The 58170-nt window shown below is 38.0% G+C and overlaps 1 protein-coding gene and 3 long non-coding RNA genes across 6 annotated transcripts in view; 3 read left to right on the top strand and 1 right to left on the bottom strand.

The window, feature by feature from the left end:
* LOC126510809 (uncharacterized) overlaps positions 1-483 on the bottom strand; it is a 22969-nt gene extending 22486 nt beyond the window's left edge. For 2 of the 3 annotated variants that reach the window (XR_007594502.1, XR_007594503.1), the window contains exon 1: positions 359-483. This is a non-coding gene — a long non-coding RNA (uncharacterized lncRNA). The remainder of the gene's footprint in view (positions 1-358) is intronic. The other variant, XR_007594504.1, reaches the window with a different exon arrangement.
* On the top strand, positions 62-3494 carry LOC126510807 (uncharacterized). Its single transcript, XR_007594501.1, has 3 exons — positions 62-766; positions 1800-1833; positions 2551-3494. It is a non-coding gene; the product is annotated as an uncharacterized lncRNA (long non-coding RNA).
* A 15869-nt stretch (positions 3495-19363) lies between these two features.
* LOC126510836 (uncharacterized) lies at positions 19364-25304 on the top strand. Its single transcript, XR_007594515.1, has 4 exons — positions 19364-22072; positions 23089-23139; positions 23266-23370; positions 24678-25304. It is a non-coding gene; the product is annotated as an uncharacterized lncRNA (long non-coding RNA).
* Positions 25305-28248: 2944 nt separating this feature from the next.
* On the top strand, positions 28249-46846 carry Anxa1 (annexin A1). The gene is made up of 13 exons (XM_050157505.1): positions 28249-28453; positions 34199-34278; positions 34583-34691; positions 35306-35400; positions 36124-36237; positions 37212-37302; positions 39008-39087; positions 39876-39932; positions 41109-41202; positions 41984-42079; positions 42937-42995; positions 45521-45643; positions 46504-46846. Exons 2-13 carry the CDS (start codon positions 34213-34215, stop codon positions 46558-46560), a joined length of 1041 nt encoding a protein of 346 aa, XP_050013462.1. The 5' UTR covers positions 28249-28453; positions 34199-34212; the 3' UTR covers positions 46561-46846.
* Positions 46847-58170: the final 11324 nt, after the last annotated feature.

The raw sequence follows: 58170 nt of genomic DNA, 5'->3' as shown, positions 1-58170 counted from the left end.
ATTTTTTAAGGGATTCTATTGCTTTCATAAAGTCAATTTTTTCCACTTCTTCTGTGTTAGGGTGTTCAAATCTTTCTGTTGTAAGATCTTTGGGATCTGGCGTTTTCATGTTGTTTTTCAAATTATTGGGTAATGTTCTGCCTTGGCGCCTGCCCATCTCCTCCTTTCAATGCTATCTAATTGGTCTTTTAAAATCGGATCGGGTTTCTCTGCTGGCCAGAGGCTTCTCTTACTAATTGCCCTCGCTCTGTTTCCTGGCTCCTGCCTGGGGCCAAGAACCCTCTCACCCCTCAGAAGGGTTTTCTGGAACAGGACCCGGCTCCCCGTTTGCCAGGGCCCTCGCCAACCAAAGGCCTACCTCTTTGATTTAATTGTAGTGGGGCGATCTGCTCTCCGTGTTGCTTGCTGGTCCCTGCTGCCTGCGTCCTCTGCCACCGCGCCAGTCCCCTCCGGTCCCGGCCTCAGCCTGCGGCCTGGCCTGCGTTGCCGGCCTGCGCTGCTCCGCTCTGCCGTCTGCGGGCGCCTGCGCCGTGCAGGTCCGCTGTCTCTTTCTTTCTCTTTGATTTAATTGTAGTGGGGCGATCTGCTCTCGGTGTTGCGCGCTGGTCCCTGCCGCCTGCGTCCTCTGCCACCGCGCCAGTCCCCTCCGGTCCCGGCCTGGCCTGCGGCCTGTCCTGCGTTGCCCTCCTGCGCCGCCGCTGGCTCCGTCTGCGGGCGCCTGCGCCGCCGCTGGCTCCGTCTGCCTTTTCCCAGTCTTAATACTAAGGTAGGTGTTTAGTACTGCCTTAACTCGATATACCATGCTTTGTTGATACTCATGGGAAGCCTGCCCCTTTCTGAACAGAAACAGGAGGAGAGTGTTGGGAGGGGTGAAGAGGTTGTGGAAGGAAGAAATGGAAGGTGAGGGGGTAGGGGAAACTGTGGTCAAAGTATAAAAATAAGTAAATAAGTTTAATTTTAGAAAGAGGACTAACATTTTCATAAGTATTCAAGAAATACAAACAAGGCAAAATAGTCTCATTATTGCTAGTCACTTTAGAGCGTAACTGGTGGTTCCCTCTTCTTAAGTGACACCTTAACTACAGAAGTTGCTCTGGGTGTTGAAGTTGTTAGTTTAGAGTAGATTAAGGCTACTATAAATTTCAGATAGTAATTAGTCACTTTGTATTCTGCTCCAGGTTTTAAAGAGTGTTCTATGGCTCATGGTTTCTCTTAGATTTATGCTTAGCTCTAGCCAACTCCCCATACTCTTTGACTCATTGCATGAGAGGGAAAAAGTGACTCTGAGTCATCAATCTAACATCATATATCCTGACTGAAACCCAAGGACTCAAAACTCAAAGCAAAATTGTATATGTATATTCACAGTTTCCCTGACCTCCCATTCCCAGTCCCTGTTCAGACTATACCTGACAAAAGTAATTTTGTCACCTTAAGTGATTAAACAATACACAAAACACATATGTAGATATTAAAATAGTTTTAGAACTTTGTTGATACTAGGAATATAAAACATGAAAATGTCCATGTCTCATGGAGGGTGAACCTCTTTCACTTATGAATATTTGTGAATATATAAGAAACACATGATAATTATTAACAGTAGATTGCATATTATGGAGAATGAGATCCTGAGTCAACAACTGGGGTGATCTACATCATGTCCAACTTAAAAATATTGTAGCCTTGTCCTAAAGGCTTGTACATAGGAGGAATATATAAACACATAATGGGGAAACAGGTAGGTGGGAAAAGATTATAGATCTGGACACTCACTACCCCCTTCTCTTTTCTTCTAGGCTGTTATTCCTGGAACTGTTTATTTTAAAAAAGGTATTTAAAAGTTTAGATACTTTTCTATGTGCAGAATATATAATTAGGAATACCTATGCTTTAATTTTCTTTTGTATTAATTGTGTGTGTGTGTGTGTGTGTGTGTGTGTGTGTGTGTGTGCCATGTGATTTAGGGAAATGTCAGGAGAAAACAATTTGAGAAAACTGTTTCTCTTCTTCCATAAAGTGGTCCCTTGAGATCAACCTTAGGTAGTCAAGATTGACGGCTGATGTCTCCCCAGGAATACCCATTTAAATAAAAGGAGCTGGGTAAAGAAAAATATTTTATTCACTGTAAAAAAAAAACACTCGCTAAGGTTTACTATGAATGTTTCTGTTGATCATGTGGGAAAAACAGCTTGAGCAGTGTCTTTACAGGAGAATAAAAAAATAGATATGAAATCAAGAGTGAGTTCTTGAGTGACTTAGCTAAAAAATTCAGGCAAAAATAATTGAGGTGATCTTTTCTTCACTCTGATGTCAGTAAATAATGACTGGTTTCTGATTTGGCTACAATCTCCAAATCATGGGGATTAGTTACAAGGCTTTTCTTTTCTCTTCCATGCAATCTTGTGTGAACCCAGTAGCTATCTGGACAGCTAACTTGGGGTTTTGCAGATTCATTTCTTGTTTAACTTTGATGCTTTTTTTTTTTTGAAAAGTAGTGGCCACAGAAGTTGAGAAACAATCATAGAACTCTCAATCTTGCTTTTTAAGTGTTGTCTCCCAGAGGAGAGATGCTTCTGTAATACAGCGTCCCCCAGACAGAGGAATCGTATCGCCTCGAGCTGTTTGTCTTGGGACTAAGAATGGAAAAGCATTCTATGGTTTTGTTCCTCTATTTGCTCCTCATCTGTGAGGAGTTCAGATACAGTCTCCAGCTTCCTCATCTCAACATAGCAGTCTCTAAGCCAAGAACAGTTAAGTGATGGGTCTGCAGATCAAAGGAAGCTGGATGCATGCAGCAACATCAAGAAGAGTGCTGCTCTGCAGAATTGCCAAATCAAAGGAAATGGGACTAAAATGAAGACTCACATAGTCTTCAGGTGGGGTTTCTGGATGCATTTCACTGCCACAGTACCTTATATCATTCCCATAATGAGTGGGTTGAAAAGAGCATCTGTCTAGAATGCAGTTTTACTATACAGTCTACTATTTGTTATAAATGCTTATCAAAATTTTCACTCTGATAATTATCTCGAATACCACCATAGACTCTTGGTCTGGCGATGGATGGAGATAGAGACAGAGACCCTCATGAGAGCAATGGACTGAGCTCCCAAGGTCCAGTTGAAAGGCAGAAGGAGGGAGAAGATGAGCAAGGAAGTCAGGACCGCGAGGGGTTGGTCCATCACCTGAGGCAGTGTGCCTGTTCTAATGGGAGCTCACTAAATCCAGCTGGACCGGGTCTGAATGAGCATGTGATCAAACCGGACTCTCTGATTGTGGCTGACAATGGGGACTGACTGAGAAGCCATTGATAAAGGCACTGGGACTTGTTTTTACGGCATGTTCTGTATTTTTGGGACCCTAATCTATATGTATGCACACCTTTCTAGTCCTGAATGTAGGGGAGAGGGCTTGGACTTTTCACAGGGCAGGGTTCCCTGCCCTCTCTCAAGCAGGGCGGGAGAGGGAGGAGGAGGTGTGGGGGAGCAGGAGGGGATTGGGAGGAGGGAAGGAAGTGTAAATATTTCAATGGAAAATTTTAAAAAATAAATAAAAAAATATTAAAATAAAAAAATTTCACTCTGTATATATTCTCCAAACTTGTCTTGGTTGTTGAGTTCAGTGTTCTATGGAATTTAAATTTATTTAAAGAAACATATTTTCCATTTTGAAGAGAAGCAAGAACATATCAATCTAGCAGCCTAGGAAAATAAATAAGAATAAAATTATATACCATCAAAACTAGTAATAGAAGATTAATATCAAAATATAGTATTAATTTCTTTAGAATTGTACATCTATGAATGAAAATTCTTATGATAGTAAAAGAATAAATGCTACTTGAAACAATGGTATTGAAGATGTACTAAAAGTATAGAGAACATTTTAAAAGTTAACATTAACTACTAACATTTGCATATACTGTTTGAGTTTCATCCCATTCAACAATTAATCATGGCTTACCCAGTTCATATTCTTCATCATTTTTAATGCCATGACTCATCAGGGTGGATGAATTTGCCTCTGAGGGCCAATTCCCAGCAGTCGAGCATCCAGGATCAGCTTCCTGTTCTATGGTTCAGTTCTCAAGACTTTTAAGGCAATCCTTAGTTTCTTGGGAAATTTGTAGTATTTTCTCAAGATTCCAAGATCCTGTAAATATATTATGTTTTTATTATTTTAAAACAAAAACTACATATGTTTCTAGCTCTCCTCATGAACAGCCAATATATTAACTTTCTTTTAAGTATTTGCATTTAATTCAGTAATTGAGCAAAATATCTTAAAGTTTAAATCGTTATGCTAGATTCTATGAAAATGAGAATGATAGTACAATACCTTCTATCTTTTCCTTTACTCACTCAGACACTTAAATTATGTATAAACAAAGTTGCAGTTATAAAATTATATCAAAGCTAGGAAAAATAGAAATGGTATCATAAGAAAAGGGAGTTTTAATCTTATACTATCCTGATTTAACAGAATGCATACTTTTACACATTATGTAGTCATTGGAACGTCATAAAATGATGCAATGCTTCCTTCCCACAGGTATCAGTCATGCACCTTTACTCCTGGTCTGCTGACAGGTCAGAGAGGAGACAGCCTTTCCCTCACACACGGGAAGCAGCACCTTAGTTCTATGACTAACCCAAGCTGGCCACGGGTGATGGACTTAGACACTCTACAAGTCCTGATCTGAATTACTCCGTGTGTGGTTCCTGGAAACAAATGATTGGGGCTTCATCTCCCTCACCTCGGAAACTTCTTAACATAGTAATGTAATCCTCAAAATTTTGGTGACGTCAGAGTAGATACTTATGTCACCTCCTTGTTAAATGAAAATCATATCATCAGCTTTTTACCTTACTGTAACAGAAACCAGAAATGCTGTGGGTGACTGGAACCCATTTGTTGTAATTGATGTCTTCATAGTTACTACTGTGATAAAATTGCTGGTTCTCTATTACACCAACATGTATTAAACAAATATTTTACCTATTACAAAACTCATATATTGAATGTCTTTCATTATCCTGCAGTTTTATTTAGGGCTTCTATTATGGGGAAAACACCACAACTAAAAGCAAATTGGGGAGAAATTCAACTGTACAGTTGATAGCCCATCATTTATAAAGTCAGGGCAATAACTCGAGGCAAGAACTGAAATAGCTCATACAGGTGCGGTGCTTATTGACTCCCTCTCCAAGCCTTGTTCCACCTATTTTCTCATACAACCGAGGACCACCTGTGAAGGTGCGCTATTGCCTACAGTGAGCTGGGCCTTCCCATTTCAATCATGAATCAAGAAAATATGCCACAGGCTTTCCCACAGGCCTACGTTGTGGAGGGATGTCTTCAGCTGAGATTCTCTCTTCCCAAATATCTCTAGCTTATGTCAAGTTGGCAAAATAATATCCAACACACCTCCAAATTTCCATATATGTCAGTAAGGATTATCAAAAATATTGAAGTCTGACTTAATTTTTAAAATATCTGGTGGGATAAGTGCTTCATAATTAAGCTGGGTGGTGGTGATACACTTTTTTAATCGCAGTGCTTGGGAGGCAGAGGCAGGCAGATCTCTATGAGTTTGAGGCCAGCCTGGTCTACAGAGAGAGTGCCAGGGCAAGCTCGAAAGCTATGCAGAGAAACCTTGTCTCAAAAAAAACAAAACAAAGATTGCTTCATAATTAAATTAAATATACAACTATCTGGAAAAAGAACAATTACAATTTCTATAGCTAAAACTGTATGTCTCACAAATATGCCAAGTAGAAATTACTGTGACTTAGAGTAACTAGAATATCAGCTGTATACCTGGCATAAGAAATGATACAATCAAAATTGTACAATTAATGAGGCTTAAAGACAATTTTATTCTGAATGTTGTAAGGTTTATTTTGTAAGTTTTTAAGTAAAAAGGCAATGAGGTACTGTACTATTTCTTGGGAACAACAACAGCAAAGATGCCAGAGAAACCATTGATAGCAACAGTTGTCAGAAACCAAAGAAAAAGCATCTGTAAAAATATATCCCAAAACTAAACTTTCACATTTTCCTGTCTTCCTTTGAGTAAACTCAATAATAGGCCCTAGACACGGAATAATCAAGGTAGCTAGTAAAGTCTATCAGTTCCCCAGAACAGAGAGACAGATGAGAATGTATGGGGGTGAAATATTGCTCACTGCAGTAGACTTCTGTGAGAAAAAGTGGACACAGGAAAAACCTTGATGTTACAAAGTAGGAGAACAAATGCGTAAGTAAGGTTCTCTTGACCAGAGTCAGACAAAGCATTACTCTATTCCATTTCTCTTTGCTCCACATAAAGGGCCATCATTGCAGCATCAATGACTCTTATTTTTATGATATTTTCATGCTGCCCACATATCTCAAATCTAACTGACCTCAGACCATTGATGAAAGGAATTTTCAATACCCCATTTGGCTGGGAGAATGTAATTCCCAGGAGAGTGTGGTGTCACTAAGAGTGTCTAAAATTTTGCATGTCATCTTCTCATGCAATGAAGAAGTCAGCTATGTGACTGAGTGACTTCATAACATCTTTGTCACAATCCAGGTGTACATATTTTCCAATTCTCTGTTCAGGAATTATCGGTAACAGGGAACTGTAAACAATGAAAAGCATTAGAACCAAGGACTGACTTTCCTCTGCCCAAAAAGCTGGTTGTGAAATACCATCAGCACAGTAGCAGGTCTCCAATGGTCCTGGTTTCCAACTGTTTTAATCATGGCTTGAGTTTTCTGTATCCTTCTTCTGGGTTATTCTATAATATCTTGCTTCTTAGGATACGAGATAAATTTGTTTAACAAGCTCACATAATTTGAAGCTTATGGAACAAAATTATTAGGAGGAATAAGAATAAAAGTAATCACACTTTTCACAGACGGATAACCAGAATCTTAAGACATTTGGAGATGGCATTAGTATCACTTTTCTCCAAGAATTACATCACAGTTAAGTCAGAACATCCCTAATAAGACAAATAGCCTTCTCATAAAGTACTATAGATGATAGATAGATAGATAGATAGATAAATAGATAGATAGATAGATAATAGATAGATAGATTAGATTAGATTAGATATTTACCCTATTGCTTTTCTGCCCTAAAGAATTTTAAGTATCAAATCCATTTATAAAGTTAGCAGTTGAATATTCAAGTGTGAATGCTTTGAAAATGAAAGTATGGAAATGGGTGTGGATTCGCTCCTGAAGATCTCACAGACTACAAAGAGGTATAACACAGGTACATAAACAATGAAGCCAGAAATGAGAAGGCCAAGAGTGTTGAGGACTAGTTTCAGGATCACCATGGAGATAAAAGGTAGCAGTCTTTTTAGTTGAAAGGATTATAAGGAGTTATGTGTGGGATAGGAGCATGGATACTTAAAGGCACACAAACTTTAAATTAGGATGCAGGGTTTATAACGAAGTGGAAGAGGAGGAATTAAAATTAGAGGAAACAGATGTAGATGCAGGGAATGGTGAGGCTTGAATATTTAGAGCACGAATAATTAAAGATTGTAATCAATAATATAAATGAACTGCTATAAATAACAATATAAATGAGTTACTACTCATTTAGGAAATTAAAATTGGTAACAGCATATGATTTTTAGAAGAATTATTACATCAATAAGGGAGGATGATTGGTTATTAAAAGTCTGACAAGGTAAAAACGGTAAGATTTAAAACTCTATTAAACATAGTTTAGAGATTATATAGGTAGGGTGTTTTTAGAATTGTTCCTCACATGTTCTTGTATTTGAAGATTTTTTTATTTCTACTAGTAGTTGGTACTGTTTGGAGAGGTTAAGGAACCCCTAGGACATGGAACCATGATGGAGGAAAACATCACTGTGGTGGACTTTGAGAACATAAATTCTTTCCCATGACCTGTTCTCTCTAAGCGTCTTTTGTGCATTTTGCTATGGCAGCTTTCAGTTTCCTGTCCGTATTGCCAGGCTTCACTACTGAGGACTACTGAGAACTCAAGAACAATGGCAATGGGTTTTTGATCCTACTGCACCTATTGGCTTTGTGGGAGCCTAGGCAGTTTGGATGCTCACCTTACTAGACCTGGATGGAAGTGGGTGGTCCTTGGACTTCCCACAGGGCAGGGAACCCTGATTGCTCTTTGGGCTGACAAGGGAAGGGGATTTGACTGGGGGAGGGGGGGAATGGGAGGCGGCGGTGGGGAAGAGACAGAAATCTTTAATAAATAGAATAGAATAGAATAGAATAGAATAGAATAGAATAGAATAGAATAGGAGCTGTTTTTCAGTGCATAGATATTAGCTGGCCCAGCAGCTATTAACTATTTAGATGAATGGGGCCTCGGCATAAGACCTTGAGTCACTATTCTCAGTGACAGGACTCCACTGGATTGCCAGGAGTCACTCTGCTATTCTGTGATGAGGAGCAAGGATGAGACCCTTTCGTCAGAGCAAATTAAGAGGCTAGGATTCATCAAAATACAAGTAAGTTAAGTGAGGTGACATTATAATATATGTTGACTCACAGGTTCACACCTTGTTTGCTGTATTGGCTCACTGTTCAGTTATTTAAACAATCTGACCAAGTTCTTTCTTCATTCAAAGAATAAATCTGAAATATAATGTACATCTTCCTATACGCATTTATGGAAGGTAGGCTGAATTTGTAAGTTAATATTTTATGTTTGTATCTAGTTTTCAAGTTCAGAACACTGAGTTTAAAGAAGCAAGGAATGAAGAGGGTGGTTTGTTTTGTTTTGGCTTGCAGTTCACAGAACCTTTCATGGTGGGGATGTCATGGCGGTAGGAACTCTATCCAGGTGGCCACACAGTTGTATCCACAGTCAAGAAGCAGAGAACCATGATTATAGGCGCTCATCATTCTCTTTTTGATGCAATCCTGTAGTTTCGCTATGGAGTGCTGGGTCTTCCATTTTAACTAACCCATCTCCAAAAACTCTCACTGGTATGTGCAGAGGCTTACCTCCTGTCTAGATGATAGTCAAATATTACCTGTCGCCATGGCCTTGTGATGGATGATTTCCTGAGCCTATCTGCGACATGGAAAAAAGAATAATCACCAGGCACTTGGTTAGGCACTTGGTTGTTGCTAATTGTTTCTGTTACGCAGAAGAAGGAAACTGACACATGAGGCAGGTTGTCAATAATCAACTTGGTGACGGTTTGAAAGTTAAAAGGCTTCAAGAAAGCAATTAGAGAAATCTATATTTCTAAAGAAAAATATAGATAGAACTCAATATTATGTGGTAGAATTTAATTCTAAAAATTGTACGAGTATGTGAGAGCTAAATGCTCATTGTTAAAATGACATTTGTTGCTCAATGAATAGAACTCTTAAAGGGAAGAGGTGGGACACTAAGATTGAATTTGATCATGTGTATGCTTGCGTAAGAAGGTGATCCCACTGGCCTCTTCTGAACTACTGGGCCTACAGGAAGAGCTTACTCTTTCTTGGTATAAGAGCAGCCTTCTCTGACCCAAAAGCTATGCTGTAGCTTCAACTTAGGTGGAACACTCGGAAGATGATATTTATCCTCTTTAATACCTGACCTCAATTCCTTGCCTAACTGCATTTTGGTTCTATAACTAGGGTGGACTTGGCAAAGATCGGGGAACTAAAAAATGGGATTACTCACCAAAAGAACCTGAAGACATAGTTAATGTGCAGCAAAGAGAATCAGGAGTGCATGCCAGAGAGTAGATCTTGATAATGTTAGACTGGAATGGGGATTGAGGATGATGAAAGATGAATGTGATAAGCTAGACTTTGTCAGTAAGGAATCCTTATCCTATGAGTAAAAACTTCCTGGCAAGGCCAGAGAGAATAACTCCAATATTTACTCTCTTTGGATGGTTACCACAATCTTGGGGTTGGGGAAGGGGAAGTCTCACATTCAATTAAGTAGAAATGACAGAAATGCCTTGGCAGAGTTTTGACGAAGAGTTCAGAAGACTTTGAGAAGCATGAGACTTGCTGGAGTTATTCAGTTGTGAAGCACCAGCTGACTTAGTAACTGGAGGGATTGAGATCACTCGTATCTGCATCTCTAAACTGTCTCGGATTGCACTGGGATGGGGAGCCGTATTGTTGAGAACCAGGGACAAGGCCCCAGAAGGGTACAAATGTATACAGTAGAGATTTCAGTACATTGAACTATACATATTTGACATGTAACTTAGAATGGAAAATTAAATTCAGCAAGTACACTTGGTGCATTCTTTTTGTTGCTGTAGTTGTTGTTGCAAATTTTGCTTTTCAGCTCTGGAATTCTTTGGAATTTGACTTCTATATGAGTGATATGCTGTATGTTTGGCTTTCACAAACAGCTTCTCAGCTTGTCCCAAACTCTGGGTAGTCACCCTTCCTCCACAGCGTCCTTGCTTTTCTACTGTCCTGTTTAAATTTGTCTAGAAAAGTCAGTTTCCCCAAATAAATTTTTAGACCCTTGCAAATGGGATCAATATCTTATGCCTCGGAATTTATTATGGTGTTCTACGTTGAACAAATAATTCTTTAGAATTTTCCATCTGTTATTTTAATATTTCCATTTATTAAGCACGGTATGCCTTTTAATCACTAATAATCAAAATGTAAACATTACAGCACGCAGGCATTATCTTCTTAATTGGCTGAATCACTTTAAATCCTTGAGATAAGCTTAAGTAGATAGAAGATTTAATATGGAATGATAAACTGTGATGTGTAAACACCATAATAAAGTGAGTCGTTTGCTTTGCAGCCTGAAAATTAAGTCATCAACGTCTGATAAACAAAAAGACAAAGCAGTCACAGCAATAAAATATACACTGTTAAAACGTAGGCTTCTTTGCTGTACTTTTGTCATCTAGTTCATCACGATGTCTAAAATAGTACTGTAGCCATCCCAGGACTCTTCCCATGTCTCACCATATCAAAATGGGAAATTTGATATGCTTCATAAGGAGATCATCAACATGTCTTAGCCCAGTGAGAATCTAAAAATTATTGAAATCAGGTACCTGATATTAGACTTTATTGCAGAAGTGAAAATGCTATAGTTCTCATGAGAAAGATCGGTGAGACATGTGTGCATGCGCACATGTGTGTGTGTGTGTGTGTGTGTGTGTGTGTAATTTTCAAGAATAAAAACATATATAAATAATCTAAGTGAATATACTGTTAGTAAGAACGTACCTTTTCAATGTCTGAGTGCTTCAAACAAAAAAGGTCATTTGAAGATTGATATCATACCTTCAAAGGAATACTTACCTCTAGTTCCTTGATTAAAATCAGGCCATCTCCTCCTTGACCAGCCCTGACTTCCTGTTTCTTTCAACATTTACAATTACTCTCAGGTTGGCACAGAGCCACTAACTTCACTCAAGTGCATTTCCTGGGCAGATTATGGACCCTTATTAAAGGTTCAGTGCTGCATCTTGATTCTACTTGCTTTTGTAATTCTAGGGCGCTGCGAGCAAACAAAGAAAGCCATGCTTCCGCTTTAAGATTTGTCTGCTTCTGAAACCCAGAGTGCTGTAGTGTAATTATTTCTGTGGTAACCACACAGGAAGTATCTTGCCTTGACAGTTTATACTCGGAAGAAACGGTTATGGGTCTCTGTAGCTCTTCCAATCCCCAGTGTTAAACGCCTCATTTACAGAATCCCAAGCTGCTGCCTTGCTTGCCTTCTTGGTCTTAGCATTGACATTTTGGGTCTTACAGTATCTTTGGTAATTTTTATGGTATTTTTGTTTTGATTTCAGTCTGTTTTCCTCAGGACATGCCTTTCATTTGTGTTTTATCACAAAGATTGCTGGCCCTCTATATAACAAGCTTCAATATCCATAGTCTTGACCAATTGTGAATCAAAGACATTCAGAAAAAGAAAACTGAATCTGTACTGAACATGTGGAGAATTCTTTCATATGATTATTCTCTGAGAAATGTAACACACAATACTGATTTTTGTAGCATTTAAGTTCAAAGGCATATTGTAACTAATCCAGAGAAAAAAAGCAGTGGAGGAGGGGGGTTCTATGCCACCTGACAAACATAGATACAGGAACTGAAGATATTTGGATAGTATTATCTGTAGGGCATCCTAAACTCAATCCCTCATAGGTACCAAAGATGACTGTAGTCTTCTGTCAATAAAATTCTGTGTATGTTCCATCTGCAGTGTGTAGTTTATAAGAAAATTTAGAAGTGGAATAAGAAATATCTCACTTGTTTTCTTTCTGTTTATTAAAGAGACAATTATTCTGCTTCCTGAGGAGCCAAGCTCTTAGAAAGGGGTTTAGGTCACATGTCAAACCTTTATTTCTTTTGCATCTTGTATCTTTAAAAGCTCATAAAGAAGTTCAGAGATATCAATGAATGAAGAACCCGCCTAATCAATTCCTTCCTCAGATAACTTCATTTGCAATAAAGGACAAAATAATGAAACAAGCATATATGGATATGTGTGTGTGTTTGTGTGTGTGTGTGTGTATGTGTGTGTGTGTGCTAAAAAATAGAGTGTGACATTTTGGTGAATATTCTTTGATTTACTCTACTTTTGTTTTTAATCTAATGTCTTGAAGTGTAATTTTAAAAATACTTTATGGTTCAGTGATTTATTGTGTTGGACTTAAAGCAATGTTGGTTTCTTGCTCATTGAGTTTATTCCTGCCTGTAAAAGCATAAAACACGTAGGCAAGGTACCCTTTCTGCTTAGAACTCTTTGAACAATTCATAAGAATAGTATAGTGTCAATAAACTAAATTTCCTTAATGAGCATTAGTGATTCATTTTCAAAATAACACATCATTTCAAGGTATTGTTTTCTTAAGATCTTCAAGACAGTGGCCGACAGCTCTTTTGCTGTTTCAGTTTGTGTGTGATGTAGCTCTGACTGTGCTGATGATTGTGGACACACCCCGATGATACAGTGGTAGCAAGATCTACCTTCTGTACCCAAAACACATTGCACTTCTTTCTCACCAAAGCAGTCCTTGGTGTTCATGACACTTGAGGTAGCTGTCCACAAAATAGCCTTGTCAGAATGGACTTTCAGACTGGAGCTCCCTAAATTTCCACACATGTTCCACTATATACTCAGAGACCAATCACCTCACTAGTATTGGGGTGCATGCATTGTGTCATAATACAGATTACCTAAAGCATTTTTCCATTTGAAAGCCATAATGGGGTTAAAATGAAACCTGGCACTAGAGAAATTCCCAGGAATCCACAAGAATGACCCCAGCTTAGACCCTAAGCAAAAGAGGAGAGGTCTTAAGATGAAATTTTTGGTATTGCATCAAAACAATGCTACTATTGTCCTTAATATAAGCAAAGAATTTCACACCAAAGGATTTTATACATTTCTAGAAATGAATAAAACACTAATTCCAATCCATATTGTCATTTATTACTTAAAGATATGTTAAGCAGAGAGTGGCAGCATACGTATTTAGAAGGTTATTGCGTTTAACTTCGCTCTAAAACATGAGATTCAAGTCAACTATGATGCCTCTTTATCTTGCTTAATTCACGATTCAGCATTTTTCTTGTTGGTCTGTTTTGAGGATGCTATAATAGCATTTATATTACATTTATTGCCAGCAACAATGATTGTGTATGGCCATTTTCTAGAATATGTAAACTAGTTGAAGCTACATGCACACAGAACAGGTTCTCTATACAATCAGCAGATTTATTTTTCTGAAGAACCCTAAGCAAATTGGATTCAAAGCATTTATTCAGAGTTGGTGACTTCTCTGAATACAATCAAAGAAATAATGAATGAACATATTTTACCTAAGAACTGAATGGTGAAATTATTGAAAGAGCTTCAGAAATTAACACAAAGAAATTTATATTTAAAAATGACAGAATTCAAGAACAATCTCAACAGAGAACATTCCTCCAGTGGACAAAAGTAGGTGTGACCAGGCCTGTGTGTCATCTGTTTCTTCCATTGTAAGAATACAGAATAGAACACAATGTTGATGTCTCATCATTATCATTGCTTTGTTTCAACTGTCAGGCATGAAAAATTACAAAGAAGAAAACTTTTCAAACGGAAAGAAACGTTTTGAAAATCATGACCACCTTGTGAGAGCTTAATCCAGAAGAGCTGGTTGATCAAGATCTGTACAGGAAACTGAACGACTAAGAAACACACTGTTAAGATTTTTCACACCCACCTAGAGAGGGGATCAAAGTGCATTCCTGTGGTTTATGTACTATGAGAATGGGTTTGTGGGTATAGGAGTGTCCATGAGCTATTTTCCAATGTTAGAAAACAGTTGTGTGTAGACTAAGGTCCTTTTATTTGGGCCCAGTTCTTTAGTTTCATACATAGCAGTTTTCAATATGATGCTATGCCTTCAAGTATCTCAGCTCAAGGTGGCAACATAGTAAAGAATGCTATACTCAAAACTAGAACTGGATGCCAGTCATGGCATTCTTACTTGCAAGTCATTAACTTCAACTTTGCTTTTGAAATGTGCATGGCAGTTCTGTTTTCTGTTCTGCCTTTTCTAATTGTATAACTGTGAGGGTGAAATAAATGTGTTAGAGACTTTGTAAGCAAGTATATCTAAACAGATGGAGCACTTCACTTCTGACTGATGCTGCAGAGAGAATTTCTCTTCTCTAGCTTAAATTTAAAAGACCCTCTAGAGATGTGCTTAAGGAGGAAATGCTAGGCCATCAGCTATGACCCTGTCCTTAGTGTGACTGCATAGCAGCAGTGCAAGAGTCAGGTGGTCAAAAGATAGAATCCCACGTGATCAATGAGAGTCTTCACTTTCAGTGTCAGAATTTTTGGCACAAAAACACTTTGTCTATTTAACTATACCCTCAAATAAGCATGCATTCTTAAATGTACACATTTTATTCAGAAAAGAAAATAATTTTAAGTACTCCTTGTTTGAGATCTCTTATAAATGTTGTAAATTATTCCAATAAGAATTTCAACATTCTATTTTGTTTGAATGCATGACATTATTAGGCTTACTTTATGAACAAATATTTGCCTTCCTAATCTTAGAGCTACTTATACAATATTGCTCAGCAAGGTGACAAAGAAGCACCCATGCTTGAGTCAATGGAAATAGCATATGGGATAGCCATGATCCTGTGATGGAGAGTTAGTGAGATGCCTACTACTCCATAATGCTTAATCTGCTTTCAATTAAATGTTGCTAAATGTCATTTCGTCAAATATATTAAGAAAATTGAGGCCTTACTGTCTAAAAGCCTCAGTGTGGAGTGAATACCAAATGCGTCCACATACATTTACTCCCACATGTTCATCTGCTCTGCAGCAAGACAGAGCAAATTCAGTCTAATAATGCACATGACCAAACCTTATCTAATATCCATTGGATATATTTTAACCCAAAATATATATTTATTCTAAGAAAGAGTGGGTCATTAGAGTATGAGAGTTTTTCATAGCCTGACATTTACAGGGACAAGCTGTGCTTACTTAGTTTTCATTGTCCTTTTTAGAGAAGTTCATCCTTGCCTGAAGGATCTCAGTGTAGGTGAGTACACACCAGAGGGTGGAATCTGCTGAGTTTCTGTCTTGAACCACAAAGAATGCAGCCAGTCAACCAAATACAAACACTAACACATTATTCCCTTGCCACCTGTCCATTCGGGCTCAATGCCATGTAAAGTTTGGCTTTAGAGTTAAGGGATTGTGGGTACAGAAAGCTTGTTGATTGATTGGGAAATGTAGCCAGACCAGCAAGGAAACGAAGAGAGATAGTTTGAGTTTCTAGGGCACTTGCTCTTCCTTCATTGATTTCAAGTAGCTTTGCACTGACCCCAAGTAAGTATCTATTCAGGAGCTAGTCCAAACCAAGCAGGTATTAACAGTGGTACCTTTGTCTTTGATCACTTAGTTCCACACCTGTCCTGTTATCTCCACTCAGCTTTGTCTCTAATTAAACTCAGAGTTATTTATTTTTTCTTTTAATGAGATCATTCTAAATCCCATTTGCTCACTACTAAGGTTGTTTAAATAACATGTCTACAGCAGGTTATTAAACTAGAAAGACACTTTTCATCGTTGCCATCAGATCATTAACAGTGAGGGGTTTGATTTTCAGATAGAAATAAAGAGGGGGAAGAATGCTAGAATGCAGAAACCAAAACTCCAATGGATTGCACAGGCAAAACTTTTCCAAGTCTGTTGATCAATCGTGGAATTTAGATTGTATTATGGGTATGCTCAGTATCAGCTCCAACAGTCATGGAAGATTTCCTTTCAGGAAACATCAGCTTCCCTTTAGTGGATGGTAAACGAGATAGTCCTGTCTGACTACTTATTAGTACTGACACCGTGTCAGTAGTATGAGCTCATTCTAAGAGAGAGACATGTCTTCATTCACTGTGCATTTAATAAGCATTCATCTATTTATTGGTCATTATTAGGGATGGTTTCATGTTGCTCTCAAGAATAAGATTTACCCCCACATCAACTCTCTCAATAGCCTTGCTAAGTAATATGTTTCTCTATTGTAAACAGTACTATCTTCTTTAGGACCAAACGATACAGCTAGTTCTACTGAGTTCAAACCATATTGCATTTTAGGTACATATATTGTTTCAGTTACACATCATTATCTCTATAATAACAGCCAAAAGCTTCTTTGGAATTTTATTTTTATCTCTTCAAACAGGAGGTGTGTCACTGTGAGATGCAAGAACAGGAATGTTGGCTGCCATATTTTCTGTTGTGATGGCAAAACTTGGTTTGATAAATACACAATAAGAGGAAAATAAGCTTCTAAACACACTCTAGTTTCTGGTCTGAAAATAGTCTGGGAAGGTCTATCTAAACTTTGAGTCATGATAGATACAAAGTAATGTTCCAGAACACTTTTCCTAAGATTGTGTAATGCAATATAGTATCTTTGTGTTGCGGAGGTATAGTCTGATAAAACTGTTACCTTCAGGTTATAATGATGCCCTTATTTCTCCCAGGAAATTGATGGGGTCCCTCTTCAAGATCTTTGATTTCTTCTGAAATTACCTCTCTACCTTCCTCATTATTTATTATTGATCAGTTGGTTGTGACAGTTCAATAAATAATAGTGATTAATTCTTCCCATCCACATGATCATATGTGAAAGATCTGGTCATGAGTGCTTTGTTGTTGAAAGACACTAATGCTAGACTTAGATGGCTTACCTTCTGCTCTATCTTTTCTATGATTCTACATCTATTGTTCTTGTAGGATGATATCAGTTCTCAATTTGAATTCTATTTTTGTACACTATATTGATAATATTTTGATTTTTCTTATTTTGAGACAAGGATCTCATTATGTAACCCTGGCTGGCCTGAAACTCTCTATGTGGACTAGGCTGGTTTCAAAATGACAGAGATCCTGCTGTCTCTGCTTCAGATTCAGGGAAAAGATTGTGTGCTAATATGCTCCACAACAATAGGTCTTTTGAAGGCTTTCTTGTTCTTTCTGTAAACCTTTCCTGGACCATCCAGGGTCTATGTATGATGACTACAAGGGAGAGGGAACTAAATTTGGATGCTAATTGTCTAATTGTCATTATCTTTATGTTGTAAATTTTCTGTGAAAACTGAAAACTTAGACTTAAGTTAGGAATGAGTTCTAAACAGAACAAATCTGGTGGGAAAGAAAGACAATTAAAAAACTGACTGCAAATTCTAGGTAATGGTTCCTTGTCCAAGATTCAGTGAACTGTGCTTTTAAGAAAGACATCTTCCTGTAGATTGGCAAGTAGTTTGTGGAGGAATGGCTTTTTAGTTAAATCTCAAATATGAAAAGAATTTCAGCAGAAAAAAAGTCTCTCGCCAGACAATGCCCTGCCTAGGAATCACCCTAGAGTCTCTTCTCAGCCCTGTAACACATGCAGACATAAGGAACACTATGTTTTCATAGCTGAGGTAACTGCTGTCCTGTATTAAACCCTGCAGCTTCTTCATGATGTAAGTATTTGCGTAATTTTCAGTGACCGCCCTTAGGGAAAATGTGGCTTTATCTACTCTTTCATAGAGAGAAATTTGAAAAATGTGTGTGTGTGTGTGTGTGTGTGTGTGTCTGTTTGCGGGGTTTTTTTTTTTGAGTTCATATTTCAGTTCAAGTATTGCAGTTTCTTTCTTTTTTCTTTCTTCTTTCTTCCTTTTTTTTTAAATTTTGGTTTGATTCAGATAGATCTATTCAATCTCCCACAAGTGTTCCTCCCGCTTCCCTACCTCTGGGCAAATTTTAAAGTTATGACTCATCAAACATAAGTTAGATGTCCAAGCTTTGTTGCTCTGTAAAGCAAGACTGCTCACAAAGTTGATCTTTTGCTAGTTTTTCTCAGAAAGCTTTATTTATGTGTTTCTTTTACTATATAATAATTCTTTGCAACAAAGTATTTCTATTTCAACCAAACTCAGTCTACAGAGTTTTATTTAAAGAATATATCTTATATTACATTACGCTTGGTACACTCAAACTGCATATAACTGTAACTTAGATGTTTCAGTTTAAAGAAAGTTCAGGAGACCTTGAGATTTAAGAAGTACATGAAGCAGTTTTTCTGATCTGAATTTCATTTCCATATTGCAAATATCAAATGCTCTAAAGAATATTTGCCCAACCCATCGTTTCTAATCCCAGGGACTTTTCTATGTTCCCTCTTCACCTCGTTAAGCCTTTATTCTCTTTACGCTTAGAGTCCTCTGAACAAACCTCCCTGTGTCCACAGCAAATAAGCCCTGACCCCAAGCAGCTGACTTCTTGTTCATCCAGATGGAAATTAAACTTCAATGTGCATATTGCAAACACCTGCCACCACCTGTTAAAAATGCAAACTGTGGACCAGGAGGCAGGTAGAGCTTCCAATGGGGAGGGGCCCTCTCCAGTAGCCTAAGACACTTTAATTCTCAGGATGGCCTCCTGTAAACCCTCAAGTCAAATTTGAATTTTTCAGTGCTGTTTTGACCCTGGCTATCACAGGTGGAATTTAGAATTGTTCCTTTTTTCACATTTTGCTTATTTTAAGCCTCTCCAAAAAGATTCTTGCTTATGTATCAGATTTAGGGAGAATGTTAGAATTTGCATGTTTGGCTTTGAGCTTAAAGATGATCGTATTTATGAAGAAAATGTAAGTTCTCCCCCTCTCCCATGCTATATTTTGATGCTCATTTCTGGCAGTTTTAAACCCTTATATATTTGTATGGATATATAAAATTCATAAACCCCTGAAAAGTTAAGAGGGTGAATTTTATATGCTAGTTGGTTACTGAGAAGTTACCTCTAATATTTCTGCGATACTGTGATGACCAGATGACGTCTTCTGAGCTATCCATATTTTTAAACCAGTCTAAGTTTTCTGTTTTTAATTGTTACAAAACTAACTAAATAACTAAATGAAAAAGCAATGTGATATTTATAAAACTCATCTGTTTTCATTAAACTAGAGTGTGCCTGTTTTTTCACAGAAACATGAAGTGAGTTGCTTTAAGGAACTTGTCAAATCAAAGATAGCCATATGCCAGAAAGGCATTCAATAAAAAGCAACTTTTTTTTTTAAGATACCAAAAAGCAGAGAGCAATCACAATGTTCCTTCTATTCCTTTGCTCTTTATGAAAACAATGCAACAACCTCTTTCTTCTAAATGTGTGTAAAATCTTTCAGCAGCACACAGCTCCAGGCCTGCACGTTTCTGGGGGTGCACAATATAAATACACTGGGGATCTGTACTAACTATTCTAAGTATGGCAAGATAAGTAATTCCTGGAGGAATCACTCTGACCTGTCATGACTCCCAAAGCAATAAGTGAGCATTTAGCAACAACTGGACACAGCCTACAACCTGCAACAACTGGACACAGTCCACAATTTGCAGGGATCATTCATTCCCTGAGCTGTAAAGAAAGGTCTTCTCAGGGCCACAGTTCTTAGCCTGGAGGAAACTCTCTTCTCCCTGGTTCTTCCCATCATCCCCTCTCTGAGCCATCTCTCCAGTGTCCTCTGCTGACTGTTATCAACTGGACACAACTTAGAATCTGGGGAGGTGAGTATTCACAAGGAACTAATAGATCAGATTGACTTGTAGGTGTTTACATGACAAATTTTGAAGGTTAATTGATGTAGGAAGACCAAAGTCACTGCTGTGAGTTCCTTTCCTTTGCCAAGTGGTAATAAACAGTCTAAGAAATAAGAAAGGTGGCTGAGAGCAAGCTAGCAAGCTAGCATGCTTGAATCACTCAATCTCCTTGACTCCAGGTGCGCTGTGATTAGTAGTTTTAAGTTGCTCCCGGCTTGACTTCACCACCATCAAGGCCTGCAATCTGGAACTGAAAAATAAAAATGAGCCATTTCTTCCCTAATTTGCTCTTGGTCAGGATATTTTAGCAGAACTACAGGAAGAAAATTATAATCAACACTCTATATGTTTAGTTCCTTTGTACTTCTCAAAAACCTTATCTTCATTTTGTTTTCCAAACTCTTATTTCTCGAGCCTAGCCTCTCACTATCAAAATTCACAGCCCATTTTGTACTCTTTTAAAATATAACCATAATGTTGCCTTTTGTTGATGCAAAACACCCAACTTGCACTTCAAATTGGAGAAGAGACTTTACTCTGAAATCAAGTACCAGTGACCATGGCTTGGAGAACACAGATTTAGCTCACCCCAAATCCATGGTGCAATGTATAAACAGTCTGATGTTTGGTTGCTGGAAACTACTGCTCTGCCTGTACATTCCAAATGGTTTATCTAATAATCACAAAGTCATTAGGTCAGTCACAGAAATGGGCAAGAAAAGCTCAAAAGATGGCCTATGATATTTAGCTCTGGAGTTGCAAGATTTCAAACTGTCTCCAACCATTGGCATTCTAACCAATTAATTAGCCTTACAGAAGGTACAGCTGAAGAAGGATTTACACTCTCAAAACACTGTTTGTGTCTTTCTGACACTTGGGTTTCTTTACCAGGATTGCTTTCTTTTGCAGCCCACACCTCTCAATTACCTTCCTCTGTCTGTTTTATTTTTATAGATGTTGCCAAAAGTAAACACACAGGCCATGAATAGGACTCTTTTCTTCAGTGCTAGAGAATGAACACATCTATGGTTATATATATAATGTATATATACATTAGACAAGTTCTGATGTTTCAGATACATCCCCAGTTTTAAGAGAACCCTTAGCTAAGTCTTGCCAGTAAAGGTAGAATAGGAGGTCTTGCATTATCACCAGTCTGGTGTGTTTCTTAGTTCTTTTCCTTTTTTATACATATTTATTTTTATGTGTACATTTATGTGCCTGAGTATTTGAATGTACCTTCAGGTGCCAGGGGAGGCCAGAGACATGAGATTCCCTTCAACTGGAGGGACATACTCATGACATGGATGCTGCAAACTGAACCAGGAACCTCTGAAAGACAAGCAAGGGCTCTTCACTCCTGAGCCAGCTCTCCAGACTCCAGGCTGCCACCATTTCTTTGAACAGTCTTTCCTTCACTACTATTAATTTTAATAATTTTGTTTACTTTGGCATTTGAAATTGCATTTCTGAAAATTTATATGTTGCTTATTTTTGTTCTTTGATTTGCTATTTTTGTCAGAATCAATGATTCCTAAGAGATTTGAGATATTGTCTCTATTTTCCTTTTGTAAGTGTGTGAAAAATTGTTGGCAGTTTGGAGAGAATCTATTCATTTTGTTCATTTGCTTATTCTCATAAGAGATTTTCACTTTTCTATTTTTTCCCACCCAAAAAGTATGCTTCTTGATAATATATAATGTCTATATTATATACTTTTATTTTAATCTTAGATCTATTTAGATCCATTGGTCTTGTGTGGAGTTGTAGGTCGACATGTATCTGCAGACTCAATTAAGAAATACAAGCTCACAATTGCTAGGTTTCAGAGTTTGTAAAGAATGCCAGCCTGCCATCCAAAGCAATGTGCCCCTTTCCATCCTTCCCACAATGGATAAGAATTCCTGCCAAGTCAGCAACTGAACGAACAGGAAAGTGGATGGAACTGGAAATCATCCTGTTAAGAGAAGTAAGTCAGACACAGGAAGATGAGTTTCACATATTTTATCTCTGTGTGGAGATTATATTTTAAAAATGTATACACAAAGGACCTGAAAGAAGAGGGGAACTGTTTGGAGGAGGAAGTGGAATAGCATGAGTGGGAAGTGTGCCTAAGAGGGAGCCAGGGGCAGGAACTAAATGCTGCACATAGGAGAACCGGTCATAGTGATGCTCATTATTTTGTAACATTAGTATATGCTAGCTGAAATGTTCTTAATTAAAAATCTGTTGATCAAACAAATAACTTTCTGCTTTGAATTCACGCGTTTGTGAATTTTTAATCAAAGGTTCTGTCACAAGTGTATTGAAATATTGAGGAGAAAAATTCTAAAGGAAAAAATTACTAAGTGTTACAGAAGAATTTATATGCAGACTCAATGGAACTAAATTATCATGAAGAAAGCTGGAATTCCCAAATTTGGATTTGAATAACAGTTTTGTTCTTATGGAACCAAGAAGCTGGCCTTAACACATACCTTATTTTTTCTCACCTCAAATTTTTTTGGGAATTTTTGAGAATAAAATTCATGCTAACACTGCATGTGACAAATCCAAGATGTAGAAGGGGAAAACAGGACAGTACAATCATGTACAAAGATACAATTAAAGGTACAGAGCCTAACATGGTCCTGCTATAGGTTCAAAGAAATCACCAAATCATTTACTGACATCGCCTAAGCAACTCCATAGAAGACTCTAACCTGCCACTGGGTTTTTATCTTCTCTGATATTTATATTTTCTTATCTGGAAAGGAAATGCACAGAGATATAGAGATAAGATTTTAGTGCAAATGTATTAGCTATTTTTATTTGGTAGCAATTTGAATTATGCTATTAGGATAAAGTAAATGTAACATTCTTTTAATATTCATGAAATTAAAATTTACTTTAAATCTCAAAAACTAAGTATAGTAATAATGTCAATAAAAATGAATTCCACATTATTATTGCTAATTATTGTTATTATTTTGTTTTCTGTCACAGCAAATGCTGGGTTCTACAAACAATAACAGCAAAACACTTAGTAAAATAGAGGTAAGAAAACAACAACAACAACAAAACCTAAAACTAATGTTGATAGCTTGTCAGTGACCTTCATGCTCAGGCCTGAGACACTGGGTTGGTGGCAATCATCACACACTGAATGTGGCTTCTGTTCAGACAGCACTGGAGGGAAGACACGTGAGTAGGCTCACATGTACTCAGGAGAACCTGCTTCACCTGTCTGTCCTAAAAGCCTAGAATTGCATCACCCCCATTACATGGGTAAGTAAGCTTTTACAAAATGGATACGCTACTGCTAACAGTATCTACATTCAAACCCATAACCTTATCATAGCCATACAATTACCTTACTGTCAAGAAGAACGGCCTATCTTATTTTAATAGGTAAGTTTTACGTGTTTATGAACATCGCACAAACCATCTAGAATATACCAGTAACACACTCTATAAGAAAAAAGGACTGAAAACTTTTGAACTGTCAGTGTGTGTGAGTGTATGTGTTTTGTGTAAAAGAGTGATGGGCTTCTTTATTTGGTTATTACAGAAAGACAAATTATTACAATGTCTATTTTATGGCAGAATACTTACTGTGAAAAAGAAATGGGTAATAATTAACCAGATTCCTCATTTGTGTTATGTAACTTGTTACAATACCTTTAGAAAACTTTGTAGTAGCGTTTACTAGGGTTTAAAGTATATATGCATAACCTGTTACCTGAAAAAAAATACCGAAGATACACATCAGGATGTTTATAGAAGCATAGTTTATACTAGTTAGAAGTTAAATGCTGCCAGTGTTCGATGAAGGAAAATTTTTGAGTAACTTGGGGCTTACTTATTGAACAGGAGCTATAGAGAAATGAAAAATTGAAGGCAGAACATGCACACAATAATGACAATCACAACAGTCATGCATACACTTCAGAGCTAACGAGTATACTGCTTGGAAAAGTCATAAAGGATGTCTAATTCCCGTACCTCATAAATTTTTGAGTTTTAAAAAATATGGAAAATTACAGAGAAAGCTATGATAACACTTCTATTTGATAGCAAACAACTCCAAATGTTTCTTGACTTCAAAATGTTTTTGCTTCTTTTAAAGAAAACAAATACGTAAATGTGTTGAAAATCCATACTCATTCTCTGTGCCATTCATTTTATGCTCAGGGTTAAACTGTATGCACAGCTTGGAAGCATCCTTCTCAATCATACTGTTGAGGTGTGTGACTTAAATGCTCACAATTCTGAAATCTGTGCCATTTTATTTTTAGAATTCTTTGTGTGTGCTAAGCATGGAACCCAGGGCTTCACAAGTGCTAGGCAAGTGCTTCACTATTGAGCTAGATTGTGGTTTTGATACTTTAAAATTACCTTCAGCAAGAGCCTACTTATCTTTTGCCATATGAGCCTTCCAATTAATTTCGTATATTCAGGAATTATTCATATTGCCTTTTCTATATCTAGTTTATTCATACTATGTCAAAGTTATCTACAATTGATGAAATGTACTGAATGGAACTGAATGGAATTTTGGACAAATAAAAAACTTAATTAATTATGTTCTCTAGATTTTGTATGAAGAAGAGCACAGCTGTAGGTGGATCCACTTTACTATCCAATTACAAATCCAGACTGCTCTCAAACTCACGGTGTAGCAGACGATGAACTTGAATTCCTGAAATTGCTGCCTTCATTTCTCAAATGCCAGGATTATAGGTGTGATCTTCGACTACTTTTAAAGTCAAAATTCAGTTGGAATAAATGCATAACACACACTATCGTAAAACAAAATTTCACAGCGTAGCACAAAACTGGTGGGTGATTTTTATTTCATTTGTTTCATCCCATTCTCTTCCATTTTGTTTTGTATTTATCATTTCTACAGCCACTGTGCGTTTTGATGTAAATGTTGGAATATTTTGCTCTTTGTGGATCTCAACCTTCTAGTCCCATTGTCTTCTCATCATCCAGCTCTCATGATAAACTATTTATTTTATTTTATTTGTCTAGATTTAAAGTGTTCCAAGTCTAGCTCATTTTGCTGGGGTCAGGGCAACTATCATTCATTATCTTTTGTTGAATTCATATCAGGAAAAGAAGAGAATTTATCAAAAGCCCATTTGACAGATTTTTTTTCAACAGTATTCTCCCCCTTTCAGATTTCTTTATAAATGAAGTTTTCTTTCTGTAACTCATTTGTACACAGGTAAGATTGCTTTTTTTTTTTTTTTTCTAAAGTGAGATTCAGTAAAGGGAAGCCCCCATCAAGGCTGTAGCTATGTGCATGGCCTCTTTATTAGCTTAAAAAAATGTTCTCTATTTTATGTAATAGTGATAAAACTGAAGAATTATGATAGTAATAGCTTCCCTAATTAATTCAGGGGAGGAGAGTAGGCAGAGTAAGAAGAGAATAAGAGAGAACATTATTTGTCTTATATTTGAAATATTTAAAAGGCAGGGGGAAATACATTTGGAATGTTAGTTCTCAAAACTGCTTTATCTAGGAATGTTGGAGACTGAAACAACGGTTTTCATTGGCTATAAACAGTGAGTGAGAGGGGGCTGCAGGGAGTTTGGGATCTGGGTGAAGTTGTGTTCTTTGTGGTTCTATCTGCACTCTTCATTCTAGAGAGTCACCGGGCACTAGGCTCAGAGGGAGCTCTGAGTACTCAGGAATCTCCTCACTAAAGCCTCCTCCCAAGGCCACACCTTTTTTTTTTCTTCCTTTAACAGCTTCCTTGCCAGGTTTTACATTAGAGGAAATGAAATGAATGTTCTGTGGAAATGTAGCACAGGTAGGCTGCTCTCAAGTCTTTTTTTTTTTTTTCTTTTGCCTTTTCTTCCTTCATTTTGCTTTTTAGCTCTTGGTGAGTGTGTGAGGCTGATGAGTCATCTCCTTCAAGAAACAGCGGGAAGGGTGAGTCATAGCTTTGAAACTGTGGTTGTGATTCCCCAAGTGGATTGTTTAACCCGTGGTTGTCCCTTAGGGGTCGATGAGAACATCCTTCATCTGTTCTTTAATTTTCACAAACCCCTTTGACAGCACCAGGGAATGTTGGTGTCCTGGTAAAAACTCCAGTGGTGTCCACAAAGCAAATGTTTACCCGCTTTATATTTGGGAGTTTCCCTGCCTTCACAGTAAAGCTGGAAACTGTTTTGGGAAGCATGTTTTAAAGCATATTTCCCCCTTAATTCTACTATAATAAGTACTATGTTTAACCTTGCTATTGTGAGTTTCCTACTGCATCACAAACTAAAGTATATAAAGCATTTCAAGTACTAAACAAAATGAGATTACGTATCTCTTTTATATTCTTAATTCTACTTTAAATACATGATGTTTTTATTTCCTAAGGCTAGAAATGTGCATGAATACACCAACATTTCTGTTACTGAAGTTAAACATATAAGTAAAAATAGATAAAAAATGGAGATTAACTAGAGTTTATATAATTATCTTTTCCCTTCTCAGTTGACAACATCAATATGATGCTGGAAAGCTAGTTTACATGTGTCAGAATCAATTTTCCATTATGTCAATCATATTAATTTGTATCCAATTAGTTAACTTTTATTTTTAACACATACATGCAGCATGCATCAAAAATGTAGATGACTTTCTGTTAAGTATTTATATTAAATGGTCACATCGGCTTCCTTGAAATTGGCATTACTATTTTGTAATGTGCCATAAGTATTGCCAGTCTCAAAATAGTACCTCAATTGGCTTTTTAAGTTTCATTCTCTTTCTTTTTTGGCAAAGACTTTTCACTGTAGCTCAAGATAGACTTCATTACTGTGAAATGAAGGCGAAAGCTGACCTTGAACTCACGGCAATACTTTTGTTTCAGCCTCCCCAGTGATGAGATTGCATTTCTGGTCTAGTGATTACCTGGTGTGTGTGTGTATGTGTGTGTGTGTGTGTGTTGTGTATACATAATTAATTTATGGAGCTCAGAGATCAACCTCAGCAGTGGATGTCATCTCCATTGGTTTGAAACTCACCAATTAGAATCAACTGGATGATCAATGAGCCTCCAGGATCGCTCTGTCCCTGTCTCTCCACTGTTAGGATTATAGTCATGCCATTATGCCAGGTTTTTAGATTTAGCTTCTGGGATCAAACTCAGTTCATCGTGCTTGCGTGACAAGCACATTTGTGACAAGCTACCATCCAGTAACTATTCACTGACTTTTATGAGCATGAAATACAAAATCACCCAAAAGGCCTGTGAGGAAAATAAAAAAGGACAAAATATAAAACTACCATGCAAGCAAAACCTTACTGGGCAAAGTTCAGAGGAAAGGGCAGATACTATTGTACGGTTGTGTGAAGAATGAAATGATTCACTGTCGAGGAGCCTGGAAAAATTTCCTCCCGGACATCAGGTAGGGATTTTCCCGACCCCTGCAGTATGGTAGTTGCTAACCCATTAGGCTTTACAATTCACGGTTCCAGGTCTTTGCTTATTGCTCAACTCTTCTATGACACCTGGGCTCTACTTATACTCTAGCTATGTACTTTGAGTCTATTCAGAAATTAAGGAAATAGGCTCTCCTCTAATACCAACATTTTAATTAAATGTCACTATAATTACATTTTTAGCATTGATTATTGAAAATGCCAAAGCAATCTGGAGCTTCAGATTGTTACTATTTCTTATTTATGCTAGTACTAAAGTCTTGTTTGGAGACCAGGAGCACTGCTGGTGAAATATAAAAAGTACTCATTACAGGATAATTTTAAAACCTACAAATAACTTGTATCTCAATTGTCTGTAAGTTCTTGAGAGTAAGAATAGCCTTAGTGATAGAACTTCTACATACAAAAATGGCAACAAATTCAAAGAAATAAAGTAAGTTTCCAAGGTCACATAGTAGTAAGTGTTATGGCTGAAATTAGCACCAAGTCCTCCCCCTTTTTCTCTTCTCTTTTAGTGTTGTAGTTAATAAGCTTTTTATTCTATAATGTGCTTAGTTTGAAAGAAGTTCCAGTTCCTTAGGACGGAGCATGGAGTTCAACATAGCTGAAGCTCAGTGCATTCTGCCACTCCTTGAAGGAATAAAACCACAGAAGGAAGAGGAGGAGAAAAATCCATCCTTCCTTTTCCGTTCTGTAACTGAGTCGGTTCAGGGAGGAGTCTTGCAAGACTAGTTTCTCCTTGGTTTTGACCAAGGCTGAGCCAGTTCTTCAAACAAAAGACAGCCAGTTACTAAATTCTGGTTGCTAGGTGTGGCCTCTGTTCATATCCTATAAAATCAGAAGTCCAGCCCTCCACTTTCAGACTGAAACCATCTGAACAGAGCCTCTCTTCAGTGCCTTGGAAGCCAAGAAAATAAAAAGGTAAGGCTAAGTTTTTGTTTTACAGAGTTCTGCTTGGTTTAGAAACTACACAATTCTGTGAGAACTACTTGCTTGGTTTTCCTGGGGCTTCACAGAGAAGTGGTGTGACTGCTGAACTTGCCTCTAGTTACAGCTAGTGGAATTTAAAACCATTTAATGAATCTTACTGTAAAAATTATACTGTGATTTTATCTTTTAGACATCAAAAATTATAAAGTTTTACCGTTCTCATCTACAAAATGCAGTTTGGAAACTCTGGCAAGTTTACTTTATTGCCTTGTTGCTGAGTTACCAGAGACAGGAAGAAAGTGTGCTCCTGCTCCGGCAATCTTAAAAGGAGCTTTTTCTTTCCTCCTCTGTGGAACGTGTTGCCTCCAGAGCTTTGTGTTGTTTTGTGAGTACAGAGCAGGAGTCAGGATGGAGGTGGGAGCCCAGAGAACCCAGAGGTGGCAAACTGCAAAGGACTTTTTCAAAAGAGAAGATTCTTGTAGCTAAATATTTTTCTTTAATTAAACTAAGTGAATATCAGCGTCAAAGTCGTCCCCATGCCCTCTTTTAATTAACGTTTTGAATGAATGTTGTGTTTACTCATAGTTTAAGAAGGTCCGCTTATTACTCCGTTCGTTTAAACAGGGTGTGGCCACACTCCCTCCCTATTATCTCCGTGTCATCGACAGGCTTTTCTGGTGCACATTTAAAAACCTAAGGGGAAAGCAGATTTTTCCTCGGTGATGTCATGTCAGATGATAAATCATTCCACTGACTGCCAGATGGGCCCACAGAAACTCTCCTTTTTAATGGCATCTTGTAGGTCACACAAGCTAAGGATATAAACGCCCTAGACAAACACAAGGCAGATCTAAAGTTACCCATCCTTGCAGAGCCTTGCAAGAGCAAGAGAGGACGATCCCTAACTACACACTTTTGGCATATTACAAAACCTTTCTTCTGGGACTTTTCTCTTAGCCCTCTTGAAAATACTAATAAAATTCCTTTTCTTCCAAATCCTGTGAGGCAGTTAAGAAAGTTGTGCTTCTTCTTTCCATAGATGTCTATCTACAAGTGTGTGAATTCTGAGAAATCAATGTCCCCCAGTACTGAGTGAGGAATGTGTTTTGCTAGCTACAGATAAGGCCTGTTTCAGCTGATTCATATGTGGCAAAATGCTGGTTTCCTGATTCAGAAATGGTTTCTTCCGCAGAAATTACATGGTTACCAGAGGACAAGGAACACACCCACACCTCTTAGATACCAAATATGAGATTGATGTTGACAGGACTATAGCAACACGCTTAAGGAACCAGCTTAACTTACATGCTTATTAAATACCCTCCCTCCCTTCCTCCCTCCCTCCCTCCTTCCCTCCCTCCCTCCCTCACCTCCCCCTTCACTTTCTTTTGAGACAGAGTTTCTTTGTGTAGCCCTGGCAGTTCTGGAACTGGCTCTATAGACCAGGCTGGCCTCGAACTCACAGAGATCTGCCTGCCTCCTCCAGCCAAGTGCTGGGATTAAAGGCGTGCGCCACCACCGCCTAGCAATTTGCTACATTTTAAAATTCAGAAGAAAACAAAAGAATTTTCTGATCTCTAGCGGATGAATCATGAGCAATTCTAAAAGTCAAACTTTTTTCCTTCAAACTTGCACATATTTGTCAGAAAGATCAAATATTCAATCTACTTAATTTCTCCTTCCTTTAGGCTAGTTCTCGTCTATCAGTATTCAAGGTGAAACGTAAGCTACAAGCATCAGAGCTTCAATGGATATTAGAAACGTTATTTCAGCATTCTCATTTTCTAAATTAAGTTTCATGCTGTTTGTAAAGTCAGATTTTGTTAGAGAAACTTCAAATAAGGTCCATGACACCAGGATTCTTCCATTTAAAAATACCATTGTTACGGGCCAAATTTGTTGGTTAAATTTGTGTAGCTGTTTCTCAATGTGCTGTTTGTTTATTCAATGATGCTTATTTGTTTATTTACTAATAATTCATAATTCTTATGAATACACAGTATTCCAGGGGCCTCATGAGGTATTGGGTATGTGCAATGAATGGGCTCTGCCTTCAGGAAAAACTACTAGAGGTACAGATGACAACATGACAGGATAATGTATAATCGCATGAGGTTGTTGGATGGGTAGAGACAAGATGCTTTGGAAGGTTCTTTAGTGCAATGCTGAGTACCAGTGAAGGCACCATGAAGATGTGGTGAATACTCAATAATTACTCTTCATCAAAGAGCAGTGAGTCAGGCAAAAGACCTTGTGTGGATGAGGTCAGAGTATTCCAGGCAACAGAAATTCCCTCATCAGAAGCCTGAAGCAAAATATCCAGGAGCTACCTTCTGATAAATGGCTATTTAAAGTGATGTCATTGCAAAGTCTAATCATCTTCTCATGTGGCCATTGCACAGTCTAATTATCTTCTCCACGTGGGAAGGACTTATTCAAAGCCCAACTGTACATAAGACAGAAGCACGTGAAAATAAACACCCTCAGGCTGCAGTGAAACCTACTGAGTCTCTATGGATTCTCTATTAATGAATCTGATTCTCGAGAGTATTAAAAGTAGTATTGATCTTGTTCTCATCTCTTTGTTCACTAATTTAAAGGAATGCATAGTATTTTGCAGCCAGGAAGCATATAGTTATATTATGACTACTGATACTATTAGCAGGATTTCTATCTGAAAAGGACAACATGTACAAAAACAATGAAGATGATGACTAGCTAGGGATTGCTAATATCATTAGCAATCTGGTTGTCCTAGCATGTAACCAGGACATAAGCCACATAGCTCTCTTCCCTAGGGACACTGTCTTATGTTAAGTAAGTTACTCAACAAGCTTTTCTTCATTTTCTGTTTTGAAATGAATACAGCAATAATGCTGAAACCAGGAAGAGTTGGCAAACCAGGAAACTCAGCTGCTTTCCACACAGATTCTGGAAGTCACTTTCTAGAACACTCAGAAAGAAAGAAAACTGAAGATGAATACGTGCACATAAATATAACAAAAGGCTAATCCTTAGAAGTGTCCCACTTAATCTATATATAAGTAGAAATTAATAGGTGGTGCATATTCATAAAAGAGATTTTTGAGTAGAAACTATGTGAAATAGTGTCATGTTCTAAGGGGGTTACCCCTCAAATGAGCTCATTTTAATTCTGGAGATTAGCTTGTATTACAAACTCATTGGTAACTATTGAAACATATGTTGAGATGAGACAACATTATAGTAAAACAAAATAAAATAGAAGAAACAAACTCTTTTGAACCCATTCAATTAAGTTTGTGTCCATGAGGACTCTAAGTGCTGAGCAGGCAAAGTAAATCAGATCTGCCTGACATTCTTCCTGTGGTATTTGAGATGTGTGCTATATGAAAGCCATCCTGTTAATGAAGGTTATTATCTTGCCACTTAGGCTGTGATAACATTAATTTCCTTTGGAACACATGCATTCTTTTGCAGTCCTTGCATCTTTAAACATCACTAAAAGGTGGGAGCTGACTTTAGAATCCATTTTCTTCTGTTGACATTCATGAAAACCATTCTGTTCTGGATGCTTTGCTTTTCTGGACCATCCTTCTGGGCTATCGGGCACATTTTTGGGCTAGAATATAGACGCTCAGAAGACAGAAGTTCAAAGCTGTAAATTCTAGGGACCCTCTTGTCAAGTAAATCGTTCAACCTACTGCTTCTTGTTCTGTTGCACAATATGAGTAACCGGAGTCATCATTATTTCATTAAGCTTTCTTAGTTTTCGAAAAGAATGTTGTGCTCTATGCAGGTCTTTTTAAAAGCATAAAAACTGTGAAAGCCCCGTACTTTCATAAAAATCCTAAGATCAGTATTTAGTTTTCATACACACTTTTGATATTTTACTATATTCTGTTTTGAAGAATGTTTTTTCTGTCTCAACTGAAAACAGTGAAATTACTGATTTGATTTTTTTTTTAACAAGTGATCAGATCACTCATTTTGAGGACTACATTTTACTAGAGGCTTGGGTGTGGTAGCCAAGATAGCAACTCAGAACGACTCTGAAGCCGAAGGTGTGTCAACTTGGCAGTCACAATGTGAAATACTGTGTGGCAACAGTAATTGCACCGAATTCGACCACAGTGGGAAGTGCAATACCATGCATGATTGCATATCATGAGTTTACCTGGGGGGACAGCTTTAAATACGTTAGTTGTGGTTCTTCATACAGACAACGGAACAGTAACTGAACCAATCCCTTTGAGCATTATCATTTCCCTGTGGCATGGAATCTTTTTAGTTACTTTGAACTTAGTCATTCTAGCAAATTCAGACTGAAGTACTTTGTCTGGGCATGCTAGATAGGGACCAGTTTATGAGTTTGAATCTTCATAAGTCTTATGACTAAATTCTATGAAATAAAATCCAAGGTATTATCTTTTCAAAAGTATTCACTAAGAAATCCCCAAAGGGCATGAGAGGTAGATAGGTGTTGACATTGCACATTGGTTCCCCCCCAAAAAAAAATGTGAACTCAGATGGAAGGAATCGTGTATGTGGAGAAGACAGATTAACTGTTAACATACTTAACATTTTAAAAAGATTTTGTTCCATTTAATTCAAACATCATAGCTGCAAGCTGTACAGGCACCTTAAGGAGCAACCTCTAAGATACTTGCCAAAAAGTTAGGCGTATTGCCTCATTACCCAAGTGATTCTTGTTAGAACAACCAAAAAAATGTATAAAACAATTCTTTTATTTATGTGGGTGGCATACAACAATAATATTTAAACTGTTTAAACATATAGAACATGAAGATACTTATTCAAATAGTTTTATACCAACCAATGGGAGAACAAAAAAGAAATCTACATTATTGAGAAAGAAATACGTAGAGTTTTGAGTTGATCCAGTCCAGCAGATTGTTCCAGATTCATTTACTTTATAAAAGTAAGCATGTTTTCTCTAGCCCTGCTTTTGGCACAGGCCCTGATGAAACCCACAGGTGCTGGGTTAACTATTGACTGGTCTTGCCGTTCTCTCTTTGCCCGTTACCATGCCTACCACGATACAGAAATGATACTCCATCTAAATTGAAGATGTTATCACACTGCTTTCAAAATACAAACCTACTAATGTTGCTATTAGCGTGGACCTACATTTAAATTCTTTGCTCCAACTTCTAGCAACATTTCTCTGTTCAGTGAACTTTACTCTGCTTCTCCAATATGATGAACTTTCCTCACTTTTCCCCCTCTGAAACTTCCTGTTGGAATTGTTTTAACTCATATCAGTAAAGCCTCTCCTGAACTAGCACTTTCCTCAGAAGTTTCCTTAGCCTTTTGACTTTCAGTAGGAGAACATAGACCAGCTCTAGATTCCCCCATGGCAAAGGGATGTCATATCAAAGCTTTGCATCCTCTGTGCTTAGCGTCTGCTGGGTGGTCTGGAAATTTAGATCAGAGACAGAATACCCTGCTCTTCTCTTCAGACCCTGTGCTTACGTGCTGCAATCCTTAGAGGGCAGGGCTGTAAAGACCAAGAAAATGGCCCAATTCCACTTTTGAACAGAGGCTATGGGTTTCTTTTTAACAGTAACAGCAGTCTTTAAAAAGTATCTACCCCTCACAGTTTAGTATTCTCAAAAGAATAATCATAGTAAATAAAGACTAGTTTACTGTCTATTGCAATGTCTCCAGTGTATTGGGTAATATTTATGGGTATTGGGTTTGTTGTATTACAGTATCTACCCATTTTCTTTCCAGATACTTCTTCAAAAATGGCGATGGTATCAGAATTCCTCAAGCAGGCCTGGTTTATCGACAATCAAGAACAGGAATATGTTGTAAGTAGTCAAAATATTATGAAGTAGTTACCAGGAAAACAGACATCAAAGGACGGGGGCGGTGGTGGTATACGCCTTTAATCCCAGCACTTGGGAGGCAGAGGCAGGCAGATCTCTGTGGGTTTGAGGTCAGCCTGGTCTACAAGAGCTAGTTCCAGGACAGGGCCCAATGCTACAAAAAAACCCTGTCTCAAAACAACAACAACAACAAAAAATTTAAAAATAAAAATAAAATAAAAATAATAAAAAAGACATCAAGACAAATGAACAAATGGAGATTAATTTATATCTCTCATATATATAGCAAGCTGTAAAATCATCCAAAGGAGGTCCTGGGTCAGCAGTGAGTCCCTACCCATCCTTCAATCCATCCTCGGATGTTGCTGCCTTGCACAAAGCAATCATGGTTAAAGGTGAGTGTGCACCCATAGAAGAGTTCCCTCTTGAACAGTTCACAGACACTGCTTAATGGTTACTGGGACATGAACCTGAGTGATACAATGTCTTTCTCTAGGGACATAAAAAATTTACATAATAGCCTGTACCTATAATATCAGTACTAGAGTGTCTGAGGCAGGAGAATTGCCATTTGAGGCCTACATGTGCTGTGTACTCAGTCACTGCCTCCGAAAGAGGAAGGACACCTTCCTTTCAGTACTTATGAAATTTTGGTCAGTGATGAAATCCCTGTTGCTATAATAGAGGAGGTCCTTACCTGCCCTGTTTATAGTAGAAATCAATGTTTAAATCAGAACCTGTGATCACACTTAGGGTTTGCGCATGCGTCTGGAACACTGGCATCCAGAAACTACTAATTGGCTCTTCATTTTCCATTCACATTAATGAGATGCCACCTTACACTCTTCAGCTTTTTGAGGACCATGACATTCATTTTCTAGGCTAATGTCGTTCTCTTCCTCAGCGTTGTTATGCTGTGCCTTGACCACCAGCTTGATAACAAATCATTTTATGGCAATTGTTGGTGATTAAGAAAATCGATGTTAAAGCCTCAGGTCTTTATTTCCAGGTGTGGATGAAGCGACCATCATTGACATTCTGACCAAGAGAACCAATGCTCAACGCCAGCAGATCAAGGCAGCATATTTGCAGGAGACCGGAAAGGTGCGAGAATGGTGAACCCAGACCATCATTTGCTCATGTCTACGTAGAATTGGATTCTGAAGCTCAGTTCCTAGCTCTTTCTGTTTTAAGCCTGTTGACCCATTATCACCGAGACAGGAATCGCAGTATTTGTTTCCTACGTTGCAATAGGATGACTTTTAGCAAATTCGGTTCACACACTGACCAGTTAACTGCAAAGTTTTCCAGAGGTGATGTTTTGTGTTGGAGGCAAGCCATCAATTTAAGTAAAATAAGCATCGAAATTAGTGTGGGGGAAACAAAGTATTTGTTCCGATTGAAGGGCAGGGTTTTTTTTATTTGTTCATTTGTTTTACTACAACTAAAAACGAGCAAACGAACTTGATATTTCTCATAGCAAGTGTAGATAGTTTATTTTTAACTGGGTGCAATAAGAATACGGGGTAGTATCACTTTTTAAATTATAATGCTTGTTAGTCCAATGAAAAGCATGGAACAACTTTGTGTTCTGAACTTTGCGACTCCTTTCCCGTAAGAAACACAGAGAACACAGTCCTTTGGGAAATTTGTTATAGATGCAGCAAATTTCATCTCATTCCTCTAGATGAAAAGATCGAGACTGCTTCCTAAACATCCAACATGCTTTCAGTACTTAATGAGGGAGCTCTGAATAATGACCAAAGTGAGCAATGTCAGGAGGTGCCGGATTGTTGGCAACTCACTCTAATCCTTTTGTTTTTCCAGCCCCTGGATGAAACTTTGAAAAAGGCCCTTACAGGCCACCTGGAGGAGGTTGTTTTGGCTCTGCTGAAAACCCCAGCCCAGTTTGATGCCGAGGAACTCCGTGCTGCCATGAAGGTAAATGCTTTTTCCCCCACAACAGTTTTTAAGACTTGTTTTATTTGTACGATTGTTTTGCTTGAATTTATGTCCATATGTCTGTCAGGAACTTAACCCCAGCCCCTGGCATCCATTCCAGAACCCTGGCTTGGGATTTGCATTGGTCTGGACTCCAAATCCCAGCATGCCAGGTCCTGACCCTTGGGGGTCAGGAAAACTCCCACAGGGTATTTAAGTGGGCTCCCAGAGAAGGAACACATGATCCCGGGTTTGCCTGTGCGCTCTGCTTTTCTCTCTCCCCTGCCATACTCTTGGCCACCCGGGAGCACCACTACTTAGTAAAACATGGACATTTTATTTGGTCTAATCTGTTTTCATTGGATTTCTTTGCACCGGTGGAACGGCTCATGTTAGAAAATATTCCTAAGAATGTCCTCTTTCTGTGTCTGGGACTCCCAGAGGTCTACATAGGATCATATTATTGGAGATATGGATGGTTGTGAGTCACTACATTGATGATAGGAATTGGATCTGGGTCTTCTACCTGAACAAGTGCTTTTAACTACTGAGCCTTCTCACAGCTCTCTAAATGACTCTTTTTAAGAAAAATTTCTTTCCGAAAAAAAAAAATGTGCAGGACAAATCTGTGATTTGCTATAGCTGGGCCTTCATCATCTAGTAAGGACTGTCAATCATTTCAAATTCAGTGAATAAGCAAGTTAATATTTTAATGAATAAATTAGCAGATACATGAAAAATTAAATATTGGAACTAATGTTCTTCATGCAATTTAAATGCATGCATCAAATATCTATATTTTTAAATCTTTACACCAAATACTAAACATAAACTATTTTGTTTTTAGAACAATATTTTTTTTAAATATGAACAGAAGTGACTAAATGACAAATTACAGCACACTTTGTGTGGACAAAACAAGTTGATATCTTGAATGAAAGAATGTAAATGTATTTTCTTTTCTTTAAATTCAGGGACTTGGAACAGATGAAGACACTCTCATTGAGATTTTGGCATCAAGAAGTAACAAAGAAATCAGAGAAATTAACAGAGTCTACAGAGAAGGTCAGGTCTAGTATCTGAGTTCTTAGTCAGACAGTGTTATGATTTATGGCATGAGTGACCCTGGCAGATTCCACTATGAGGCAGACAGATATGCCATGTGGAGAGAGCTTGGGTATAGAGTTTATTCAGGGGGTATTGTGAGGGTATAAGGGTAATGGGTATGAGAGGAAGAGTTAGAGAGAAAAAGATAGAGGGACAGAGAGAGAGGAAAAATAAGGGAAGGAGAGGCAGAGACTGTGATAGAGAGAACAGAGAACAGGCAGAGAGAGTGAGAAAAGAAGAGAGAGGAGGCCAGCTTGTCTCCATGGGAAAGGTGAGGAGGAAGGGAGAGATTGGGAGTGGGCGGAGCTTGTCTCTTAAAGGGACAGAATACCCAGGTCACCTCTTGTGTGATTTAGAAAGTCTGCATTTTAAAGTGTTCCCTTCCTGGTTGATACATATCCCTGGAATGCAGGATGAGATGGGAGTGAGAAAACACAAGCCCCAATCCATATGCAGCTTACACCTTAATAGAAAATGTCTTCTGGGGCTAGTGAACATAAATTGTTACAAAGAGAATTGGATTCAGAGCATTGACTTTCCATAGCTTTCTAACCACATTTCAATTGCTCTGAACTACACTGTGCCTTTTATTTTGAAAAGACTAAATAGTAAGAATAAATATTTTTGATCAGACCACTTTTCATTTATCTTTCTGATCTCTTGTTGGGAACTTTAACTTTACCATTGGAAACATAAATCATCCAATTCCTCTTTCTCTGTGCTTAAATAGATACTTAGATGAAAGACTCTTAGTGACTCATTGTACAGAGGCCTCGAGTCAAATTCAAATGACTCAGTCCTCACTGCCCAGGGGATGGCTGTGCATCTCTGGGGATTTTCTAGTTTCTCTGAACTGTTGGCTTTTTGTTTTGTTGAACTAATATGTGACATCATGAAGAATGCTTATGTCTGACCCTCTTACCAAGCACTCAGGGGACACCTTGCACATTGTTTTCAGTTTTAGTACATGAGTCAAAGTGGAGCCATTTTCAACCACGTCTTCTCTTATTATTACTCCAGAACCAGTGTCTTAGAATCATTTCTCAGTAAAAATAATTAAAGAAACATAATTATTAATGTGTTTGATAAAATGCAAAGGAAGACATCCACATTTCCCTATGATCCTAAAGATACAGTCCAGAAATAGCTTAAGGTGCTACTTTTACTTTGCTACAAATTAAGTTGTTTTCCCCATTAAAGCACTATATTTTAAAATAGCCAAATGGATGTCTAGAGACATGAGATTTAAATTAATGCAACATACTTGAAATTGAACATATTGAGTATTTATAAATTTAATGTAAATAAATGGCCCATGATCAAGCAAGTACTTTTTTCTTTTAAATACTGTTCTATCCATTCTAATGATTAAATTTTCAGATATTTCAAAATGATTTGGTAAAGCTTGTTTAAACAGTTCCTTCTTGTTAGCTAGTATTTATGACTAAATTTCATGCACAGTATTTTTCAGTTTCCTTCCATCGATCTATAGGAAATTATTTTATAGCCTAACATTTCAGCTGCACAAGTTTATCCATTTTCATAAAAATATTTTGAGATATGTTACACAAGTCGTTCAACCATGTAAGCTATCAGTGAATGCAGAAATCATTTCTTTTTTTTTCAATAGTTTACTGAAAAAATTTATTTTCTCATCTCGTAGAGCTAAAGAGAGATCTGGCCAAAGACATCACTTCAGATACATCTGGAGACTTTCGGAAGGCCTTGCTTTCTCTTGCCAAGGTATAACTTAGATATCTTTGCTATTATAAATAATAAAACTTTAGATTTGTGAGTGTTTTCAAAGAAAGAGAAATTCTTTCCTTTAAAATTAATACCACCTAATTGACAAATAATACTTAACGTATTTGAGGTAATAATGTGATCTTTTGATATATTTGTATTTTTTAATTAATTTTTAAGCTGTCTTTTCTCATTTTACACACCAATCCCAGTTTCCACTCCCTCCCCTCCTCCTGTTTCCTCCACCTCCTTCCATTCCACCTCCATTCACTCCTCAGAGAGGTTAAAGCTTCCCCTGGGGAGTCAACAAAGTCTAACACATTACTTTGAGGCAAGGTGTAGAATTAACAATATAAAAACTTCATAATCATACTTTCTACAACTTTTTCAGGTGAGATATTTGAAGCTTATCTTCATTAAAAAAAAATACCCACTCTGCTTTGATTATGTTCATCTTACTGTGTAGTAATACCACAATGTACTCCTCGTGTCTATGAGAGACTGCCCTTTCATTAGCATCCTCGAATCCAGTCCCACGCCGCCATCTCTGGTCATCATCAATGTATAGTCTTCATCCGTGGGTTCGGGTGTTTTAGGAAGCACATCTAAGTGAGCTCATGGCAACTTGCTTTGTTCTGTCTTGCTTATGTTCCTCAGAGCAGCACTGCTGAAATGATAGATACTGTTTTCACTATTTTTTCCTCAAAAATTGTGTCTGATTTTAAGAGAATTAAGTGTATCATTACATCCTATAGAAAATCTTAAAATATGTTGGGGCATTTTTTCAGGGTGACCGTTGTGATGATCTGGGAGTGAATCAGGATTTGGCTGACACAGATGCCAGGGTAAGCAAGGGGGAGACAATATCAAGGAAGCAAACCTCCCTACTTTCTTATTCCCTCTGTCTGGAAGGAGATCTCAGGTCTTGTGAGAAGCCAATGAGTGTTCATTTCATTAGATATACATTTTTGTAGGCCAAGAATGGAATGTATAATCTTTGTTTCTAATTTATTTCATTATTTAGAAACTCAGAGATGACTAAAAAACAGTGAGAATCTGTCTTTCCCAAGAACTGTTAGACTGAGAACATTCCAAATTTTGACTTTAAAATATAAAAACATAACTATATGCATGCCCAACCCCTTGGAGGTAACAAGTTGTTACCTATTTGAGATTCTCTTTCTTCTGTCTCTCAATTTGCTGGGATTAGAGGCATTCACCATCATGCTCAGCTGGAAAAAAAATCTATTGCTGAATAAAGTTAAATCAAGAAACACAATGAACATTATATTTTAATAGAAATTGTGCAAACATATCAAAAACAATAATGATATACAATTGTCTGTAATAAAAATTACTCTTATTTTTGTAAATATTCTTTCCCTTTTCAGACTATTAGGGCTCCCATATATATATTTATGGAGACTGCATGATTAGTATGGTGAATGGTTTCGTAGAAATTAATAGTTTAAGGTGGATAGTGGTGGTGCAAGCCTTTAATCCTAGCATTTGGGAGGCAGAGGCAGGCAAACAGTTTGAGCTTAAGGCTAGGCTGATCTACAGCCAAGGGTATGTATAGAAACCCTATCTAAAAAACAAAATAAGAAAGGAAGGAAGGAAGGAGGGAAGGGAGGGAGGGAGGGAGGGAGGGAAATGTTTTAGAGTCAGTAGATCATATTGGTAACAAAAAGACAGAGATTATTATTTTCATTTGCAAAGGAGGAATAATTGTATTTAAATTGTTTTCTAAGATTGTACAGCTTTCAAATTTTACAGTTGAAATTTTTGTACAGAAATCATAGCATCAAAATTGCACATCTTTCATTAGCTAATAAATGTGTACCTAGAAGGGGAAAATGCAAGACCTTATTGTCTTCACTTTCAAGAAGGGCCAATTTCAATGATACCTACTCTGATTGTATTAAGTACAGCATAAATGGTTATATAACTTTTGTTAAATATAATATTCTTTTTTTTTATTTTAGTACATAGTCACATGTTTACTTATTGATTTTTGACAGGCTTTGTATGAAGCTGGAGAAAGGAGAAAGGGGACAGATACAAATGTGTTTGTCACAATTTTGACTACTAGAAGCTATCCTCATCTTCGCAGAGGTAACAAGAAATTAGTTTTTCTTGAATGTGTTTATGGGAGGTCAAAAGTTCCTTTGGGAGGACAAGTGGGAGGAAGGAAAGAAAGAGGTCTTTCTATATCAAACGGATGTAGTGATGTTGACCACTCAACCACTGGATGCCTATTTATCGGTTTTGAACATCCACTGTTCACAGCACTGAGAACAGACTTTGTGATTTTCAAGTGGGTAACGTCCTTTATTTTCACCATTTCTATTCTTTTGAAGTTTTAGAGTAGTTATGACAAAAAATATGAATAAAACATAACAAATGCTAGGAAAAAAAGATACAAAAACCTCTGTAGGGTCTAAATGAAGGAAAGAATATGCAGACGGTCCAGAAATAAGAGAGAGCAAAAGAAAATTCCCAAATTTCTAAAGATTCAGAGCTAAGACTTAGGGTCTGAATCTTTGGAAAGGGAGAGTGTAAAAGGGTAACACAAGGTTCATTACTGTATACCAACAAGTCAAGTTCCTATATTAAACAAACTGAGTTTGCTACGCTAAGGTTAGAATGGAAGGAACTATTAATTCTTTTGTGAAAATAGTAAAGTCATTAATCACCTGTCACTTCTGATAATGGTTGGCACTTGCAATATGAAGATGGAGTAGACATATTATGTGGAGTCATGCAATTAGCCTTTAAAATGTCACCGAAGTTCGGTGTACCCAAGTGACTCCTTGAATCAGTTACCCTGATTTTGCTAGAGTTTATTAGAAGACAGGCTGCTTTGAAGATATCTTAACTTCAATTTCCTCTTCAGTGTTTCAGAATTACAGAAAGTACAGTGACCATGACATGAACAAAGTTCTGGACCTGGAAATGAAGGGTGACATTGAGAAGTGCCTCACTGCCATTGGTATGTATAAGTTGCATAGGTAGAGCTCTGACATGAACTTGTACACTTGTATTTCTCTGCTGCCTTATACAAAACGCCTGTAAATATAATACATCTATGCATCTATGTTCAGAATGATGCAGTCTGTAAGACTGATGAAGAAATAGGAGGCCTTTTTAATGGAGCAGATGTTCAAGATATGCAGATGCAGAATATATTTTTGAGCTCCTGTTTATAAAGCAATGTACCAAGTAAGCCATACTACCTGGGCCAATACAGATGCTTATCAAGAGCAGCACATTCAAGTTTTGGTGTAACCATGTATTCAGTCTTGAGCAAGTCCTGCATGATCTAATCTAGTAGATCTGGGTAAACTTCTGAAAATCTGAACCTTTTACATGTCTCTTAGGGACAGTCTGCTTCTGAAGCCTAGGGATCTGAATGTCTAAGGAGCTCTGATGTATATCAGTCCTGCTGTCCACAGATCCCACTTTGAGTAGCAAGATAAAGAAAAGACCCCTACAAATGTGCTACTATTCCATTCATGTCTAGTCACTTTATATTCCTTCTGCTGCTTTACTGCCTTGACAAAGGTTTGTGTACAACACGAATCAGGTTTTTATGCGCCTGGCCCTTACACTGGTTTCCCCATACCCACGGAGAGGATAATATATTCAGGGTAGAGTCACTACTGAATATTGACAGGGGAAACACTGCTGATAACCACCTTGTAGAAAATGACTCTGTCTTCTAATAAACTAAACATTCTACATTAGGCAGGAGGGCTAGAACTCTTATGGCAAAGTTATTTCTTATTTGTTCAGCGTGTATCTTTATTTTGCGATGAATTCTTCAAGCGAAATTTGCATCTCTTGCAGTGAAATGTGCCACCAGCGCCCCAGCTTTCTTTGCTGAGAAACTTTATGAAGCCATGAAGGTACTGTTCTTACACACTTTACTTAGAGGGCAAATATCTGTAGATAGGAGAGCACAGAGCCTAATGTTGCTTGAAAATCACAATATATATCTTTAAAACTATGCTTTATGCAGTTTGAGGGGAAACATGTATTAGAATAAACTTGTTGAATTTGTGCATTCTTTAAAAGGTGAATGTAAAAGTGATTATGAGGTGAGCTAGCAAGACGTTTATAGGTGATTTATAATTTGCTTGAAACCTGAATCACCAGAAGAAGAGTGGTGCATTCCGCCTTTTAGTGTGTTGCTTTAATAACCTACTTCAACCAAGGTTGTGAGCTTTATGCTGTTGCCTTCCTAATTAAGCTTCTCTCTTGCCACAGACTAATAGTGATCTTTTAAAATGTCATTCCGTATTTAGAGAAGGAGAAGGTGGTATTGGGATGCATTTGAAATATCACTGTTACTTTATAACTCAGCAAGGAGTTTGGTATACAGGAGGTTGCCCCAGCACTTACTTTTCGAGATCTCAAGACAATGGTTATGAAGTGATCCTTCCTTTGTAACCCACATATAATAAAGCTCAAGAGAAGAAGAGGGGGCATGAAAAGAGCTAACAACTGAAATAATATTGAGGAGGTTCTGTGAAATGATAAACATGTTTCCAATGCTTCTCAATTAAGACAGGCACAATAGGTCTAATTGAATATTAATTAATTCCTTCTCCATATGACATGAAAAAAGAACATATGCCTAAAACTTCAGGAGTCAATATAGCTTTCTCTGATCTAATCTAAAACCTTAAATCTGGGCCAATGAAATGACTCAGCAGATTAAAGTACTTGCTTTCAAGCCTGATGACCTGAATTCAATCCCTGCGACCCACATGTTGAAGGAGAGAATCAACTCCTGAAAGTTGTTCTCTGATTTCCTCATGAACACTGTACCATGTACATCCATAAATATACCCCTTGAGTGTACATACAGAGATCAATAATATAAATAAACAATAAAATATAATAAAAACCATAAAAACTTGAGATTTATGAAAGAGTAGGGTGTAAGTAGGTGAGCATGAAAGAAGAAGAGAAAATAGGAAAATAAAGCAGGGCTGACTCAAGAGAGGAAAACAGCATACACTTGGAATTGAGAGTAGAACCAGTTTTTTCAAGACAGCAGGTATGATTAGGTTGACAGCCAAATGGCTATAGGATTATGAAGTGTAGGCAGAGGCTGCTGGTTCATTCCTGGCTGCTCAGACCCGAAATAATTACACAAAACTGTATTAATTAAAACACTGCTTGGTCAATTACTTAAGCATATTTCTAGCTAGCTCTTATATCCTAAACTAATACATCTCCATTAATCTGTGCATCACCACAAGGCCTACCGGCAAAGTTTCAGCAGGCTCTGGTAGAGGCGTCTGTCTCCTGTGGCAGCTACATGGCTTCTCATTGACTCTACCTTCTTTCTCTCAGATTTAAGTTTAGTTCTCCCACCTAGATCTATTCTGCAAAACCACTGGCCGAAACTGCTTTATTCATTAACCAATAAAAGCAACACATAGACAAAAGGACTTCCCACACCAATGAAGGGCATTGTATGCCCTGAGAAGATGGTTGGTTCATTGTAGGAGAAATGGGTGAGCGCTGAAACAGTTATAACAGATAGATTAGATTTATGACTTCAGAGAAAAGCAACAACCCTTTGCTGTAGTGATATTTTGGTTGTGCTTTAACAAATAAAACTTGCCTGAGGATCCAAGTGAAGAGCTTGCCATACTAATTAGCTATAGAGCCCAGGCAATGGTAGCATACACCATTAATCTGAGCACTTGGGAGACAGGTAGATGGATCTCTGTGAGTTCGTGGCCACCCTGGGCTACACCAGATTAAATCAATCTAAATGAGAAACAGAGCCAAGAGGGGGTGGCTCATACCTTTGATCCTAGCACTAGAGAGGTGGAGACAGGAAATGATAAGGCTGGGCTGAGAGAAGAACATAAGGCAGGAGAAGACAGGAATTCGGGATTCTCCCTGAGGTTTCTTAGAGATGGCATTCAGTCTGACAACTTGTAGAGACGGGATATCCCATTTGGTTTGAGGATCTTTCAGCTTTCACCCCCTAAAATCTAACTCTGAGTTATTTTCAAGACCAATTACAAATCTCGCTACACTTTACTATTATTGGGTAGTTCTGACACAACAAAGACTGGATGGTGGAAAGCCAGTTAGAAAGCTGTAGAGACCCTTTACATCATTTGCTAATATAACTCCTGGTTTCTTCTTTCATTGCCACTTCTCTCTCTCTCTCTCTCTCTCTCTCTCTCTCTCTCTCTCTCTCTCTCTCTCTCTGTGTGTGTGTGTGTGTGTGTGTGTGTTATAGAGAAAGATACGCACAATGGGAGGAAAGGGAGACGAGAAGAGCATATAGGGTTGATTTTCTCTATGCAACATTTGTGGAAAGCATAAATGGGACTTCTTTTGAAAATCCAGTCTCTGATGAGAGATTTCCTGAATGTAATGAAATCATGGTCTGTCTGCACAGGGAGCTGGAACTCGCCACAAGGCATTGATCAGGATTATGGTCTCCCGTTCTGAAATCGACATGAATGATATCAAAGCATTTTACCAGAAGAAGTATGGAATCTCTCTCTGCCAAGCCATCCTGGTATGTTTGACTTTTCGATAACGGCACCTCCATATAAGAAAGTTCTTTGTGTAATATTTTCTGAAAGGAGAGCTGATGTGCTGTGCTGCAGATGTGCATTGCATATTTAAGACTGACTCGGCTTCTTAGGGTGAATGATTCGTAAAGAAATTAAGCTTCACGTAATTAAATCTAGTCTATCAAAGAACCAGCTGTATTTTTGAAGCACAGAAAAGTGTTTAGTCTTTGCGCATAAGCAGGCCTGAAATAGTTCAGAGCTCTTAGAAGTATTGATACATATAGTGATTTATTTTATAGTTAAAACTGAAGAATTAAAAACTTAGTATTAAAATTAATTTCTAGTGTTTTACTTATTGCTAAATATTTTTCTACGTAAAATGTTTTAAAATATATGTTCAAGTCATATTATTAGAATGTTGGAAGATAACACAGAACAAGAAGTCAAGGGGGATGATCCTATTGGATGATAATTATTTAAATTCATATTATGTGCATTTGACAATTAAGATATATGAAGAACAAATGAGAAAATTATAGACTGTAGTTTTCACTTTTTTGAGTGATTCAGATATTTCTTATGTAGAGTTTCAGATTATAACATGCTTCTATTGATTATATGGTATATAAATTCTTAGAAATAGTTGTCCTAATACACAACAAATATTTCAGAGTAGACTTTATTTTTCAAACCTTTTGATTCTCCTCTGCAGAAAATTTAATTTAGATTTTCTTTAACAGAGCTCTACCACACACTGCTTTTCAGTTGACTCTACAATTATCACTCTTTTACAATTAAAATAGCTTTTATTCATCATGATTTTGCATCATGTGAAATATTCTCTCGTTTTTTTAACCAACAGGATGAAACCAAAGGAGACTATGAAAAAATCTTGGTGGCTCTGTGTGGCGGAAACTAGATGTCCCTGCAGCTCTATAGTACTGTGATACAAGCGTCTCTTAGCTGCCGCTTTTCCTCTACCACATAGGCTTATGTATAAGAGTTGCTTTAGCAGATAAAATTTAATTGCCCACTTTGAATATTGTAGCCTAGGAATAAGTTTTATATCATACCTCAGTATAACGGAGAAATGTTTTATTAGTTATTGTTATCCCAAATTATAAATCCCTGTAAGCAAACTACTTTGTTAGCCTTCCTGAGAAATAAGTTTATATAAACTAAAATAAAATAATTTTATAAGACAATTGATGTTATTGGCTCTTATATTTTGATTTTCTTTTTTTGTGTATGTGTGTGTAATCAAATGATAAGTTTAGCAAAGAAGAAAAGTCAGTTTTCCCTATTTGAAGATGGTTTTAGGCATGAAATCATAAAGTTCTACAAGACAGCTTCTCCAAATAACCAGCAATTTCCTCAGAGTAGTAGGATACAAAATCAACTTACAAAAAAGCAGTGCTTTTCTGAATACCAATATCAAGCACGCTGAGGACAACATTGTAGAAGTCACCCAATCAACAATAACATCTAAAAACTAGGAATAATTCTAACTAGGTGCTAAAAGATATCCACATGCAAAGTTTTAAATCTCTGGAGAAAGGGATCAAGGAATACACTAGAAGGAGAAAAGACTTGGTTATGCTTAAGGATTAGTAGAAGTAATATTGTGTAAATGGCCATTCTAGCAAAAGCAAACTCAGTCAAAATCTCCATTCCTTTCTTTGTAGAAATAGAAAAGAAACAAAACACATATGGAAGCACATAATAACCCAGGATAGACAAAGCACTCCTAAGCAATAAGAAAAAGTCTGGAAGGATTACTATTCCAGATTTCAAGGTATGTCATAGAGCTATGGTATTAAAGCATCATTGCATTGACATAAAAACATACTTGTAAATCAGTGATACAAAATGTAGCCTCTAATTATGAACCCACACTTGTTTTAGCATAATTATTTAATGCTATTATCATTTGCAGAACTTATTACATTTAATGACTAGAATATAGGCCAAGTCAATGATGCATTTTGGATTTAAATTAGCATTTCTATCTTTAATAGGTGATTTATACTCTTAAGTCCAGAAGGTACATGTCACTATCTCACTTTATATTACTTTTCATTAGATATAATGATAGTTAAATAAAATATAAAATGAATTACAAGCAGTATGAAAATGTTATTTTTATCAAAATGTAAATCTGATCATCATCACTACTTCTCTCTCACACTCTCTGTCTTACACACAAACACACGGCAGGGGAGGAGGAAGGAAGAGAGGGAGAAAAAAAAGAGAAAGAGACAGACAGAAAGACAGAATGGTTCATGTCCTATGGACTGAGGTATCTTTGAAGAGACAAAAGATACGAGGAGTGGGCTGATACGGGTGACTGGCTTCATTGCCACTGAGGATCATGGTGGTCTCTCTGCCTTGGCTGCTGCTGGGACCCATGTCTGGGTTACCACCCTGATGGTCAGCCATGTATTGGCATCCAAGTTTCCTGATACCACCAAAGGCTGAGAGGATAGGGCTATACAGAGTTAGTCCCGCCCCTGACTGACTGCAACCCTAGGGAGAACTGGTCATGTCCTGATGGAGGTGGGTCTTGTATCTTATCTGTTGATTTCATTGGTTAATAATAAAGAAACTGCCTCGGCCCTCATAGGACAGAAAATTAGGTAGGCGGAGTAGACAGAGGAGAATGCTGGGAAAAAGAAGCTGAGTGAGTGAGTCGCCATGATGCTCCCACTCCAGACAGATGCAGGTTAAGATCCTCTCTGGTAAGCCAGCTCATGGGCTACACAGAATATTAGAAATGGGTTAGAACAATATGTAAGAGCTAGCCAATAAGAAACTGGACCTAGCCAGGCCAGGCAGTGTTTGAAAGAATACAGTTTCCGTGTAATTATTTCTGGGTATAAACTAGCCATGCGGGCGGCCGGGTGCCGGGGACGCAGCCCTGCCGCTCCTAATTTCAACAATGTCCCTCACTAGCTGAAGCAGTCAGGAGAGATTATCCTACACCTGTGTGCAGGGTCATAGGTGAGCCTGAGGGCATGAGATTGGGAGAACAGGTCTCACCTGCCATGTGGTGAGGGAAAGATGCCTCCCCTCCCCCATCACCAACTGCAGTGCTCAGGAGAACAGGCCTTGTGACTTGTCTGGTCACCAACGAAGATTTGACCCTGCAGACAGGGGTACGGGCAAGCCAGTACTGAGGGAGTGAGAGAGGCATAGTTGGTACCAGCCTGCCCCATCTGTGGTGTAGTGGCGGGGTAGGGGTGAGTGAAAGACAACCTTCCCTCTCAACCTACCATACCCAGGTGGCAAGGGAGCTGACCAATCTCTTTACCAGCTGCAACACTTGGGAATGCAGGTCCTGCACCTCATCTGGGCAGCATAGCAGAGCTGATGCTGTTGACTGGGGTGCAGTGAGCCAGCCTGAGACTGTGAGCATGAGAGATCTGGCCTGGCCCCTTATCTGTCATACTCGGGAAGGTGGGCCCTGCACCTCTCCTGAGCAGCACAGCAGAGCTAATCCTACTGGTGGAGGCACCTGTGGACAGAATCTGAGACTGTGAGAATGGGAGATTTGGCCCTTTCTCTTGCCCCATTGGCCTGCACCACCAGGGGAAGGTGGAAGAGCTGGCCCTGGAGTCAAAAGAGTGGGAGAACTGGCCGTGCCTGCTCCTCACTAGCTGCAGCACCCGGGACAGAGGCTTGTGTACCATGCACCTCTCCTATCACCACAGTAGAATTGACCCTGCTGGTGTAGGAATCTGAGAGCTGACCCTGAGGGCAAGAAAGCAGGAGAACTGGCCCTGCCCCTTGCTCATTGCTACAAGGGATTAACTAACCAGAGCAAGGCTGGAGAGCTCACCCTGAGAAGAGGGGAGAGCTGTCAGGCTGAGCAAGCCTGCACCTACCCAGGTCCAGAACCAGCTTTATGAATTGGTCCACCACCAACATCCATTCCATCTATGATCTGCTGTAGTACATGAAGGGGCGTGTTCTGCAGACCCAAAGCTGCAGGTTCCCCACTACACTGTGCATCAACAGGATATAGAAGAAGATTCCCAGTGAGGGTCCAACACTGATAGTGTAGCAGACACTAGAGACCTTGAACCAGACCAATGACTCTTTGCAATGAACACTTGCAAGGAAAGACATGTGGATAAAAGGGTTTACTGTGTGACTCACTGTGTGACACTGTAGTTTCCATGACAAGATTGATTTTTTTTCCTGTTTTCCCCCCATTTTCTCTTAAATTTTATTTTATTTTTTTGGGGAGAGGTTGCAAAGGCAGAAGACACATACAAAGGGACAGGAAAATGAATGGGATTAAGATGCATGATATGAAAGCCACAAAAAAAAAAACAAATAAAAGAAAGTTAAGAAAATGCGTAAACCTTACTATAAAATACTTGCAAATAAATAAAACCACTACATACTAAAATTAACTAGACCTACAGTCGATATACAAGTCAATGAATTGATTTATAGTTACAACTCCTATTTGAAGAGGAAGCTATGGAGCTCCACGTTAAGTCTTACTCTTTTAGTACTAAATATATTGAATGCACTTATCCACTACCAGAACTAGAATATCCATTATAGGATTAGAGCTAGAAAGACGATCAGCTTTATACCTCATGTCAGTGTATACCTTGGTCAGTGTCAGTGTTGGGATTATCTCTTTGATGTGCAGGCATAAGAAACACCTCATAGCTCTGAAAGCTGCTCAGAGATGAATCATCATCTACAACCATCCATGAAGATGGAGATGAGACTTTAAACAGTTGTTAGGAGATTTGTATTGTGGGGTCGGGGTCGGGCACTGAGAATTAGCTTTTTCCTTCCTATGGGAGAGTTGCTGCCCATAGGTAGTCACTCTCTTTTTCTAAGTTACAGTGTCCATTACCTTTCTGGTGTTTAAAATTCTGTGAAGTTTACACATAATAGTGCTGAAGTGACTGACACTTGACAAAAAAAGTGAAAAAAAAAACCTTATAATAAATCAAGTGGGAGAAAAGGAAAAAATCTGTTTTGAAATAAATAATTAAATGATTTGTAATAATGGGTCAGCCAGTTTAATTGATCATGTCTTATATATTCATCTTGTTATTGTAGATAGCACAGACCTCAGGCTGACTAAATTTGGCTTCAAACTGAATTAACTTGAAAATGGTGAATTGTCCATGAAGAAAATGTTATCCTGTCCTGTTACAGGCTGAGCCAACAAAACAGAACTAGAAATAGTGAGGGAAGCCACAAGAGCAAGCGGTCAAATGGAAATGGTCCTTCCTGGTGGACAATAATGCAGGTCTGGGCTGTTGTCTCGGTAGCCAAAGGGACCTCCTTTCCAAATAGACTCTTTGGTCTTGGCATAAAAATGTTGTGCCTTCTTGCTTTTACCATCCTGTCTACTTTCTAGATCAGAAAACCAGCTCTAAGATGAACATTTTTCACAAACGTACTCCAGTCAGTCTGGATGCTTGATTTGTGCTGTATACTCTTCTCATTGGCGTGGCCCAAGCCCCGTCTCTCACTGTCCACGTTTTAGTGTATTACAAGAAATATGGTGATTATAAATAAACAAAAAGTGAGAATATCAGCTTCCAGAAACCCCTCTGTAAATATTAGAACATACAGCTGCCACTGCCCAGGGCTATGCCACCATCATGAGCAATAGAGCGTCCCATAAATATGATAATGCATGACACAGCGCACAGTATGAGAAAACTCACACCATTTACTAGAAAGAAAAATGTGATGTGAATTTAGTAAAATGATATGGGTTATTGCTTTTGCAGATTGTCAAATCCAATAGTACTAGTATTTATAGCGGTGTGATGATCATCCATGAGCTGTCTTTTCTCTCAGAATACAGAATACAAATTAAAATAATGTAGGAGTACAACGAACATGAAAAATAACAGAAGAAAATGAAAGTATTAAATATGAGAGAAAGAAGTAGTAGTGAAGTGCTTGAATGTGTCCACATAATAAGAATTACTGAGGTACTGCTGTTGCCAATGCTATTGAATCCAGAACTGTAATCCGATATGGTACTAGAGAAGCAATGGAAGATTCTGGCTATGTTCAGAGATACCAGCAAGAAAGATAGATGATGAGTGTGGTAGTTTGAAAGAAAATGGCCCCTAAAGGGAGTGACACTATTAAGAAGTGTGATTTTGTTGGAGTAGAAATCTCTTTATTGGAGGAAGTGTATCACTCTGGAGGCGGGCTTTGATGTCTCAAATATGCTCACGCCACTCTCAGTCTCTCAGATCCCTTCCTGATGTTTTCAGGGTCAGCATGTAGCTTTTTCTCCATTTCTCCACTCCTTCTCCAGCACTATTTCTGCCCTCATGATGCCATTTCCTGATGTGGGATTCCCCTCTGTATGCTGTGATTGCCATTGGTTAGTAAAGAAGTGCTTTGAGCCTATAGCTGAACAGGACAGAACAGAGGTAGGTGGGGAAAACTAAACTGAATGCTGGGAGGAAGAAGGCATGATGAGAGAGAAGCCATGTAGCCCCACCGGAGATAGACGCCGGAACTTTACCAGGTAAACCACTGCCATGTGGCGATATGCAGATTAATGAAGATGGGTTAAATTAAGATGCAAGAGTTAGCCAATAAGAAGCTAGAGATAATGGGCTAAGCAGTGATTTAAATAATATAGTTTCTGTGTGACTATTTCAGGGCTGAGCAATTGGGAACCAATAAGTGGGCTCTTACAACAATTTCCCACCATGAAGATAATCTGAAACTACAAACCACCCAATTAAATGTCTTCCTTTATAAGAGTTTCTGTGGTCATGGTGTCTCTTCACAGCAATAGAAACCCTAAATAAGACAATGAGGTACCTAGCAGTGTGAGTAAAGAGAGGAATTTGCAGGTCCTGAGCATGGTAGGATTACTGAGATTCCATAGAGATTTTTGGTGTCTAGCATGCAAGTGCCTCCTGCATAGCCTAACAGCACTTTAACAGCTGGAATACATATGTGGATTCCCACTTTCCAGTCTTCTCCACTCACGTACCAGCTTATGTTCTTATTACATCAAGCATAACATTTGTTTCTTATTTGTGTGACAAAAATTCCATATGAATCTCATATATTTTGGCATAAACATGTAGCTTTAATGCAATTAGCAGTGATTCCAGCTTAATTAAGTTGTGTAATTTTTTAAAATACACACACACACACACACACATACAGACACACACATACACAGAGAGAGAGAGACAGAAAAAACATTGCACATATTTGAGGCCCCAAAGAGAAGCCTACACAAACTCAGGCACAGACCCAGGCTGAGTCATTAACCAAAGTATCCTTCTGGAAAAGGACTGTTTGGGACAGTGCAATGGAAACATAGTTTTAGGCTCTTTTCTCTATCTGGAACCAATGAGCGTGGTAGCATTTTTGTGGAGATTGTGACCATTGAAACATTTGTGTTGGCAGCATACAAACCAGTTAATTGATTTCAAATGTTTCAACTCTTGTAATTTTTTTTTTGAGTTGAGCAGGGTTTTGCTCAACTCTATTAAATACCATTACACCATGGATGTGGTATGTTTAACCTCTACATACGCTTCTTTTGCATGTCTGAATTCTGAGCTCTGTTTTAGTCCTTCCAAATCTGATATTATATAATAAAACTATCAAAGAAATGTGTACAAAACTTACCTATACATTTATAGAAAAGCTGTATTTTATGCATATTTTCAAATGAAAGTAAAGAGAAAAAAAGCATAAAGGAGGGAGGGTGAAGCAAGAGAAAATGAGGCACAGTGCATGGGGGGGAGTAAGGGTGGGGTAGGGGGAAGAGAAGGAGGGAGAAAAGAAAGAAGGGAAGGGAGGACTGAAGGAAATGACTGCCTTATTTGTACTGGGAGGAATAATTTGAAATTACAAAGAAAGCATAGTTTGGCGTATGTTCTGGTTGATTGTTGTCAAATTGATACAAAATAGAACCACCTCAGAAGAAGGAACCTTAGCTGAAGTATTGGCCAGATCGGATCAGCCTGTTATCGTTGGAGGGTCCAGCTCATTGTAGACAGTACCATCTCTAGGTTGGTGTGTTGGGATGCATAAGAAAGGTAGTGGACTGTACTAGGCAAGTCAAGTGAAACAGAACTGATTTCATAACTATATATATATAGTTATAGTTATATAGTTATATATAATTATAGTTTTATAGTTATATGTATATAATTTATAAAGTCCCAGAAAAGCCCTAGAGAACTGCTGACGGTTGACTTTTGCTGGCATCAGCGAAGCAAATAGGAACACAGCAGATGAACTTGCCAGTGAGATTGAGGCAAGAACACAAAAAGCAAGGGTTTCCCTTTTCCACGTCCTCTTCTGTAGGCTGCCACCAGCAAGTATGGCTAAGATTAGGGTGGTACAGCCCACTAGATAATCCATTGTAGAAAATCCCTTAGAGGAACACGCAGTTACTTGATTTTTAGTTGATTCCAGATGTAGTCCAGTTGCTCATTGTTTCTTCTTTCTCCATCATGATTTGACAGATTCCTTGGAACACAGCGTTTCCCAGACCCAATTGACCACCTATATTGTACCTCTTTATTGATTCAAGAACTTTTTCTAAGTTCAAAACATATATAAAATTAGAAATAGTGTTTAACCTAGTATGTATGCACAGAATTGGATACCACAGAAAGCTAAGAACGTTGCTTATTTTCGGTAAATGGTTAGAGACATGGCTCTGAAATTAAGACCACTTGCTACTCTTGAAGAAGACCAGGGTTTCGTTTCCAGTACCCTCATGGAAGCCTACAACAATCTGTAACTCCAGTTCCAGTGATCCTAATCTCCTTTTCTGGCCTGCACATGAACCAAGTACACAGGTTGCATAGAGCTACATGCAGACAAAACACTCTTATACATAAAATAATAATTGAAAACAGTACAATTTAATGTAATAGGTAAATTACTAGTTAATTATATAGCTGAACAAGGCATTAAAAACAGAGAGAGAACTATTTGCTTAGCTCACCCAGTTCCATGATTCTTTCCTGTCTGCTCACCCAAGTGCTACGGGATCCCGAAGTTCTGGTCCAGGCATTCGGAGCTGCCTGGAGTGCTGAGAGAGTAGCTCAAGTTTCCTCGGTTACCACACACATTTCAGAGCACCGCTAACCTTCCTAGAATAAAATGCTGACGGAAAGGGAGCAACTCTGGGACATTATTCACAATTCCTAAAATACACTACCAAGTGCATTTAATTACAGATGTTCTATTAGAATCATCATAGAACATCCTAGCATTTTTTCCCACATGTTACAGAAAAATGGACCAATGTGCCAGAAAGAAAATGGTTAAGATGCAGAGCAAAGAAGTTCCACCACTTCTGCTTGTTAATGTTCTTCTGCTGACAGAGAAGCCAGCATTGAGCTGTGGTGTTTTAGGTCTGACTCTCTCAGGGTTCAAAACGTTCAGAAGTTTTTTAGGGAGCTATGAAAGCACAAATGTCACCTAAGCAGGTGGATCGTTAGGTTTTGCACTTTAGCACCTTGGTATCGACATTTCTATTACTTTCTCCAGCTAATCTACTTTTAGACACTAATACTAGGACAGAACATATCTTTAGATATTTTCTAGCTGTGTAAGAAGGTAATGCACTATTTATTTATTTATTTATTGTGATGGGGGCATTTATAATTCATTTCAAAATGATTACTTCGGTTGAAAGACTTTGACTCCGGCTTCAGCCATTTTTTGACCTTTACCACCATCTAGTGGTGGCACTGTAAAATTTCCCCTTGGTGAGCTGAGTGTAAAGAATCATACTCGATAAAATGTACTACAACTACAAAAGCTAATCTGTATGGTTTACAATCTAGACCAACGCATGTCAGGAAACACTTATGGAAAGAAGAAGACAGACATAGAAAATGGTAGAAAAAGATAAACAGGGGTGAGAAGTTATGTTTTAAAAATTGAAATTGATATTTATTATTATTGTATGTCTGTGATCCTTGCTCCATGTACAGAATTAATTTAATTGTTTTTAATTTGTATGGCAAAGCATATTTGTCAGTATTTAACCAGGCTCCAAGGCGCAAAAGCAAAGCGGCCCAGGACTGATTGTGCCACCACGGTTGCACTACATGGCTGCAATTGTGACACCTGCTGGACAATAAAGATTATTACATCTAACACAATTTACTGACCCTCCTAACAAAGGTAACTATTTGATTAATAAATAAGTCAATAAACTTGAAAATTATATAATCGTAGACAATATTACCATGCAAAATTTTAATAGCCTTTTTGCTGATACTATGGATTATATTCTGCAAGGTTTATATGATTATTGTGGTACATCCATTTATTGGATATTGGGACTCAGTTTTCTTCGGCATATTATAACCTTAAGAAAATGGTTTGATGCCAGAGCCAAGAATGAGATACTTTTAAATATGATATGATCTTTACAGGTTAATAGTGAAAAGCTAGCTGACAGAATTAATATCATTGAAAATCATAAGTCACCTGAAAAAATTAATAGTATTGAAAAGGATAACATTAATTTGACAGACAAAATTAAATCCTTGTCAAACGGTCCTGAAATAATTCATACTGTTGAATTTGACAATCAAAATTTGTTAAAAAGTTATGATAGGTTAGCAGATAGAGCATCTCTCCAGGAAGGCAATCTGCAAGCTATCCAAATAATGTCAAGGATAAGATGTTATGTTTAAAGTAAAAACTTCAAATGTTTGGATCATATTTGCAGTATGAGAACCAGAGGCTATGTGCCTCAATGAAATCACTAGAAATATATACAGGCCAGGAGATTCAGGATTTCCAAAAGATAGTAGTAAAAAGATTTAAAATAATTGAGGAAATTATTGGAGCTGATGAACATGGAAAGAAGGTGCAAGGACAGAAATTAACATTGCCACTACTTGTGAGAGATGACTTACCCAGGGATTTAGCTTCCTACCCTGTAATCTACTCTGATAAAGTATCAAGTGCGAACATGAATATCATTACTCCCTAATTTTGGCATCCAAATTCAAGAGGAGGATTTCAATTCCTAGGAACTGGTACCCTGTCTCAAGTGAAACAAAGCACAAGATGAGTTGAATGCATAGGACCAGAAGGAGAGAGAGGAAGACTGAGGCCATATGTGGATAATATTGCAGTGAATTTACGGGATCATGACCTGTCACAACAAGGAAATACCCAGATTAACAATTCTGCAGCCCTAGAAACTCGTATTTCTGGGAAGTATATTATAAGGTACTCTACAAAGAGGTAACCAGCCATTCAGGCTGTAAAAGAACACAAAGCAACTAGCAAACCTTTAGTGGCACCAACAGCCCTACCTTTAAAATGGTTAATTGAGAAACCAATATGGGTTAAAGAGCGGTCATTAACAGAAGACAAGCTGCAGGCTTTAGAACAGCTGGTACAGAAGCTACTAGATGCTCACCATATTGAAGAATTAACCAACCCTTGGAATCCTCCTGTATTTGTTGTTAAAATGAAATCTGGTAAATGGAGAATGGTGACCGATCTAAGAGCTGTCAACAAGGTATTCTCATTTGTCAATCAGTAAAAGTTCAGATTTTTCAGTGTTGTAGAAATTCCACGTTTATGCGACTGATTGATACTATCTTTTCTTCCTTCTAGTTTTTAAGTGATACTTGTTTGAATATATTTACTTTACTACAATTTTGTGGAAATTGGTAGAGGGCTATAAGAAAAATTCCCATTTTTTTTCTGCACAAAAAAGTTTCTCCTTGTAAATGAAACATTGAAAGCAATTTCTTATTTAGTTTACCATACCCATGAAGTTCAGTCCCATTGTTTATTGAAAATTTTAACTCTAAACTTGATATTTATGATAATTTAAACATACTTGTTATTTTTATTTATGTGCAAAGATGTTTTGCCTAAATGTATGTTTGTGCCCATGGAGACTGGGAAAAGGCATCAGATTCAGTGAAAGTGGAATTTAGAAGGTTGTGAGCCACCATGTGCTGGACTCAAAACCCAGATCCTCTGCGGGTCCAACCAGTGTTCTGAACTGCTGTAGACTTATAAAGATTTTACTACTAGGAATTATATTTAGTACAACTCTTCAAACGATATATGTATAAATTTTTATTTTGAACAATTTCAGACTTTCAGAAAAGCTGTAAGTCTGGAACATAAAATTTTCAAATACCTTTATTTCAGATCCCTTAATATAACATTTTCCATTTTTCTTTCATTTCCATTTCCATACAGATAAACTCCCCTCCAGAGACAGAAAGAGAGATAGGGAGAGAGAGAGAAAGAGAGAGCGAGAGCTCATTGTTTCCCCCCTCTCCTTTCATGTCATACACACATACAAGACTTTTTGTATCTATATAAAAGTTAGGGTCCACAAATGAGAGGAACTGTGTGCCATGTGGGAGCCTAGCCAGTTTGGATGTCCACCTTCCTAGACCAAGATGGAGCGGGGAGGACTTTGGACTTTCCACAGGGCAGGGAACCCTGACTGCCCCTCAGACTGGAGAGGGAGGAGGAGAGGAGTGGGGGG

Source organism: Alexandromys fortis, unplaced genomic scaffold (genome assembly GCF_014885135.2).
Source record: "Alexandromys fortis isolate MF-2015 unplaced genomic scaffold, M_Fortis_MF-2015_v1.1 scaffold_10, whole genome shotgun sequence".
In the NCBI taxonomy this organism is placed as follows: Eukaryota; Metazoa; Chordata; class Mammalia; order Rodentia; family Cricetidae; genus Alexandromys; species Alexandromys fortis.
Note: the sequence above shows the minus strand (reverse complement) of the source record. Positions and strands in the feature narration are given on the sequence as shown.

Excerpts from the sequence above, each read along its gene's own strand:
- Anxa1 (XM_050157505.1), top strand. The coding sequence starts at position 34,213 with ATGGCGATGGTATCAGAATTCCTCAAGCAGGCCTGGTTTATCGACAAT. Across the intron at positions 41,203-41,983 it reads CTATCCTCATCTTCGCAGAG|TGTTTCAGAATTACAGAAAG; the intron begins GTAACAAGAAAT and ends TTTCCTCTTCAG. Across the intron at positions 42,080-42,936 it reads GAAGTGCCTCACTGCCATTG|TGAAATGTGCCACCAGCGCC; the intron begins GTATGTATAAGT and ends CATCTCTTGCAG.